Source organism: Hippichthys cyanospilos, chromosome 8, assembly GCF_059441005.1.
Source record: "Hippichthys cyanospilos isolate Australia breed blue-spotted pipefish chromosome 8, RoL_Hcya_1.0, whole genome shotgun sequence".
NCBI classification, from domain to species: Eukaryota; Metazoa; Chordata; class Actinopteri; order Syngnathiformes; family Syngnathidae; genus Hippichthys; species Hippichthys cyanospilos.
In genome coordinates this window covers 4703188-4775276 of record NC_142376.1, presented here as the reverse complement: position 1 = coordinate 4775276, position 72089 = coordinate 4703188, and the positions used below count along the sequence as shown (strand labels likewise).

General features: G+C 39.1%; 4 protein-coding genes across 12 annotated transcripts in view; 2 read left to right on the top strand and 2 right to left on the bottom strand.

The window, feature by feature from the left end:
• Positions 1–9794, bottom strand: part of LOC148419905 (cGMP-dependent protein kinase 1) — a 122428-nt gene extending 112634 nt beyond the window's left edge. The window contains exon 1 of one of the 2 annotated variants that reach the window (XM_088421731.1): positions 9449–9794. In XM_088421731.1, the coding sequence (XP_088277857.1) occupies positions 9449–9705 (257 nt within the window). In that variant the 5' untranslated portion in view covers positions 9706–9794. Of the gene's footprint in view, positions 1–781; positions 1272–9448 lie in introns of those variants that run through there. The other variant, XM_088421730.1, reaches the window with a different exon arrangement.
• An 18719-nt stretch (positions 9795–28513) lies between these two features.
• On the bottom strand, positions 28514–51165 carry sgms1a (sphingomyelin synthase 1a). Of its 2 annotated transcripts, none has more exons than XM_088421169.1 (7): positions 51058–51165; positions 41324–41460; positions 33662–34472; positions 33436–33553; positions 33163–33316; positions 32410–32576; positions 28514–31513 (listed from the first exon to the last, which is right to left on the bottom strand). In XM_088421169.1, exons 3-7 carry the CDS (start codon positions 34261–34263, stop codon positions 31337–31339), a joined length of 1218 nt encoding a protein of 405 aa, XP_088277295.1. In that variant the 5' UTR covers positions 34264–34472; positions 41324–41460; positions 51058–51165; the 3' UTR covers positions 28514–31336. The 2 variants fall into 2 exon arrangements, with proteins under 2 accessions (XP_088277295.1, XP_088277296.1); XM_088421170.1 differs by having other exon boundaries at positions 41324–41465; positions 51058–51153.
• Positions 39435–57948, top strand: LOC148419903 (multiple inositol polyphosphate phosphatase 1-like). Of its 7 annotated transcripts, XM_088421163.1 has the most exons (8): positions 39499–39553; positions 47755–47833; positions 48238–48300; positions 52511–53276; positions 54654–54848; positions 54964–55061; positions 56673–56803; positions 56904–57941. In XM_088421163.1, exons 4-8 carry the CDS (start codon positions 52700–52702, stop codon positions 57307–57309), a joined length of 1407 nt encoding a protein of 468 aa, XP_088277289.1. In that variant the 5' UTR covers positions 39499–39553; positions 47755–47833; positions 48238–48300; positions 52511–52699; the 3' UTR covers positions 57310–57941. The 7 variants fall into 7 exon arrangements, with proteins under 7 accessions (XP_088277294.1, XP_088277289.1, XP_088277291.1 ...); XM_088421168.1 differs by lacking the exons at positions 47755–47833; positions 48238–48300 and having other exon boundaries at positions 39435–39553; positions 52670–53276; positions 56904–57948; XM_088421165.1 differs by lacking the exons at positions 39499–39553; positions 48238–48300 and having other exon boundaries at positions 47785–47833.
• An 885-nt stretch (positions 57949–58833) lies between these two features.
• LOC148419902 (bifunctional 3'-phosphoadenosine 5'-phosphosulfate synthase 2-like) lies at positions 58834–71826 on the top strand. The gene is made up of 12 exons (XM_088421160.1): positions 58834–59525; positions 62767–62881; positions 63136–63371; positions 64069–64207; positions 64339–64457; positions 66282–66395; positions 66653–66764; positions 67741–67946; positions 68026–68161; positions 68559–68827; positions 69464–69693; positions 70548–71826. Exons 1-12 carry the CDS (start codon positions 59499–59501, stop codon positions 70687–70689), a joined length of 1845 nt encoding a protein of 614 aa, XP_088277286.1. The 5' UTR covers positions 58834–59498; the 3' UTR covers positions 70690–71826.
• Positions 71827–72089: the final 263 nt, after the last annotated feature.

Here is a 72089-nt window from a genome sequence, read left to right as displayed (position 1 = left end):
TCTGTGGTTTGTCCTCTTTTTAGGAAATGACATTTCTGCTTTGTCTTCTTTTGAGAAAGATCCAACATCCTCAACATGTCTTCTTTTTAAGGAAGAACATTGTGTAACTTACTTAACTCTATGCTTTGGCTTTCTTTTTAAAGTGTGTGTGACTTCCATGGTTTTCCTACTCTCTAGAAAAGAACATCTGTGGTTTATCTTCTTTTTAGGACATGATGGATTATCCGTTTTGTTTTCTTTTCAGAAAAGTCGACCGTCAACTTTCTTCTTTTTAGGAAAGTACAGTGAGGATGTACTTTGCTCCTTCCCCCTGACGGCATAGTGGAAGCTTCACCTGACTTTGGCGCAGGCGGCGTGACTTCAGCTCCCTGTCTGTGACAATGTGAGAGTGACTGACTGTCTTTCTCTATATGCACCCTGGGATTGACGGGCGACAGGTCCGGGGGGGGATTCGGCCAAAAAGTGAGAGCGGGCGCAGGCTCACCTGCGACCCCGAACGTGATAAGCGATCGAGAAAACGGAAGGATGGACGGCCACATTCCATCACAGCCAAACATCGACCGCGCGATTGAATTTGCCGTGCCGGACACCTCAAAAAGAACGAGGCGACTTATGAGTGCCGTGAAACCAAATCGTGCTAAAACACCCCCTTTCGAACCGGAGGAGACTTTGGAGGAACGTCGGTCCTACAGGTGCTCCACCTGCTGCGCCTCCCGCGGCATTACGCGGCGCCGAGACGGATAACGGGTACCCGAAAGGGGAGGGGGGGAGGGTCACCTACTGTGGGCTTTTGGGGTAGAAAGGCAGCGTGACGTGGCTGAGATCGTGGATGTCGAAGGCGGTGGGCTCGGCGGAGATGGCCTGCCTCTTGGTGCGCTGCTGCTCCGAGTGCAGCTCGTTCTGCTTTTGGACCTGCTGCGTGGCCGGCTTGATGACCGAGCGGTACTTATCCAGCTCGTTCTGCAGCCTCTGGATCAGCTCGTCCTTCTGGTCCAGCTCCAGCTCCAGCTCGTCGATCAGCGCGTCGCGCTGCCGCAGCTCCTCGATCTTCTCCTGGAGCGCATACTGCAGGTCGCGCAGGGTGCCCATGTCGCCGGCAACTTTCCGCTCGCTTGGGGGTCCTCGCTCCTCTCGCGTCAAAACTTTATCCGGCATCAACAGCCCGCGCCTACGATCCCTCTCCCTTCCGTTTGTTTTTCACACCCCTCCGTGTCCGTCACGCGCTGGATCCTGACATGCCCGGCTCGGTCCCGACCGCGCAAACTTTGCTCGGGTCTCTTTCTCCCTCTCTCGCTTGCTTTCTATTTTTTTTCTCCCCTCTTTCACTCCCTCCTCCTCCTCCGCCTCGTCGTCGTCTTCGCTGCGCGTCAGGCTGAGAGGCGCATGCAGAGAAGGGCGCCTACAGGAACCCGAGGGGCGGTGCAGCGTCGGCTCGTCGCTGTCGACGAATGCCAAACCAAGCCGCCGATCGTTTCAATTAGAAGATCATGGCGCTGATGCAAATTTGACCACGCGCGACAGAATTGAACAGACATCAAACCAGTTAAGGCTTCTGAGCCAATGAATCGCAATTATATTTTACAGCCCCCCCCCCCCACACACACACACACACACACACGCACACAAAGAGAAATCCAAAAGAAAAGCCGCCTATAAATAAGATTAGCTATAAAAAGTCGAGAAGTATACCTAAAATGGTCTTGTTTAATATTGTCGAAAGAAAATAGCAATATAAACCAACTTTCAATAACTGTTATTGACTTTTTACAGTGTTTATACAGGTTACAGCTTAGTCTAAAACGGAAAAAAATAAGCAAATGCATCAAAATGCCTGAAATAAAAAAATATGCCAATCCACTCTTAAAAGTCTCATTTATCAGCAGCAGCTGAGATAGTTTAGCAAAATGCATGCAATTTGTCTTATCTGCTAATATTATATTATCCTTTTCTTCAACTGGAAAACCAAAATATCAGCACAGCTGATATGAAAGTAATCAGAGCATCCTGCATTTCTCCTGTAGAGTTGCTTCTATTGAATATTCAGGAAGGTATTGAGATCAAAAAAAAAAAAAAAAAGATTTTTCTCACACTCTGAACTCTGCCACTTATGTATCTGCAGTTTTTTACCTGCCACCAGGGGGCAATCTTCCGTTTAATAAAAGGAGACAGAAGACGACGCTATTGAATTATTGATTTTGAGTTTGAACTGTTATTTGACATTTTATGGTGCCTTACTGGGTCTCAGGTAAACCCCCAAATCTTGTAAAATCTCTTTTCTTCTATTCTTGTAAAATGTTGTATTTCTAAAAAGATATTTAGGTAGCAGTTTCTCAAAAACACATTGGCAGCTATCGACGTCAAAGATCATTTTTTTACCGGGCTGAAAAATTAACGAAAAACAAATAAATAAATAAATAACCCCACAAAATTCCAGTTGTTCTAGCAAGCTTTCCTGGACATGATATTTTTGCTTGAAGGTTCAAGAATTATGGCCAAAAAGCTCAACCTTGATCTCATCAGACCGCGTAACAAGAACTTCTTCCAAGAACATGTGGGAAAATGTGTCAGTTGTTAATTTTTACATCCCCTCTTGAAGAGTTTAAAACAAAACCATGAAAGTGAATTATACAGCTAAGGTTATACAGCCGATTAACGTTGTAAAAAGCTTTGTCACGATTTTATCTTTTACTTGTTTTTTTTTTAATAACCCTGACCTGGCATTTTAATAGGGGTGTGTAGACTTTTTTATATCCACTGTATGTGCCTTGCGATTGACCGGCGACCAGTCATGGGTGTATTCAAGCAGCTTCAGACTAATGAGCTAATAAAAACGGATAGATGAAATGAATACGTCAAAAGTGTGCAGTGTTATCGTTTTAAAAATCACAGGAAATGCATCAAATCTCACGTCTCGTCTATTAATTGATAACAACAGCAAAGAGCATTTCCTTTTCTATAAAATAACAAGAACCGTTGGAGGCAGCGGGAAGCATCTCCTGGTCTCATCCTGAGCCTCATGTGCACATCTCCAAAGTCATCTCCCGCGCAAATTCAGCGGAGGAATAAAGTGTCAAGGCCAATCAGACGAGATGGAGACTTGGTGGGGTTTCAAATAAAATCGCAATTACTCCAGCCAAAATGGGAGACAACATGCCGGCGAGGATAAACTGTTTGTTTTTCTTGCTAAAAGGAAAAGCGGGTGAAACACGTCCTCAGATAAGATGATCTATTAAGACGAGGCCAAATGAAGAGCACAGCTGCCCTCTAGTGTTTGATAAGAGTATTTTTTTTTTAACGGAGGCGATGGCATGCCGCTTGTCATGCAAACATCACGTGACGGCTTAGGAGGACAATTTGGGAAGTAGGTTGTGTGATCAAATACAAAAGATGCAAAAAGCGGGAGGGATTCGATCGCAGCTAAAATGAAAAAAAAAAAAAAAAAAAGGCATTTGCACAGAAGCAAGTGGAATTTCCAGCAAAGTCCTTGAGTGTGAATTCATTTGCAACACAAGTAGGGAAACTTTCTCCGAGCGACCAACAAAAAACGCTGTTATTAAAAAAGAAAAAAAAAAAAGGGGGGGGGGATGTCATTCGAAGTAGATTTTTTCACAAGCTGTACTTTACTTGCGTATGTACTCCTACTGTCAATACTTCGACTTCAATACAAAGTGAAAGTACTTTTGCCCTCTCATAGACTCTCAAAACTAAAAAATATCTGTACTGGGAAAACATTCAGATGGGAACCACTGAGCCCAGTGGGGATGAAAGTCTTCATATGGTGCACTACACAAAACTGGATTCAATTATACATCTCATAAATTAAATTAAAAAATAGATAAAAAATAAATTGAATATGCCATTAACTTACTTTAAGGTTCCTCTATGTACCAAAATATGGCATTTTCCTTTAAATTACATAAAACAAATGGAAATGTTCTATGATCTTTTTTCCATGTGTTCAAAAAATACATATTTTGTTCATAACACATAATAAATAAATACCGGTAATTAAATGCAATGAAAGACAAATATCCAGAGGAAGGAAAATGCCTCAATCAAAATCTGTGGTTGTACAACTGAGAAAACTGCAAAGACCTGGAACAGAATACAGAATAAAATGATGCTGTAGTGTCTCATTCTGAACACCAGGTGTCACCCTCGTAATGATATACAAACCTTACTTACTAAAGTACTTTTAATACTTAAGTAATATATTAACTTAATGCATAAAGTGACTGCCTTTTTTTTTACATAATTGCCTAAAGTAATGGGTTATCTTAGATATTTAATACTGAAAGTACTTTAGATAATAAAATTCGGAAGTATGCATTACTTTAGAACTTCGATCAAGTCATATCAGTCATTTTTAGACACTGCTTTCGTGCATGAAATACTTCAAATTTTTGGGGAAAAAGATATGAATGAATACTTAGGATTGAATGTCTGGACTGGAAGAAAAAAACGTCTTTGGGATTGTGTGAGTTAAATGGGATATCACGTCAAATATTTGTTTTACAAGATATGTTCTCCGCAACCCAAATTATTATTGCATTTATGGCATTCGAGTAAGTGTCAAAATCCACCACTTTTTAATTTATCTCCGAAGGTAGCCATTTTTCTTCTCTCTGTCCCGTGAATATGACATCACTGCAGCGCAGTTCTCAACCAATCACGCCGCAGCTTCTGAATGTCACAAGCGTTAATCCGGCAAACATGTGAGCTGTGATTGGTCGTTACTTGAGCCCCAAGCAACTGTGATGTTATTTTCAGAGGGTGAAAATGCCCCCCCAAAAAATCTGAATTCATAAACCACAAATGCAACACTAAAACAATAGACTCTTTCCCCGCCCATGTGAATGAACGACTTCCAAAACTGCCCAGCTTTGAAATGGACCTCGACTTCCAGCGCAGCGATTAAACAAAGTTGAACTCGGCGGGTACCCGGAGACTCAAGCTGTGACCTCACCAACCTCAGCGCGCGCGCACACACACATCCTGGCATGACGGAAACGAAAAAAAAAAAAAGCCCACTCACTGTCCTTCAAAGCACCTCCGGGCTTTAAATTTCACCTCCCCAACCATCCGAGCTCAGCCCTTTTCCTATGCAGATCAATAGAAACCGGATCCGGCGGTAATCTGACAACGGCTGGTGCCACCGCCTGCTCCCGGGGTGGAATATGGATGGGAAGAATGGTGAATAGAATTGGGGGGGGGGGCATCATGTCAGACATGTATGACACAGGTGCCCGCAGTGAGAAAACACGTTACGTCACCGGCGCTGCTTTCTGCTGGACGGCATACGCGGGATTACACGCGGGGGCCTCGTGTTGTAATGTTTTCAAGGGCTCGCAAGACATTTTGTCCTGGTCGGGAACATTTTGTGTGCTTCCACGAGCCTTCGGGGAGTTTCGCCGCCGCCGCCGCTGGCAGTCCAAGCGTCAATTAAAGTTTGCAAATGAGGACCTGCCCCGCGCGTCCTTTTGTCTCGATTGAAATTCATTCATCTGATGCGTTCCAGCCGGTTGGCTGTGGTTCTTTTGCGTGACACAATATTAGGTACACCTCTGACAAAAACATTTTTTTTTTGGATTGATGATGTACTTTTGTAAGACTGTTTTTGATCCTTCAATGGGCATTGTGCTTCTCCTTCTGGTGTGGGCAGATTGCCCACTAGGGGCACTATAATCCATAAAAATACTATTTTTTTTGTTTTAATGAAACAGAAAAATGACATCAACACTGAGCCCCAATAATATAATGAATAAAAACACTACGCGTGGATTTAATGAGAAAACAAATAGACGTAGACACTAAGCTTGAATAATATTGGTCATTCGGTGCAGAGGATAAAGAAGATATACCTGTGTAACATTAGTTGCTATTGCTTGCGTTCAAATTGATGGTTTTTTAAATGTTAGGGATTACTGTGACGTTAATGCTAGTTTTCTTAGCCTGTCTATGGCTTTCTGCATTGTGTGTAAGCGTTGGGCTAGCATGATGCTAATGCAGCAGTTCTGCCACTTAGCTGCTGTTCTTTTGAATGGGCCCGCTCTCTGGTCGCAATATTAGGTTTTTTATTATTGATAATAATGCACTTTTGTCGTACTACTAAAGATGCTAGCGATGCTAGTTTTCTTAGCCTGTCTAAGGCTTTCTGAATTGAGCTGTGTTAGCATTAAGCTAATACAAAGCAAATGCAGTGTGGTTCAACGTTCATTCTCTTTTTATTGTAAGTGGCGACCATCTTTGTGGCATTTTTGAAAACAAAAACAATTGTTTAAATTGTTTAAATATGTGAACTATTCTGATTTATTGCTAATTATATTGCATTTGCACGAGTTAAATCGAGTTTTTAGTGTCGTCATTTGAAACACGATGGTAATTTTGACAAGCTTCGGCCTGCCACAAAATAAAATTGGAAATGAAATTTGTGAGCCAATCGGAGGATTTGAGACGATTTCCCAAAGACAATAAAATAGAAAAATGCTTTTTTTCACAAAAATATCTTAATTGCTTCATCCGATTTTCAAATTTTGATGTACGCGGGTGAAATCGGCCTTTCCAAACATACTTTGCATTTTTAGAGATTTTGTTTTAAAAATCTTATCATGTTGTTATTTTGAAATATGTTTGCTTGCGCCCACTTAAATAACGCTTTGCAAGAAATATTTTGTTAATTTTCCTAAAATTTTGGGGGGTTGTTTTTACATTGTAACTTTTTTCAAGGCTAAGCTTTTTTTTCCCCAAAATTAGGCATTTTTTTTTGTTTTTTTGTTAAATTTGTCAACACAAATTTCACACAATTGGTGATCATTTGTGATTAAAAAAAAAACATAACTGTTATATCAAGAAGAAGGATTTCTGTAACTTTTGTGCATAAAACAGACGCACAACAGAATTTGAACAGTCTTTCAGTCAACATCGATTTCGATCCCCAAACTAAATCACGCGAACCACATCAGGATCAACAATATTTGGGGGAAATAATCGAAAAATAAAAAGTAGTCTGTGCTTTCAGATAGCAATCATATTAATACAGTATTGTAAGAAAAATATTAAATCATGCATGGCTCATCTAGAGTACATCATACAAGATGAAATAATTAAATCCAAGTCTAATGTGAATTAGAAAGGTAAATCTCCATTGCAGAAGATACAGTACGCAATTAAACTGGATAGTCATTTTTTATGACATTCTTGTTTCATAGTGGGCCATAAAATATTTTTATAATGTGAAAATGGCTCAATGGGGAAACTGGGTTGGGGCGTGAGGGTGTACCTAATGATTTGCCCAAACTTAATGGGCTGCAAATCCTGCACTGGGTCTATTTAAAGCTCATTTCTGATGCTTAGTGGGTGATAAGTGACAAGTCAAGTGACCCATGGGGGGGCCAAACAAGTCGTAAGGCGACATGAAAGGAGGGCGGGGGGTCTGGCCACTATGGAATGTCGTTTGAGCGTTTACGCCATATCCTTCATATCCAGCTCGGAGTCCGCGTACTAGTATATTCTTTGTCCTCGCTAGTAAGACAATCCGACACAGGATTGTCTTCACCATCTCTGCCGTCCACTAATTTGACATTTTTTGGACACTACTAGAGGATTGTTGTACACACTGTCCACACTAGTAGCACAAATTAGCACTAGTAAACTACTAAGCTGCTGTGCTGCACTAGTAACTCGACTCAACCCAACTAGTAGCCATGTGTCGCAAAATCGCCAGCTTTTCTTCATTTTAAAAGTGGGGGGGGGGGGGGCAATGTCGGGGGGGGGGGGGTTGCCATGCGAAGTGTGATAAAATAAGGATTGTCATCTTTTTTCAGGTACTTTGATGCGCTTGGGTTTTTTTCTGCTTAGACAAACATTGAACTTGTATTAATGCTGTAAAAAATAGTTAACTGTTGTTGGAAGTTGGTTTATATTGCTTTTTCTGTTTGTCAATGAACAATATTTATAGATTATAACCCTATTAATGGTCGGCGTGGCAAGTTGGGGGGCGTGAAATGTTTTCTCTTTCTTTGGGGGGGCTTTACAAAATATAACTGGACTGGAAAAATGTTTTATTCTCTTCATGAGCAGAAATCTCTGACTTATGACAACAAAGACTATAAAATGGAAAGAAGATCAAGGATGTTGATTAAATTCTCAAATTTGTATTGTTTTACTAGCAGGGGAAAAGTTATTAAGACAGTCGTTTCTACTAATAATTGTCTTACAAGTGAGTAGAAACAATATACTGTAGTGTACATGGACCTTAAGCTTTCTCAAAGTTATTGGATGCTCAAAAGGCTTAGTTATTATAATAACTCCATTGAAAAATGCCTTTATTTTGGTAAGTTTTACAGGGATACAAATTGCTATTAGGGACGCAAATTTACGGCAGAGTACGAGATAATAGAGAATTTCTGTTTAAAATATGCCAAGAGATACCAGTACAATTGCAGTTTTCAAAGTTCAAAAAATCCGACTTGACGCCGGATCATTTTTATGCATCTAAAATGGTTTTGCGCTGTTTAAAAAAATGAAGAGGTACATGTTTGAAAAATGGTTGAGAACCAATGCATGAGTACATGGATCTTAACAAGGAGAACAAATAAACTGCTTATTAAGATAATTAAATGATAATAATAAATATTATAATAATAAATAATAATTAAATATTATTAATTTCCAACTTAATGTTGTATACCAGGTCAAAAGTGACTAGTACAGTCCTTCTCAAATATTGGGGCGCGGATGAACCCCAGGAAAAAGTCTGTGTTTCTGCCATGTTAAGTGTAATTAAATCTTTTTTTTAAATTTCAGACACTTTGATGCACTTTTTTTTTCTTCTTCTTTTAGACTAACCTGTAACCTCTATAAACAGTGTAAAAAAAATAGTTAACGGTTGTTGAAAGTTGATTACGGTACAGTATATTGCTTTTTAATTTTGTTCAAATTAAAAAGGATATGGTTTTGGGTATACTTATACAATTATTCTAGATTATCGGATTTATTGTGGTGCCGCGAGTAGGACGCAAAATGTTTTCTCTTTCTTAAGAAAAGCTTTTTAAAATATAATTAAGAAACACTGGATTAGACCCGGAAAATCCTAGCATGACAGTTGAATTGAGCGTTTTGTAGTACATGCACCTTAAAGTGGATCTAAGGAATATGGAATAAAGGCTCAAGCGGCTTTCCCAAAAGGACCGGAAGCATATGGTCCAGCTTGGTGCGCGGTGTCTTCTTCTAATGGAGTATTAAATATCCTCAGACATGCACTTCGGCTACTAAAAGCCAATAATGCATCACACTTCCTCCGGAGGCCCCCCCGGGGGACCGCGCGTGATGGATCTGATCAATTAGGAGCTCTTTTACAGAGGCTGCGTCATCCCATGCCCCCCCACCCACCAAGAACCCACCCGGCAGCCCATTCATGAGAAAGTTGAAGATGTGAAGGATGACTTACCAGTCGGTTTTGGCGTATTTGCGGAAGGTGTGTCTGGACACGTCCTGGTGGGTCTGGGGTTCGGCCGAGATGCCCTGCGCGCGCCGGGTCCTCGGGCCCAGAAGTTGCGCGCTGGGCAGCACCGACTGGCACTTGTGCAGCTTCCTCTTGAGCTCCTGCACCTCTTCCTCGCGGTCCAGCAGGCGCCTCTCCAGATCGCGGATCCTCTCCTCCTTCAGCAGCAGGATCTTGGCAAAGTCCTCGTCCAGGTCGCTCATGCTTGCGGCTGCCGTGCAAGTTTCCCCGACTCCGAGAGAAGGGGAGGGAGAGAGAAAAAAAAAAACGTCCGTCCTCGCCCCCCACCCCCGGCTCCACTTGTTGGGATGAGCCGAGCAAAGCGTGGCGTTAAGCGGCCCGATGGAGCGACGTTAGCCCGCTGGAGCCTCTCCTCGCTTGGCTTGTCTTCTTTTCTTAGGGAGGGAGGGAGGAAGCTGATGTCTCATTGAGAAAACCAATGACAGCGGCTCGCGACCGAGCGCTCGTCGACCCCCCCCTCCCTCCTCTTCCTCATTTCGCCCTGCCCCAAAAAGGGACGTAAACAAATATTTGCGCTTCTTTAAACGGCGCACACGCGGAGATAACGTGTCGCGCTTCAATGGCGTGCTTTCACGAGTCGCTTTTGCTTGCTTTGCGCGGTTTCAAAACAACTATTTCAAAACAAGAATCACCTGAAATATGTGAGGAGATGCATTCTAATCATTAGTTATACTGAAAAAAATACGCAATACGTACGTACTGAATAGCGGAGCAGTCAATATGGAGCAAACATTCTCCAAATAAAACTTTAGCTGAATGTTAAAAACGTTGCACTTTTTCAGGTTGCGCATGCGCACAGCTCGTCGAATTATGGCGAACATGTCACATGACACAACAATGATTTATAACAAAATAAATAAATAAACAAACCAAGCATGCTGGCGTAATATCAAACAAAAATGGATGTTTATAGCATCCAGCCCACAAGTACATTTATAGGTATTTCCAAATACATTTGATATAAAGATTTAGCTAAATGCTAAAAATATAGCACCCCCCCCATGCCACGTAATATTTGAGTTGCGCATGCGTACACATCACAGACGTGTGAGGGAAATGCCAAATGTGCATAAAAATGAATTTATTAAACATTAAAATAAACAATGTGTACTAACGTAATGGAAAATATGGATGTTTTAGTAACCACCCCACAAGTCTATTTGAACGTTTTTCCAAATGAATTTAAAATTACGCTTTAGCTAAATGCTAAAGACAGTAGGCTACCCCCCCATGCTATTTCCATATAACCCTATTTCCAAATACTGTAGCTTTAGCTAAATGCTAAAAATGTAGCTTCCCCCCCCATTCCATGTCGTATTGAGTTGCATGTGCATTTACTGTATTAAACGGACACAAAATTATATTTAAATAAATCATTATCATTATTTACCCGGTTAATTTACAAATGTTTTGGTGCAATGAATATCATATGCAATTTTTTTACTTTGTGTGTATATATATATATATATATATATATATATATATATATATATATATATATATATATATATATATATATATATATATATAGTATGAATATTCTGTTAATCCTGCATGTACCTGTATATAAAAAGCATAAAAGAAACAGATGAAAGAAAAATATTTCATAAATGGTATAAAAAAATTAGAGAACAAATTTATTTTGAAAAAAAAAACTAATGTACAGTGAAAACTGAATTGGCTTATGATGTAGCAGGATTTTACAAGTGTCCACATTTTACCCACGTGACCTACTGTACATAGCGCGTCATCTCAACGCACAGATGATAAAATTTATGATTCAGCGTCATCCACCAGTGCTGCGCTAACAAGCCATCGGATTTGCACAGTTTTATCTGTGTGATTAGCATAAGCAGCAATTATTGAGTTTGCCGAGCATCACTCGCATCAGCGCGCAGAGTTCGCCGCCGACCACGTCTCACCCGTCTCACTGGCGCTGATTAATCTCCACAGCCAGGAAGAGTCATTTCTAGGCTTCATTTTTTTTTTTTTTTTTCACTGTCTAAATCTGTTTGAGGGGTGATGGTGGAAGTGTGTGGAAAATGGAGGGGGGAGAGGGTGTTCATTAAGATTCAGGGTTAAAAATAGAATGCACGTTTTCCTGTTAGCTGCTTCATGATGTCTCGCCCTGGCGTTTGCCACTTGCCCCCACCATCAACCCCCCCACCAGACCGTTTTTTTTTTTTTTTTTTTGGGCCCCTGCAGGCCTTAGCGGGATACATGAAAAGTGATTTTTAACATCTTCACGGAGATTTCAAATGTGAGACACTTCCACAACCTGACAAGGAAAAAAAAAACAAAAGAAACTGCAAAGGGCAGACGGTAAAGCTAAAATTGGATATTTTCAGCTCATTTATGATCAAATGTAGCCAAAATTGAATCACCGTGTGCAGATGATTTTTTTAAATGGCATACTCCTTTTTAAACAAATAAATGACACACCTGGGAAGGTTTAAACTGCTAAATTGGTTCTCAAATGGGCGTACTGCTTTGACAGGAACAGTACTTTTTTTTTTTTTTTTTACATAACACATTCAATTCCAAAGATATATTCATATTTTTTTATGAACTCAAACGTTCCATCAGAGGTACTTTTTTACTGTATGTCTTTTTCCATTTTGGGAGGGGGGGGGGGGGGGGGGGGGTGACTAAAGAAGTGTCTGAAAATGGCTGCCGCTAGCTAATTGGATTAAATACCGTAGTAATCGATTACATTAGATAACCAAGTACTAAAGTCACCAATTACTTTATATGTTAATGTAATCAATATTGATTAGTACTTTAGTATAAAAAACTCAATTATTTAGTACTAGGATACTAACTTATTTTGGCTAAAGGAATGTCCGAAAATGGCTAATGCTAAATTAAATAAACACTGAGGTAATCAATTACATTGGGTAATCAAGTATAAAAGTCATAAATTACTTTATACATTCACGTAATCAATATTGATTAGTACTTGAAGTATTACGTATTGATTACTTTAGATACTTTTAGCAGCTAAACTAATTAAGTACATTAGTGACTGTTACCTAACTGAATTAATTACTTTAGTACTTTTTAATTATGTAATTGAGTACTTTAGGTACCTTTAGCACTTAAAGTAACTAAGTATTTTAGTGCATGTTACCTAACAGAATCAATTACTTTGGTACTTAATGATGTAATTGATTATTTTAGGTACTTTTAGCACCTATAGTTATTAAGTACTTTAGTGCTTTTTACCTCACAGGACCAATTACTTTAGTACATAATTATGTAATTGATTACTTTAGGTACATGTAGCACCTAAAGTAATGAACTACATTAGTGCTTGTTACTGAACAGAATCCACTACTTTTGTACGTAATTATGTAATTGATTCCTTAAGTACTTTTTGCAGTAATTAAGTACATTAGTACTTGATACCTAACACAATTAATTACTTTAGTACTTCATTATGTCATTGAATACTTTTAAGTTGCATTAATAGAGAAATTAATTATTTTGTACTTAGGTAACTAAAATCAGTACTTCATTCTTTCTTGTTTCAACATTGATTTTTAAACAAATCTTTAAGGAAAAACTTGGCAATGAAAGTCAGGACTTTTGTAAAAATCTGCCTTTGGCACGGAATGAGTTAAGATCCTTGCAGATAATCATCAAGGGAGTCGTCACGCAGTCCGACTCTTTTGCATCCACCATTCAAAGAAGAGACTGTGCTGTATGAAAAAAAACAGGTAATCGATTAATTATGCATGCATCGGCGCTCCTAATGACGGTAGTAAATTATGAGTCACCTTTCTTGCTTGACCCCTGAGTGTATCCACAACGGTGCTGGGTTAGTCCATTCATTCATGCATGGGGACAAAAAGACAATTTGGTCTTCGCTGCAGTGTTAGTGACCCTATCGATGCGTGTCAAGTGAGTTTATTTGCATGGTAGTATGAAGCTAGCAATGCCACACAACCAGTTTGAGCGGGATACGGGTCACATCGCAAACATAGGAAAGGGATTTGACCTCATACTCTCACAACACCCCGAGGGTGTCAGAGTTCACGCTCGCCGTGCCCTTCCGTCATCCCCGAGGGGGCGGATCGTCTTACGGAAGGCGAGATGCCCGCTAGACATGAAGTCACCAATTTCTGGTAAAGCAGCGCTTCTCCATTTTTTTTTTTGTTGTTGTTGAGGAAAGAGAAAAGCTTTCACGCCCACTCCATTCATCGCGTCAGCTATTGATTGAAATATCAATAAAATTTGTACATGTATACCTATAAATGTATTATTTTTAACATTAACAAATGAAAAAAAGGAGTAGAAATCACCTTTCAACAACTGTTAACTGCTTTTTATAGTGTTTATAAAGGGTACAGCTTATTCTGAATCTGAAAAAAAGTTTATCAAAGCGCGTGAAATATATTAATATATTTTTTAAATTTTATTTATCTATATTTTATTTTTATTAACACAAACATTTTATATTTATTTATATTTTATAACAATTACACTTCACATGGCAAGAAGAAAGTATTTTTTCTGGGGTCAAGTACAAATAAATACAAAATGAAACTATCCATAAAATGGTATAAGTACAGTATACCTAAAAATTTATTACTTTTAACATAAAAAAAGAAAAAAAGCAATATAATCAAATTTCAACAACTGTTAACCTTCTTTTATAGCTTATTCTGCATCTGAAAAAAATAGTTTTAAGTGCATTATAGTGCCTGAAAAAAAAAGTGATGTCAATCCTGATTTTATGGCAATTATACTTCACATGACAAAGAAAAAAAGCGTTTTCATTGGGGTCATCCGCACACAATATAAAAACACGCCGACTATAAATAAAATTACCTATAAAAATGTTTTACGTATATTTAAAAATGCCTCATTCTTAACATTAACAAAAAAAGCAATATAAATGAATTTTCAAAAACTGCTGACATTTATAAACCATTTCTAGAGGTTACAGCTTATTCTGAATCAGAAAAAAAAAATCTTAAAGTCCATCAAAGTGCCTGAAATTTACTGCAAAGAAACAATGTGGGAGGAAGGTTTTGGAGTTTGTCATCATCCACCTTGGAGCATTATCGGAAGCGTTCGTAAAAACACAGCTGCTGGCAGATCCTCCGCAGAAAAAAAAAAAAAAAATCACATACTTTCAAGTACAGTGAAAAGCAAGCATGTTTACTCGCAATTTTAAAATGTCATACGTCAGGACACTTATAATCGAAGAATCCATCTGCTAAGTGCTGCAACGTCAAATGAGCTCTTTTTGCATTTAATGTATCTCCGAGGAGCAGTGGGCGAGGATTTCGGTCAATAGAATGATTCTAACAGACTTTTTTTTTTTTCATTCATTTTTATTGTAGGTGAAACCGGAGTAGCCGGTCCCCACTGGGGATTTGAACCTGTCGGTGTGTGTGTTGCAGTGGTGGGAAGTAATAAAAGTACGGTCAGATTATAAATCTTACAAAAAGTAGTAGTAATTTACTCGAGAGTTTACTTTTCTGAAGGATTTTTTTTTTTACTGTCTGCATTTTTAATCAGAATACAAAAAAGTAGAATCTCTACTCATTACACCCTAAAACTGTTGGGTTAAAAATAAACTATGGGTGAAATTATGGGTGAAAAAAAACAACCAACCCAATATTTTTTTTGGGAAAGTTGACCCAAATAGAATTGTTCCTTTTTGACCAAAAATTGGGTTAAAAAATTGGGTTATTTTTGGCCCATCTGTTTTAAGGATGCTGTCAGATTGTTTCGGCCTTTGAAACCAGCTTTCCTCTATGGAGTTTGCATATTCTCCCCATGCCCACGTGGGTCTTTTCCAAATACTCCTGTTTTCTCACAGATTCCAAAAATAGGCCTAGTAGGTGTATTGGACATTTTAAATTGTCCTTATGTGTGATTGGCTGCGTGAATGGTTGTTCGTTTTTCTGTGCCCTGTGATTGGCTGGAAACCAGTTCAGGATGTGGACGGACTCCAGCACGCGAACCTTGTGAGGATAAGCGGTTACATTAGTAGATTTTTTCAGCGTAGTTTATTTAAATAAAATAGGCTTGTGATTTTTCAACTTTCCCAGATGAAAACGCAACAGATAAAGATACAAACAAACAGTAAGGAAGGCCCATTTTTTTTTTCCCACCACTTAGACTAGCCACAAAGCTTCTGGGAGAATGTGACGAGAGAAAACTAGAACTTTTTGGTGAGCCTCATCAAGGTTCACAGACAAAAATGAAGCATACCAAGAATAAAGTGAACACAGTGCCTACTGTCAAATATGGAAGCTCTGTTTGACTCCATCCAGCGCAGGGTGTTTTGAGTCTGCAAAGAGTACAATGAAAACTGTTGAGGTATTCTAGAGAATGTGCTGAAGACAGTTTGGACTTCATCTAAGTTCTTTAGAGAAGCTTATACCTGAAAGTAAGTTGTGACCTAGATGGCCAGGCAAAAAGTAAGTTTTGTCAAGACCCAGTTTCATAAGAACTCTGTTATTTTCTACAATTTCCACGTCCATGTGTCCCGATACATATGGTGCGTCGTTTTCACTGTTCCCAGCTGGTCCCGCTGAGACCGCACCAGCTGGCTGCCTGTCTGGACCTGCCATCCCAGGAGAGGTGAGACTGGAACATTGGGAGACATCTTTTGGGAGCTGCTGGGAACTTTTGCTTCTTTTCCACTCAGATCTTTTCGGTTTCCGAGCCCAGGGAGTGGGCGTGGAAATTTGACGCGAACGGGTCTCCCGCCGTAACATGATATCACGTGGCGCGGCCCGCTGATTGATCGGCGGCGTGGCACTGGAGACGGATTGAAGCGCAGCGCAGGAAATTGCAGTAAATGCAGTAATGATACTTCCTTCCTGGCGGCTCCCCTGCACGTCACGGGCTTTTCTTTTTCTGGACGATAATTTTTTTTTTTGTTATTAAATCGGCTACAAGCATCACTGGAGGGACAACACGCAAGAGGTCAAGGTTCAGAATCTGCTGTCCCCTGTTCCTGTTGCATTCTAGGTGTGAGAGCTAGGTGAGTGAAAGTGATTGAAACTGTGTGAAAAAAAAAAAAAAAAAATATATATATATATATATATATATATATATATATATATATATATATATGCACACAGTTTGAATGAATTCCCCACTGAAGGCCTATAGCTAACCAGTATGCGAGGACAAGTGGGTGTGAACATCTGATATTGACATTCATCTGAGACAGCATGCGCCCAGGGAAAAAAAAACAACCGGCCGACTTTCTGTACGCGACTGGATTCTAATGTTCAACACCGTGACGACCCCGCGGGGCCTTTGAAGTTTTAAAGAGCCCTTCCGAAAAAGTCGTCAGCAAGGGCCGCCATAAACAACCGTCTGCTCGGGGGCTTTCAATTTACCAAGATTAGGGTTGGGGGGGGGTTGTAAAGCTGTGAGAAAAGGTGAAATATTGCTGGAAAAACCCACGTGACTCCAAGGAGAAAGTGTCAATATTACCAGTAAAAAAATGTCAATGACGAATGATTTTTTTAATCAGAATAACTGCACTAATCCTAACATAAGATTTAATTAGTTTACAAGAAGTCATGATAATTAAAATATTCAGAATTTGAAAAGTTATTGAAAGTATTAGTGGCTGGTATCAGCATGCTCGAGTGAGTACCCGATACCTTGAAATGAAACCAGTACTGTATATCTAGAGTGTTATTAACTCATTCAATGCCAAATAGTTTTTGACTTATATAGCTGTCAATTGTCGAGAATGAGTATCGACTTACTCTCTTGCCCTCTCAGTAAAAAAATTATTTTTGACGTATATAGCCGTCAATGGCAATGAAAGAGTTAAAAATAATCATTAGTAGGGCATTGTTGAAGTATTAGCTTTATTGGAGAGTGTCCTTTTTGTTGGTTTATAAAACCTGAAAATTATTCCGCCAGGCCACCAAACCCCCCCCCCCCCCCCCCCCCCCCCCGCCAAAAAATCCATATCGTCTGGATCTGTGTGCAAAAACGAAGACAGATTGTTTCATCCCGTGCAGTCAAGATAGGTGTTTCTCATCTCGCCTGTCCCAAATAAAGAAAAAAAAAAAAAACAGTTGAGTGATGGTTTCATTTCACAAGAATGTATTGCGGACCATGTTTTTTTTTTTTTTTTTGGGGGGGGGCTCCATGTTTATGTAAAACCGCCACATTGTGACATACGTGCGAGGTGTGCAAAAGTGAATGTGCGAGATCGAGTGTGACTACGTGTGCATATGTGTGTGAGAGTTCACGTTCAAAAGTGAGGGTGAAAGTGAGAGTATGTGTGAGAAAGAAAAAAAAAAAAAAAAAAACAACGCTTGTGAGTATGTGTGTGTCTCCTTCCAGGCTGACATCTGTTGGAAAAACATGTCAAGCTCTCTCCGCACGTAACGCTAACACGAAATAAACACACGTGCGCGCGGAGACGGGAGGCGAGCGCCTCTACGGCGCAGCCCTCCCTTTGCCGACGCATAAAGCGTACCATATGGAGGCCATACACAAGAATTTGACTGCAGGAAATGTGGGGTACACCGGCTAACTCCCCAAAGGAGGACGCCTTCCAAGAAGTGGCAGTCCAGTTTTTACAAGACACGATTCAGCTTGGGGGTGACTGTTATGAGAAGGGAAAGTATGCAAAAAGTAAACAAAGGGAGGGAAGGCCGCCGGAGTTGGTGGTTGACTGCAAATGAGCACAATAAAGCCCGTGACGTCTAATTCGATGCAGAATAATGGTGGAAGGAGTATGAACATGAATTTAAAAAAAAAGGCTATCTTTGCAGCTATTGTTTGAACTAATGTTAGTGAAAAGCTGTGGCGTGATGAAAGAAATCATATAAAATAAAAAAATATGACAACTATTTCAAGACTTGTACAATGGGGACCATTCATGGGCCCTATGTGGTTTAGTGTAAGCTTTTTTTAAAACACTGATTGCTCCCTTAAAAATAATCAAAATCAGCGATGTTATGAATTATTGACATACCGAAGGCCCTAATAAAACATTTAATTTACTCCACTTTTTTTCAAACTATTTTTCATGGAAGAAAAAATACATGGATTGTGTTTGTTTTTAGGAAAAAAAGAGATGTGTTTCTACGAGAAAAATAGCATAAAATATTTTTTAAAAATACAGAATGAATGTCTATCATTAGGTAGATATTAATTTTGTATTTTTGGGTGTAAAGGAAAAGATATGATTCCATTAATTATTTAAACACTTATTTATATACACTCATTGATGGTGTGTGCATTTTTTAAACACTTACATTGCTTCCAAAATCAAAACGCAATAAAATAGGTTATGTATTATTGATTTACCAAAGCCACTAATAACATTATCTCAGTTATTCAATTTTGAAAAATTTTGAAACAAGGTACTTTGTTGACATAGTTTGATCACCTTTCAACGGAATGTTGATAAAATAGCAGGAAAATCAATGTCATAAACCCCGCGAAAATGCATCTCAAAAACTGTATTTATAATGGTTTTATATAGTCCAAAATTTGGACTATGATTACTTGTGGACACAAAATCTTGTACGTCCAGGTGCAATCGCATAGAAATGTCAGAATTGTTGCATTTTGAAATTTTACATGTTTTAATCATCTGCTGGAAATTTCAGCTCCCTGGTGTTTTTTTTTCCGATTGATTATTTTATGATATCATAAAAAAATCTAAAGAATTTCCATAATTTGTAACATCGTGCTACAAGGGTTAAATGCGTTTGTACCCAATGAGTCAAAATAGCTTTTTATACCAAGTGATGCTAATCATTGCATCATGAGCTAACTGCCTTGTTTGGGTGATCTGGTGTGGCAGCAGCTGTTGGCTTAAAAAAGAAAAAAAAAAAAAAAAAACTGAATTCCTTCGGCGCATACCAATCTCAGCAGGTGAGCGCACAGAGTAGAGAGGAAGGCCCGACCAGTCGGCAGCCGGTTCTGACAACAGTGGCACAGCACGGGCCTGGCTTCAAGCGCCGCATAAAAAGCCAGCGCTAAAGATAGACACGGACGGCCATAAATCGGCGAGAGGAACCCGGGGGTTCAAACTAAAAAGCCCCGGCCCGCTATCATTTAACCGATCTTCGGCGTGGAACACACCCTGCCCTTTCTCATTATAACAACTATTTGTTGCCAAACAATGAGCGCACATTTTTCAGTTATCTTTGCTAAAAATACGAGCGGCCCGAAGACCCGGTTGCATTCCTGCCCGGGCTGGACATTCAACAGGCCGCCACCTGCGGCATGTCAACAGGCGCAGACCGCCACTTGGCACGCTCAACACCATAAAACCCCCACATGTATTTTCCCCCCCACTCCGTGCGAAACTAGTTCCCGTCACTCTGGCTGGACGTTCGAGTAAAAGTGTCCCAGAAGAGGACTTTACTCCTGGACGGCCACGGTTAAACCCGGAGCACGTCACAAGGGACGGCGTGTCCCGAGATTAACTGCACCAGCCAACGCCGCTCAGATAACACTGGCAGCCACTAGTCACCCCTTTTAGTGCCTAAAAATAAAAACAAATGAATAACATGCGCTGTTGTGTCCAGAAACATGACTGAAAATAGGTATAAAAAGTCTACACAACTGATAAAGACTTTGAATGCCAATGACGTCAAAGGACGTCAACGGAAACCGTATCAACGAGCGCCATCTATGTCAATTCATGGCGACTACTTTTTTATGGGAATGGGCTGAAAGAAGGCTTGGGAATTCTTAGTTATAAAAAAATAAATAAATAAAAAAAAAACATGACCTGTCAGAATGTTTGAAATTAGCTCACAGATTTTTTTTTTTTTTAATGTTTTACTCATTCAATGACAGGGATATATTTTCATTTTTTTTTGTTTGTTTGTTTAGTTTTTTTAAGAGTCGAGTCATTCAACCCCAGATGCTCAACTCATTCAATGCCAGGGACATATGTCTAGACTCTTATAAAAAATGCTTAAAAAAAACGTGAAAGTGCGTCCCTGGCATTGAATGAGTTAACGGCTACCATTTCCCCTTTGTGCAGTATCTTGACCATTTCTTGGGTAATTTTCTTCTCACAATATTTTAGCCATGGGATGGCACACTTGGCAGTGTGATAATTAATTGGTCGTACCATGTTGAACTTTGACATGTAGGGGTGAAATTTCAGCTCCCTGCTTTGTCTTTTTTCAACGCTTTCACTTTGAAGTGACATGCATTTGATATATGGATCAAAGCATTAGACAATACACCACACAAGGGTTCAAATAATTATATATATATATATATATATATATATATATATATATATATACAAGTCTTTTTTTTTTCTATGCCCCGGTTAAGGGGTACTTGGCTGAAAATATATTTCACAAGGAGTACATCACTGAAAAAAAACGTTGAGAACCACTGATCTAGAAGACCAAAACAATAACAGGTGCTTCATGAAGCTTCATTTTCCAAACACTCGTAATTGGTAACCTGATCCCTGAGCACATGTGATGTCATTTTCAAGCGACATTTTCAAGTGGCAAAAATGTGTTTTAAAAGTAATACTTGTGATAATGTTGCCATTAAAGTAAAAAATATTTCGTTTTAGTATAATCCCCGAAAGAGCCCCAAAAGTACTTTGACACATAACAGAATCTGTGCCCTTGGTTTTACAACAGTGAGGAAATGAGATGTCACAAGGGTTGGCTGTTAAAATGGAAAAAGACATGATGGCTTGACAAGTCCAAATGAGTGTTTTGTCACTTTGAAAAGATCATTCGAAAAAGACACAGACGGCACATTGGAAGGCTGCCAACTTTGATTGACATTCATTCATGGCGGGGTGTCCTAACCGGAGGGGGCGGGGTTCTGTTGTGTCTAAATTGTCAAGTCTGAACCCGTCAATGTTACGCTATCAGGGTCTGGTAGAACTATTTTTTTTTTTTTTTGTCCAATCATGATTGGCTTTTTTATGTTGCTATGTCAATGTAAATATTTTTCTGTTAAATATCGGAATGGGCCTAAAATAAAAATCTATCACTTGGGCCCTAAAAAGGGCACATAGCATCTCTCAGCCTTGTTGTTGCTCTTATTTGTGTTTCCTCCCCTTGAGTATCCGCCATTAAGAATTTTGTCCTCTGATGGATTCATTATCGCCCTTTAAGTGCCGGCGCGGCTTTGATGTTTCATTCAAGAAAAGCCTCCTTCAGCCGAGGAGTTCGCAAATGCAATTTTACACATTTGCATGACAAAAGACGGCCGATATTGCGAGTCGTCGTTGGCTCCCTTTTTTGCATGGCCGCCGCCGCTATATTATAAGGCGATGCAGTTGCCTGGTAGCCGACGACGCGCTCTTCGCATCTGATCCGCCGGAGGGGCTCGACGGGAATAAGACTGTACTCCAGAGGGCAAGAGCTCACTAATGTAATATCACGGACGTGTCTTCATGAAGGAGCGTGAGAGACTGCAATATTACATCCATAATAAAGCCCTTGTGCAATATATTAGGCACACTTGTACAATCTACTGCGGAGCGGTGTACTAACTATAGTGGAGCTGGACGACGTCGCGGCAAAGGCGTTTCGACTTTTGCCAATGTGGCAAATCTCAGGATGATGCAACACTACTGAATAGAAGTCGGAAAATCGGTTATTAGAGTGAAACAAAATCGGTGACTTTGTTATTTTTTTCAGTTTTAGACTAAGCTGTAACCAGAATAAACGCTGTAAAAAATAAGCTTTGTTAATGTTAATAGAAATTGCAACAAAATAAGAATGTTCTTTTTTTCCAGGCACGTTGACGCACTCTTTTTTTATTTTTTTGCAAACCGATGAAAAAAATGAAGCCTACTTAGAACCAAGCAAATTATAATCAATTAGCAGTCAAAATGGAATTTTTTGAAATGGGTCTGAATTGACAGCTGGCACTGTAGATATTAGGAATCGGGTGAGAAACTAAACGCCATTTCACACTGGTAAATAACATATACGGGCGTCAAAAGTAGAAGCTTTTGTCACGCAAACATGTGGGAAACATTGCCCCCTGGTGTTAAGATGACATAGTGCTTAATATGACATGAAAGGTCGTCAGCTTTTTGAACGTAAACATCCCCGAGGATCATCTTCATTAATCGTGGCAGCCGATAGCGTGATCGTGATTCAAATTCGATTAATCGTGCAGCCCTGGTTCAGGGGTATTTGGCAGAAAAAAAAATTCACTGAGGTTGAGAACCATTGAACAATATTGCTAGTAAATGTAAGAAAACCACGTTTTTGAAAATATTTCTGACACTGCCATGGATTTGATTAGCACTGTGGAAATGCGGCCATACTTTCTGGATGGATGGATACATAGCATATATATATATATATATATATATATATATATATATATATACAGTTCATGCATATATAGGGCGTCCATATCAAAGTGTCCAACTGGCGCGTGCGTCAGCCTCGGGGAACGCCGGCAGATATTTGGAAGCAAAGTCCGAGCCGGCTTCTGGGAAAACGTCCAGCGAGCGTTGCGTGCGTGCGTGCCGGCGGCATGATCGCTCTTCATTTCAAGTGAGCCGTGCGAGCCTCCATTAGGACAACACTCGGGCCCTTCCGCAACAAGCAATCACGCCGGCGCGATTGTAGCATTAGACAGGAGGAATTAGCTTCTCCTCTTGAGCCAGTTTTCGCGTGCGATATTATGGTCTGGATGTAATCCCATGTGAGGCTCGAAGGTGTTGTTATGCATGCTTGGTGGCCGCCTACACTCGCTGTACTATCACATGATCTCTTAAGTGTCCCTTGGCCATATTATGGTCTTATTTACTGTAAGGATAAAATGCACACTTGGTCCAAAAACTCAGAAAATGCGTGTTCAATGTATTGCAAACAGAGGTGTCCAAACTACAGCCTGGGGGCCATCTGTGGCCCGCCATCCACGGTTTTCCGGCCTGCAAGAATATACAAATATATACAGTATCATTTGGACTTGTAATGCTATTTAACAAATGATAATTTTTAGGATAGTAGGCAGCGTTGTGGTCGAGGTCTTTGTACTAGTATAGTGGTTCTCAAATATATCTATATGTATTGTTTTTTTTCAAGTGGCATTTTCAATTGTTTTTTTTTTCTTTTTTAAATGAAACACGTATTGTACTGTTTGTTGCGGCACTAAAAAGCAAAATCTCATGGAACCCCTGAAATAGCTTCAAGTACCCCCATTTGAAGAAAACCGTACTGATAAACTTTTGGTCCACATTAGAACTGCGATTAGTTTACATTAGTTGACATCCTGGCATTACTAGTAGCATTAGAGAAGCGCTCTATGTTAATTAGCAGAACTTTATAACATCAACTTGTGCATAATTTTGCACCAGAAGGACCATAGCTGTGGACTATGGACTGTGAATGTCTTTCGTTGCCATGACAACTAGTGACTCGTTGAGCCAGTGAGCCAAAAAAGCAACGGAGCCCTCACTCAAGACGGAAAGCATTGATTGCATTTTCCCTTGTGGGTGCAGCACTTCATCACCAAGCCAATTAGTTTTCGGGCCAGCAGAGAAGGCCTTGCTGGCTTCACTTTTCATAATAAATGGACGCCAAAGAACGCAAGTGTTCTATGTGTCCTCCGCTTCTGAGTCTCACTCACTATCTATCAATCAGCAGCCTTCCAGCTGGCTATTGACAGGCGAAATGGACTCGAACGCCGCTCTCGTTGCAAGCGGTCAGAGAGGCTGCGGGCGAGTGTTGGACCGGCGAGGAGGATGAAGTTGAGCGAGTTAGTGTGCGTGGGCAACTCATTTCATAGCCTCTCGAGATACGCAAGAGTGTGTGTGCGTGTGTGTGTGAACTGAGGGGCTGACATTACATTTTTCGCAATAATGGCGTGCATGAGTGTCATCATTCCAACGCCGCCGTCTTGGAAGGCAGCAGACACTTTCATTGTGTGCGAGGACATCGAGAGACACTTGGAATGAAATCCACTGTGAGTTCGTGACCCGACCCCATTTAAACATTGCGAGAGTTTCGCAATAATTTTTTATTTTGAAAAAAAATATCTTTAAAACTTAAAACGTATTGCACTAACGGCACATTATGTGTGTGTGTGTATGTGTATATATATATATATATATATATATATATATATATGCAAATGAGTACTTATTTATATTTATGCGTGTGTGCCGCGTTTTGACAAAACCAGGCGTATGTCTGGAACATTAGTTTGGAATTATTGACAAAAACTTCCTTGGTAATGTCCTTTTTTTAAATTTATCCATAGCCCCTCCGAATTCCAAGAGAACAGCATGTCGTTCAAATAAGTTTTCTTTTAAAAGAAAAAAGGTAAAAGGTTTGAAACGCCTTTTGAGTACTCAAATAATCTATTGTTAGTCGAGCGTTAATTTTGCATAAAAAAATACCATCCGATCCAAAATACATCAAAGTCAATCAGATTTGCATAAAGTCGAATAATGTTAATGATATGATTTTTTTCCTATTATTCCAAACATTATCACAGAGCCAAGATTTATTGATTTTGTATTTATTTTGGCTCTCATTAAACTGACTTAAGTGTACGGGGAGTATGTTGTTATATTCGGATCACTTGGACAGCGAATATTTCAAAACACATGCACCATTACATAAAGAGTGCGAGTGCGGAAAGAATTCATCCAAAAAATCAAATGAAAATTATTTGATTGCTTTGGCACTATGTCGGATTTGGCTCCAGCGCCGCCACATCTGTTTGGGGCTGCTTTTGCACACCCGACAGGTCATAACTCCTCACAATCCGCTTTCAACTTACATCCGAGGTCAAATTATGTCTTTGATATTCCCCGTGTTAGAACAGCAACGCGATGAGCGATGGCGCAAAAGCCTAAAGCGATACTTCAATCAAGTTTTACGTATCATTTCCCGTCTGCTTTTTTTCACCATCGTATAAATCCAAGCAGACGGCGTGAGTGCATCAGCATAAATGTATCTTTGTAGAGGTCAAATAACTGCAAACGGGACTTTGTGCACTCGCATACGATGTGGCTGTTTTATTGCCACGTCACCCCCCTCCCCCACCCTCTTTTCTTGAGTTATCCATTAAAAGACGAGTCTATTTGCTCTACAGCAGCAATATTATCTCCACGGACTAAGTATGGTATTAGAGCGAGAGGTCGCTTGTGGACCCATGAATCAAGACTGCTGTTAGTCTTGGCCCGGCATCCTTTGGGGGGGTGTTAAGAGGTGGGGTTTGCTCTATTAGTGTAAGCATGTAGGTGTGAAAAAGAAAGTGTGTGGGGTTCTTCGTAAACATAGCTGACAGGGACAGACTAACAGAGCCAGACTTGTGTGGACATGTAACATGGAAGTCGTTAGTGGGTGGTACCTCAGTCGGCTGGAGTGCTGAGGGGCAGTACTTCCCTCGATCCGCTAGATGGCACTGTGGAGCAGAGAAAATGTTCAGTGACAAATTTTATAAACACCCCGAGACCCATTTGTGTCCAATATTGTGTCCATTTCGAGACAGGAATAAAAAGGCCAGAATGTCTTCTGCTAAGCAAACTCGGACTGAGTAGGGTAGCTCTGATGTGTCAAAAGATATAGACCAAAAACAAATGTCCATTACAGTGGACACAAATGAATAGGCTGGCTCTCAGGAGGATATGACAATACACGTTACTTGCTGCAGATGCAGATTTTTATTTTTATTTTTTTTAAATATAAGTATGTGCAGATCAGAAAAACACCAACAGTATAGAAACAGTGATTATGGTGTCCAAACTATGGACCTGTCCAAATTTTGGCAACCGTCGGTATATTTACCAATTAGGTCTATGTTTTGAAAAAGTGAGCAGGATTGCAATTGGATATTTTATGTATATAAGTGTGTGTTCGTATATATAAAATAAAACATATAAAATATAAATATTAAAAAAATATTTTTCTGTGTACAATTATTAGATTTAAAAACACATTTTGCCTCTTGCCGTAGCCTGAAAACCTCCAACATCCGGCGTCCTTTTCAGGTGTCAGCAAGTTGTAAAATTAGTTTTTAACAATATTCTTTGTCGATCTAAAAAAAAATATACGATTCATTAGAGAAAATATTCTCCTCCTCTATTTATTTATTTATTTTGCCTAGAGAAAATTTCTACCGAGCAACAAGTAAGCAAGAAAAAGAACCAAAGTAATTCTCTGGACGTTTGCTAGACCCCAAAGATTTTATTTTCATAACGCATGACGGATAAATTATTCTTCGTGTCATGTTGTACATTGATTGAAATTCAAATTGAATCCTGCGCCGCCTGACCTAATCTGTAATATTTCCCCCTCTTCTTAACCTTGTGCGAAGGCAAGCTATCAAAGTAAGAATTTAACCGAGCGTACGTGACAATAAACGACAGCGATCGTTGGCTGGAATTTTGAATGACAAAGCCAGACAGGAAGTGGCGCATCATTAAAACCTGTAGAAACTTCATCATAGAAGCAGACAAGCTGGGAAAGGAGCGCATCTCTCAGCATTATGTGATGAAGTCAGCTCCAAAAGTCAAGCAAGATGAGCGGGGAGGATGTGTGGGAGGTGCAGCACTCAGGCTTTTTAGGGAGGGAGCTGCAAATTCTCCAGCTGGGCAAAGGCAAAAGGGAGGCTGAAATAACCTCTCTTAAAAAAAAAAAAAAATCTTTTCATTCCTTTCAGGGGCCATTCAGGGAAACATCCATTTATCAACAGCTGAGGTCATGAGCAAATTTGGTTCGAGTCCACTGTGGGAATAATCCACACTAAGTGATGATGGATGAGATTTGAGAAAGATGTTGAACATTTTAGTTTTTTTTAAAAAAAGATGATTTATACACGAGGGCAGCAGAGGTTTTCGGTTCAAATCACGGCTCTGGCCTTCATGTATGATTTGCAAGTTCTCCCCTGCTCGGCTTTTCTCCCACATTCAGAGAACATACACTTGAGACCCATGAAGAAGTTGTTCTCCGTTGGTGTGAATTTAAGTGTGGGAATACTCCGGCTGCGCCGCTAAAATTGCTAAAGAAATAAGAGTTGTAAGATTAACCGATTAATCGTGATCAATTAATTATGATTCTTGTTTGAATAGTCTGTGATCAGAAAAGGTCAATCACATCAGTGGAAACTTATTGGCTGTCATTGTGTTTGTCACAACTTGATAGGCTACTGTTATGGGTGGGAGGGCAGAAGGAAGACATGAAAATGGAAGAGCACGTGATCGTTGTCGCTCCAATGAATGGTCACTTTAACTTAAAAAAAAACACGAAACCTTTGATGATGGAGTGATATGCATTTTTCGTGGGGAGCAAGCAGCTCAAGTTGAGCCTACCACATAAATGCAAAACACCCAGCTAACTAAGAAGCTAATTTAGCAAGCCATAGCATTTGTCCAACAAAATTTGAGAATATATCGTGTTTTCAAGAGTTAGGGATGAACAGTTGCTGTATATCAATATTCTGATCTGCCATAAAATAATGTATCTAACATTAAAAAAACAGCTTTTACTCTTTACTCAGAGAGTATTTCTGTATCTATTGAAGTTAACAAAAATACCAAAATAACCCTAATGAGATCTAATTAATATACACAAGAGAGCATTTGTCATTTACCGTAGTAGACACTGGATGCAGTCAATCTTTAGTTGGACCTCCTCTATTTATCGGCGACTTCAGGAACACAAACATATCTCCATGCATCTAAAAGAAAAACGGTAAATAATCAGTAAAAATCGCAACAGAATGTCATCAAGTTTGTTTGCTCCTGTTGCAAAGCCACTGTTTGGCCTACTCCCACACACTTTCTATTTTACCACACAAACATAACTTCTTAATCATAATAATAAAAATGCTTCAGATGAATTACCAAAGCAACTGATCTGAAGTCTAAATGTGGCAAAATTAGAACTGAATACTCAAAACAAAACAAAAAATTACCTGTTGTGACTCAATGTGTCCACCTGCTGGCTACTTGTGGAACTGCCATGACGTCATTCTTTCAAGCTCCAGGACCAGAATGACTCCAATGAGAATTCATTGCTATATAATAAAATCTTTTTATTCAAGGGCGCCCCATGTAGATTCCTTTATCATATCTTACAAACATATGATATATGCACAAAACTGTGTATACAGATGAACATACAAACAGGATAATTACAAAATAAAAATAAAAACAAGAGCTTGATTGGCAAACCAAAGAGACAAATGTCTTCTCCGCCCTTCATCAAACATTATTACAGTCCAATTTGGACAATTAGTTCAACCTAATCACTAACATGGCTGCACATGAGGAACATGTTGTGCTCTTGTGGCAAACAAAAGAGATGATAGGACAACGTCTATAAAAACACTGCTAAGCTTTTCGAACTGTGCAAAGTCACAAAAAAATGTCCCTAACTTGCTCCCTTTGAAATGCTCGCTAGAGGTGGGATTGCAACATTTTTAGATTTTTAGTTTACCCAAACGAAGGGTTTTGAACTTGAAATAAAAAAAAAAAATCACATTATTCACATTCAAACTTTGATAAATAATAACAATATACTACTTGTCTTGTGGGTGAAATTTCAGGATGAATCTAAGAAGCCCAATATTATAACTTTACTTTTAGGTAGTGTATGATTCAAGGAGCAAAAAAAAAAAAATGGAGGTTTTATCTAGTAGTTCTTCTGAGGTAGGTTCCCCAGCCCTGTACTGTGTATGATGCACATTCAGATGCTATTCAGTCACGCCTTAAGCTACTGTTTCACTCTGTAAACTATTTCAATGCTTGTCTAGAACATTAAATGAACATTCTTCGACCACGAAGCAATGCTTGAGAAGGGGTACACGCAGACCGATTTTTAGGGCAAATTTTTATATTAACCTTGAGGTTCACATACGACACTTTTAGTTCTCATTACTAAGAAAACTTGTTTGTTTTTTTCCATACGACTAGAACCACTTTTGGCTTACTTGACCTACAAAATGAAAATACCAAGAGAGGAAATGAGCAAGATATGGAAAGGAAATTGTGGCTCTTTTAGAGGCTGTTGCTCGTTCTTTGACTGTCCTCACAACAGAGACTCTCCACACTTTGCTTTGTAATCCAGAGGAATTTATGGTATCGTTATGCATTGTTGTAATTAATGATTTTTTTTTTTTTTTAAATACTCGTTTACTAGTGTACAACCTGGCGTTTCCAAACCCAACATTTCTAAATTTGAATTACAGTAGAACTAGGGGATAATATGTAACAAAGGCAGTTAAACAAAAACCCCTGTGAGGGGTCTCACATATTTAGAAAGTTGTTGGAAATATTCAAAAGCGGAAAGCGTGTACCCCGCTTTAGCGCTGGTGTTGTTTCTTTATAAATGAAATGAGACGGATATTTTTTTTAAAAAAAGAAACACAACAACAACAAAAAACACATTTAACAGTCATATTTCTGGTTATCCCTAGGACGTCATAAAACAACAATAAATACACAGGCGGGACATATTTCACACTAATTTGGGGAAGAGCAATTTTGCAGTAAGGCTGGCTATTTTTGATTTTGTTTTTTGGGGTGGCTGGCTGGGGGGGTTACATTCATGGAGACAAAACTGGACCCCTTGGGACTGCAAAGTAGCCTAAGGGACGCAAGACACGCGGTACTTGAAGTTGTTTCACAATCAAGCAAGGAAAGGCACTGTGATATTTTGTTATAGATTTTTACAATTTCTTGAAAAAGGTAAAAATCTTTAAAAAAAAAAAAATCTTTTGGCGGACTTTTGGATTTTTCTTGAAAAATAAACATGCTTAGAAAAAATAGTTATTTGCACCTTGACTTATTTGAGCAGGTTTGAATTACAAAAATGTAAATTAATTTGATTTAAAAAAAAAAGAAAAGAAAAATGCAGGTGACAGTTTAACAGTTTGGTTGCTGTCCAACCAAAAAAGGAGAGGAGGAATAGAGCCAGCGAGAAAGAAAACTAATGAATGGGAGGATTATGACTTTTATCTCAGAATTCTTACTGTACTATATTCTCAAAATTCTCACTTTTAAGTCAGAATTCTCACTTAAAAGTTAGAATTTTGAATTTGGGTGAGAAAAGGTTTTTTTTTACTCTTACTTTATTCAAAGACATTTCTCATTTTCAAGTCAGAACTTTGATATTAAAGTGAGTATTCTGAATTTATTCTCAGAGTCAGAATCTTCAATTTAAGCCATAGGTCGATTTTTTTTCATACCTATCCATATATTGGTATGTTGATTGTTTTTTTCCTCCACTCTTTCCAATAGAAATGCCACAAACCGGGTTAAGTTAAATTTCTAATGTGAGAAGTCTGGGATTCAAGTGAGAATTCTCACTTAAAAATAAAAAATCTGACTTTAAAGTGAGAATACTGAGAATAAAAAATATGGCAAATCCAGACAGTTTTTTTTTTCTTTTTCATTGGCCCCAGTCCTATTCCAAAAAAAAAAAGTAAAGTTATTTGTATTAGAGATAAAAAAAAAAATAAGATGAATGTTTTTCACTAAACAGCTAACGGTGTGAGCGGGAAAAGCATGACGACATGATTTTTTTCTGCTAAGCTCAAGGAGGGAAACTGCTTATTAGGTTATTATTACTGAGGTTATTGTGGGCAAACGTTTGACACAGAGAGGGACGATATACCAAAACAAATCAAGATAAATGTTAGATACTACCTGTGGAGAAAGAACAAAAATAAACAGATAAAAGTAGGGGAAGTAGAGATAACAGAAGGATCACCTGCTTTTAGAGGGAGGAGGGGAAGGACAGCGCTACATCAAAACAGTGCGGTCTTCCTTAAGAGACAAAAAAAAAAAAAAAACAGCACTTTTGGAATTCACAGTCCTGCCTGTGGTGACGTGCGTCACTGGGTGTCCAGTCTGCTGTACTTGATGCCACGGTTCCAATGCACAGTTCGCACCCAGGGCGGCAGCTGATAGGAGCGGGGAACGATGCCGCTGACGTTCTCCTCCAAGTACTGGAAGGGCCAGTACCACCACACCCGCGAGAAAAGGTTACTCTGCGACGTCTCTTTCAGCGCCTGGAATGGCGTGAAATGGTACGTCACAATGAATGAAATCAGAATGAAACCAACAAACAAGTACCCTAGTGAAGATAAGCAGTATGGAAAATGGTTGGATATTCGGCACCTCAAGGTTCAAAAATGCTGGACAAACAAAACTCAGACAGCTTTTTCCTCGGGGCAATTGACATTCTGAATAACAACAAAACACGAACACACTGAAAATAACAAATGCACTCTGTGAATCCATAAATAGAACAAATATAGAATTAAAAACATAGTTTCACATTCATTGAACCCTTGTGCGATAATTTGTCTTAAAATTAAAGTAATTTTACATCATTGGAAAATCATTAAAATATGACACTATGCAACAGAAATTTTCACCCAGATGCTGAGAACATGTCAAAGTTCAACATGGCTTAACCACTTAGTTAACATACAACCAGGAGTGTACCATCCCTTGACTACATTACTGTGAGAATGAGGCGGAAAAAAAAGACAAAAATTATCGAAATGCCGCACAAGGGTTACAATGCACCAATTGGAGCTCCCAGTTTTGTCGTATGCCAGCTACACAATGACAATAAAGGCATTCTATTCTACCCGGGGTGACGGTATTCACGGCTTTATGGCTTTTAAAGCACTTTGTCACTTTTATCCAGGTGTTAGTTGTTCTTGCCTGAGGCACCAAGACGGAAGATTGTCTGCGACTCAGTGGCCCAAGTTAAAGATGTCTTCACTTCAAGACTAGTCTTGCATGATACTTTCGGGGACTTTAATATTACAGACATCAAACCTTTTAGACTGCGCAAGCATAACGTTTGAGTTTTAAGTGTCTCGCGACATTTTTTTCCAATTAAAACAAAAGATAGCGAGAGGGGGAAAAAAATCCTGCAGCACACCAGACTCACCTGCTGGTTGGCCATGGTGTGGTACCACCAAAAGAGGCGTGTAGTGATGAAGTAGGCCACCACCACATCCACAGTGTAGTGGTCATGCGCCAGAAGGATGCAGAAGACTCCAACGGCGCTCAACGTCCAGCAGAACCAGTGGTACCACCAGAACCGCCGGGGGGAATCTGCCCAACAAACATTGGTAAGAATTTTGTTCAAGGGAACACACACAAAAAAAATGCATGTGATCCGTGTGTGTATATATATATATATATATATATATATATATATATATATATATATATATATATATATATATATATATATATATATATATATATATATATATATGCACACAATATGTATACATCTCCAAAATGAAAGTCTTTTTAAAGAGAAAAATAAGTCCTTATGTTCGCCACCAGAGGTCGTCGTTGTATCAGTCTGGCAGTCTCACTAAACTGGCCAAGAAAATACCAAAAATCTCAGTTCAGAAAAACTTGCACAATTCGAACCTGTTACACAGAAAATGCCTGCTCAAAATAATATTCTTCGTTAAAAATGGCCAAGCGTGCTGAGGAACATAAAACGGTGTTGTGCAATGGCGCTAACATGAAACTAATATGGGGTGCATTCGTGGTTAGTCAAATATGTACAGCCAGTTTCCTGTGTGGGTCCATTTCGTAAGACACTTTAGAGAAGTGTTACTTTTTTTGACTTTCATAGCCACATTTCATAACTGACGTTTTGAGGTCGCGCATCCTGACTCACACTCTTTGATGAAGAGGTATGTTAGCGTTAGCATGACTGTGTGGCCGCTGTAGAGGTAATCTCCGCACATGGTGTGGGAGCCCGTGATGGAAAGGCCCCCGCCGGCAATCATCTTCATCACTCTCCTCATCTGCGCTTCCCAGTCTCCGAGAAGCTGTAAGCAGCACATGTGTAATCATTAAAACAGATATTTTATGCTTCATTTTGCACACAGACTGACGGGCTTTATTAATCCCGAGAGGTCAATTAAGGATGTAGTGTGATGTAGCGTACCTTGGGAGAGCATTTGAAGTGCATCCCTGGTACAGGCAGAGTGGTGATGTACATTGTAATACACCGATACAAATACAGTGTACCCACAATGAAGAAGAAGCGCCTGCCTATAATTGACCTAGGGGGGAAAAAAAAAATGTAAATTTAAAAAGAAAAAGAACCCTAGAAAAATGTTACTTCCAGTACGGTTTGGCTCTTATTACCTTGCAAATAGTAAAACTCATACCTGTGCTTGAGAACAGCCCATTGCAGGAGCCACAGCGCCACCAGCAGCATGCCGTTAATCTCGCAGATGGAGAAGGCCCATTCCACCCTGTTGAACAGGTCAAAAAACTTGTCGGGCAGCGGCGGCGTGTGCTCTTTGGGGGGCACCCTCTCATGGACCACCGATATCACGATGGTGGTGGTGACGAAGCACACCACGGCGTAAATAAACGCCACGCCCGTCTTGCCCCATTCAGGCGGGAAGGAGGTGCGTAAAGCCTCCATGGGAGGGATGGGAATGTGCACCATCTCCGCCGTCCGCACCGTGCCGTTCCTCTGGGGTTTGACCGTCCCGTTGGGCAGCCCGCCGGCGTGGCCGTTGGCGTGGCCGTTCTTGTGCGCCTCGATGTGGGTCTCGATCCGCAGCGTCTCCAGACGTTCCAGCAGCTGCTGCCCGCCGTCGGACGACACCAGCAGTAGCGGGGGAGTGTGGAAGTCGGCCCGCGTGAGCCGCATTAAGGCGGCGCCGTCTGTCCGGTGGAGGGCCTCGATGTACTCTGGCATGCCCTCTTTGCTCAGCCAGTCGGCGACGTCCTTGACCGACCACTCCGCTACCTTGGTCATGTCGGCCCGTGGGCGCGTGCTCGATGGCAGTTGAAGGGACGCGAGATGTTTGGTGCTCTTAAATGGCAGCACTAAGTCCACACCTGCTCCGGCGCATGGTGTTTATGGGGCATTGAACAAAATGTGGGTGCAGGGGGGTACCCAGAGGGACCCCTCGTTGTCAGGGTCAACTGTTAGAAGTTTGTTACAGGTTGCTTTTCCTCACCAACCTGTCAAAGAAAACAAAATACTTTCAGTACATCACATAGAGAAATCCTTCACGCATCAAGAAAGTGCTTTTAAACCCTTATTCAGTATTTCGACCATTTTTGGGTCTTTTCTATCACATCATTCTTGCAGTATTTTAGCCAAGGGATGGCAAACTCCTGGTAGTGGTCCTGCCATGTTGAACTTTGACATAAATTCATTCAGTGCCAGCTGTTTTCAAATTCCCTTTGAACAAGTATTAAGAAAAAAAAATACTGTAAAATAAGAATAGCATATGAATAGGTCTTATGAATTGGAAACAGACGTTTTTCCATTGACTGTGCAGAAAACGCGCTAACAATTGCATTATCATTTGGGTGTAGGTTTGGTCCGTAATATGGGAGAAAAATCGGCAAAAATCAGGATTTTCCAAATTAAAAGTACTGTACAAGTAGATGTTTGTCAATTCTGATTCAACACAATTCTAATCAGTCTGCTTTCATACAAGTCTGAAGATATCTGACAATATTTCCTATCAAAAAAACTGATATTCTGAGCATTATGATAATCCATGTGTCTAAATTATTGATTATCAAAACTTTTTACAATATTAAATCGATTAATCCTCGTTTGTAAGTTTACAAACAACAAACCACCAAGTTCTGCTCTTTTCCCTTTTTACTGGAACGTGTGATGCATTATAAAACTTTAGGGACTTTTTTTTGCATCTTCATGCAGTCACGTGGGTATCGTAACCATGAGAAAAGCAAACAAACATTGCATAGGCATTAAACTAAAAGACTATCAGCTGATGTGAGGTTAGCTACAGGCCAGAGATGTTATGAGCGGAAGAGGAAAACATGTGCAGTGGAACAGCTCATTTCCAAGGTCCCCTAGGGAGAAAATTTAGGGGAAAATATGACACTGCTTTTATGCCATTTATTTTTAGATTTACCAAATGAAGTACAAGGCAATATTCATCAGAGGCTAAGGCTGCAACTATCTAATATTTTTATTGATATTTTATTGGGTAAAATATTGGGTAATTATTGGGTAAAAATAGAGCAGTGGTGCCCAAACTACGGCCTGTGGGCCATTTGCAGCCAGCCATCCATTTTTCACTGGCCCACGGCATATGCTAAAAATTAAATATCACGTGAAACAGCCAGCAAAGCTTGTTAAAAATATGAATGGCTTGACTTGGCGTTTGTGGGAGTTACATCAACATCAACATTTATTTTTAACTGACTTAAATTTTCCCCATCATAAATCCGATTACAAAATACTGTGGGCTACAGAGCGTGCCGCGAGGAATGTGACCTTGACATCCGCCGTTTGCATTTTCATGATATCATCATTTGTTTAGCGCGTGATATTCGTGATGGACGCAGGCTAATTCTGCCGGAGGCCGGAGAGGTAGTGTGAGGTAGAGTTGGAGGTCGCTCAGACAGGAGGGAAATGAGACGGAGGAACCCATAAATCAAAGAGAAGGTCGAGCGACGCCAAGGCAGCCCAACCCCTGGAAAGGCTGCTTTCGCTTTGCTCCGGACAGACGACGGCCACCGAGGGAACAGGGCGCCGCAACGCAACCTCTGAACAAATGACGGGGGTAAGAGGCCACCTGTCATCACATTTACTTCGACAAAAATACAGAAAACAACCAACGAGCGCGTGCCTGGAGCGTGTGGGAGGCAGCGGGTCTAAAAACAAACATATGGATCGCATACAAAACGCCCTGGCCCTCTGACAGGCCAGCTGTGTAGCAGAAAAACATTACTTTGCCGAGATAAAGAACAGAAGACAAAGAGCACTTAGAGCAATCTGAGATTAGCTGTCAATGACTCAGCGGTGTGCTGAGGACCTTTGGTCTGTGAATCAGCTTAGGGCTAGCGAGCTGAGGAAATAAGCTCACCTCCACTGTACTGCCGAGAGGAAATGCACTATAATCCCTAAAGAGAGGGTTTGGTCCACAAATCTGTAGTGTGTTCGTGCGGACATATCAAGCATTACTTTGAAAATAGTCATTTAAGTTGTGCTGCAGAGTTTTAACATGAAAAAACAAAGCGAACCAATGACAAGGACTTGATAACTTTCGGAGAGTTACAAAACAAGGCATGTTTCACCTTTTTTTTTACCCGCACAGAAAAACAAAAACAAAAAAAAGTCATGCGAATGAAAACACTCATGACCAAGTGCACTTCATCATGAAATCCCAAAGATGTATTTATATGTCCTTACAGAGTCCTGCTCTGAAAATAGCTGCTGAGACTGTTCAATCACAAAAATGTATTTATTACAATCCCCAGACTATAAATCCCATCTACTTATTTACAGCATTTTTGTTTGAATATTAGGGAAAAGAAGGGTCTGAAAATAGCAGGCACCGAATACTCACTCAATCTCAAAGACATATTTATATATATTTACAAATTCCAGATAGTGAATCCTAGCTTCTTTTTTTCAGTATTTTTTAAATAATATAATAAAGAAGGGTCTGAAAATAGCTGACACTAAATGGTCACTCAATCCCAAAGACATATTTATACAGCTTTACAAAGTCCAGAATGTCAATCCTAACTCCTTATTTTTCAGTATTGTTTTAAATATAAGTATAAAGAAGGGTCAGAAAATAGCAAGCACTGGAATGAGTTAATGATCGTTCACAATACCGATTATCTTATCACAGTTCATTTTTAAAGTCACCTGAAAAGCTGATATGACCCCCTCCCTCAAATTCCTTTTTTTTTTTTTTAACTGTTTTCACTCACCACATGAAAGGTTTCATGTTTGGAAAGCTTTGACAATTTGGATGCACTTTTCTCCCTCAAGTACCCAAATGCAGGATTTGTACTCTTATTCTGTCTAAACCATAAAAGTGGAATAATTGCAACTGAAGCTAAAACAATGCAAGAACCAATCTTAAATAAGAATCTCCTTGAAATCATTTCCAAATATGACTGTGCCATTATAGTGTGTTCACTGACCATGAAGTTCTGTTCATATTATTCGTGCTGTTATGCATTTACTCAAGGCAAACAACCCACCCAGCACTTACCCCATTCAATCACCTGAGGTGAAAAATGTCCAGAGGAAGTTATAAACCTCTTTTTATTTCTGACAACAAAACATTAAACCGGTGGCGGCTCATGAATAAACAGAATTTTAAGGTCAACAGTCACAACAAGGTGAACTTTGAGTCGTTACAGCACTCATGCCAGCAGCACGATATTATCGGGGGACTGGAACTGATCAAAGGAAACGTGATTCAACAAGGTTTACATGCTTTTTATTTTATATTCCTAAAATAATTTAGAGGTCATCCCATTTGCAACTATGATTTGTTTTGATTGGATCACGACATAATAATACTGAATTTGTATGTAGTGGTGATTGGGACAAAACTAAACAGTAATTCTACAGTACTTTTGCTTTCATTTGGGATTGTCATTTTTTTAAATGAAGCTCACTTTTCTCTCAGGATTTTTTTTAACATTTATAGTATTGACTAACGTATGTCTGCAATGTTCAGATTCAAACGTGGCTTTGATTTGTCCAAAACATTCGCAGGGTTGGAGTAAACAGCAGCGCTGGTATTTGCTCAACATCTGCGACTCAAAGGAAAACAAAAAAAGAACACTTGCCCTGCATGTGTTAAATTTTTCCACTATGAAAATTCAGTGGGGCCGAGTTGAGCTGGAGGCTGCAGGGGGAAACCACAGGGCAGTCCACGTGACGCCACCAGAAAAGATCCCACCCAGGAGAACAATACGTCAAGCTGACACAAACATAAACACGCCATTCGCAGCTCATCTTTATGAAGCCCGGAGTGGAAGTAAATGAGTCATTTGGGGTGGGGGGGTGGAAGGGTACTTTGAAAAGGTCTTGGCAGGGGAGCGGAGACTCGAGATTGCCTTTTGTGTCATGGAACTGAAATACGGCAGGGTCTAAACACACATCTTCTGCGCTTTGTCCTGAAGTTATTTGTTGAGCTCTAATTATGAGGACTTTGTGGCAGCCAAGTTTGCTGCTCACAAATATTGTAGTGCTGGGTAATTACCTGCACTGACTTTGATTTATTTGCTGATGGGGCATTTCCATCTTGGTGAGTCTGCTTAGCGATTGGTTGAAATGTGCAATTATTTTGCTTTCAAAAGCAGATGAATGTACGGCATACTGACCATGCAATTTGGAAAGGTTATTTAAGATAATACCCAAATATAAGACGCACCTGTGTGTAGGCCGCAGCCTTAATTTTGGGGTTAAATTATGATATTTTCTATGTTACCGTGAGACATCATAACTTTTACATGATCTTCTCTGTTTTAGTAATGTTCATGTGTGTGAACAAGGATGGACTCGGACAGTGGTTCTGTGTGTGCACTTCTTTAATTGAAAATAATTCTGTAATAACCAACATGAGCTGCTGTTAGCTGCATCAAGCACTTGCTGCTAACAGCAAATTGACATCCACCCTCTAGCTCCTTACTGTTATGGTAATCATTGTAAGGAAGAATACAGTCGATGTAAAAATGCACATCTGTCCGTCAAAATTGACAGATCAATCTTCCTGGAATGGTGTCAAAAAACAACATTCTAATTTTTTTAATTTCCATTTATAGGACACACCCATACTTTTGGCCTTCATTTTGGGGGAAAAGAAATGTCTTATATTTGGAGGATTACAGTATATTTCAAAGTCAAGGATCTTCAGAAAAAAAGCCTTAACGCCAAAATAAACTGCAGTTTCAAATCACTGTTATCGGCAATATCACAATGAAGTAACAAGCAATTAAATCCCTGTTCAGATAACTTGTTCAGATAACAGAAAAGAACTGACTCTAAGCAATTTGTTTTTTCCTTGGGCTTCATTTAGTGGTGCAAGGAATCATGGTCTTAGATACAGAAGTACTTTGTGATGTACAGTACTCTGTGTATCTTTTAATGCCATTTGAACCCGCTGTAGGGAGAAGTAAAACGGCACGTGTTATATTGCCACTTTTTAAGCATTAATTTCTCCATGGAGTTAACAAACTTGGCAAAACTCAGACGCTACAAAGAGCCTCGCTTTGGGAGCAAGGAGGAAAGGAATTACTTTGTTACTGTGGTAAGTGACATAAATATATTGTGTTTTATTGATGGTCGAAATGAAGAAGTTTTTAACTGCTGTGTAAATGCACGCAATACCTCAAATCGGCTCATATTCAAGTTTTTAAAAATCCAAATAAGACAACTGAGTTGCCCCTTTTCTAAACCACACTATGAGAGGTGCACCTTCCATAAACAAGACATTTCACTTCCTGGCTAGAAATAGCAGTACACACACATATATATGTGTTTTGTACTATGAAAAGTAAATTGTCATGATATGAACCAGGCACAAGCAGCACCCTCAGGGGTTAAATGGTTATCCAAGGTAGAATTATTTGTGTAACAGTGACTAACTCGTCTTCATTACAATAAAGGACCTTAAATTGCGTGAGCTACATCCGCATTATGCCTTTGTCATTAAAGTTAAGGGCGTTTAAAGAGCCTTTTATCGTTTAAATATTAATACGAATCAACCTGTAAGGTAGTTAATGATGTTAAATTTTTACTTAAAATACCGCCTGCGCATTTTTTAACTTGTAAATCAGTGGTTCTCGAAGTGAGGTGTGCGTTAAAATGCTAAATGGAGTGCACTCATTACAGTAGTGCTCTACTTGCATCATCATGGTCCTCAAAATGGTTTATAGAAGTGCACATTCACACACGCATTCAAACGAGGGACTACAAGGCACACTGGGAGCAAAATGAATAGTATTGCCCAAGGACTCTTCGACAACAGTCAGTCAAAGTCGGAATTCCTTGAACGTTCTGCTCAACCAACTGAACCGCAGCTGTCCAACATAGAATCCTTTGCCAGTTTTGTACATTTGCAGTTAATCTTAAAGAAAGGTTTGTTTGGAAACTTTAGGCAGTTTGTTTTTATTTATGTAACAGGAAAGCCACATCAAAAAATGTCACTTTCAAAAATATGTTCCCTGCAGCACCACTGGCTTATACATGCTGCTTTGAGTAATTTTGTGTCTGTGGGAAATTAATTAAGCAGCAGAATCTACCTGTTTTTATCCTTCCCAGGTGTTGGCCTATTTGCCACTTGCTGTCATGTTGGGGTTGACCTCCCTTTTAATTGAATTAAACTGTGCATAACGTTGCTGAGGCTGCAGTATATTGAATTCTGTTTTTTTTTTTTTTTACAAGTAATACAATTATATCTTATAAACACACTCTAGTGGTGCTACTGTATATGCTACTTCAAGAGCTCAGTATTTTGTGGTGGTTTCATTGAGTGAAGAACGTCAGAAAAAATTACCTAAGATTTTGAAACTTGGTTTAATTTAAAATTGACCAAATATTCTGAAATTTTGCCTTCATGTAAGTACATTTATGGTTGTATTGAGTCAAACTAAAAAAAATTACGAATATAGGCTAAACTTTGGAAAAAATATACATTTTGCCTTTTTTCCCCCCTGACCTTACAGACCAAACCAACATTTGCATGTTTCACACTTTTAAATTATTTTAAAACAATGTATTGTTTAATGAACCAATGAAAATTAAAACTTTTTTTCTTAATTCAGATTAAATGAACACAATACCGACAGATTAATTGATTACTAAACTAATCTTAGTTTAGCTGCAGTCCTAATCATTTTCATTATTGCCTTTCGGAGAATTATTGCGAAAACTGTACAAAGTATCCTAGTACAGATCGTATTTGCTGTGACATTGTTTTCAAAAACAACTTTCATCCTTTCTGCTCTAACAGCTCTTGGGGATTGGCCTCGCAGGACTCGACTGTGTCACACACTTGTCAACGCTTTTTTCCCCCTACCTTTTTCCGCCCTTTCCTCCAGGCTTTGCCTCCTAGCTCGAGTGATCGAGAGCCAGCGCCGACGCCTGTATACCGCTCCACCTTGGGGCACAGCAGTTGCTTCCCGTTGCACGTCGCAGTCCGTTTTGTTTTTCTTCCTGTCCTCAAAAAAAAAGAAAAAAAAAAGAAAGCATGTTGTGAGACAGGAGCAAGTCAAAATGAAACAACCTGATTTAAATAGTGGCTTTGACAGATAAATGTTAGGAAGTCACATAAAGCAAGAATGGCATCAGTGGAGAGCAAGGAAAAAAATAAAATACATTTCATCACCCTAAAAAAATATTTAAAGACTCCATAGAAAAGCAGGTACAGCAAAAGCTGTAAATGTCCTTAAAACAAATATGCATTTGCCCCTGAGCCCACTTTAAAAGGGAGTGTTTTGGTGTTCATTGTCCAAAGGGTGTGGATCTCTGATTGGGTTGTTTTTTTTTTTTTTTTCTCCTGCAAAAGAATGGCATCCCATTACAGGTTATTTACCTTGTGGGATAAAGGTTGACTAAATACTCTCACCTGTATTTATTTACATTTGACACACATACTAAACAAGTTCAAAATGACACAAACACACCTACAACTGATAAAATGTAACTGTGTTTTTAACATATGAGATGTGGGCTATTAGAGAAAGTGAAAAACTTGATCCTACAGTGTGTACTTTTAGAACTGGAGATTACTTCATGAGTTTGGGTTGGGCTTGATTTAGCAAGAAATATGTAATTTAAAGCCTACTCTATGCACCCTAAATCACTGCTTACAATTATTACACAAATCAGCAACAAAATCATCAAAAGTTAAAAAAAAAAATAAAAAAATCCAGTTAGCCTAATATACATCTGAAGTAATATGTAAGCTAATGTGCTAGATTTTCAAATAATATCTACTATGGTCAAGTCAAAAAATCATCTTCGTAAACTATAAATACAAATAAAAACCATAAACAACCAAGTGAGATGTCTCAGGGGTGAGAAATACAGTATTTTTTTCTAGCAATATTATTTCCAACTTGATTTTAAAACTACACGTGGAACTAGCCAAAGAACATGACAAGAAAAGTGGGCAGAGATTTAGTAGCTAATGTGATGTAGCTGACAACATTGCCCCCAACCCTGCTGTTAAAAGAGGACAAGGTGCTCTCCGGGATGCTATATTTATCCACGCGAGGCCCTATCTATTGATCCTTGTGGGCAAATGACTGTTCGAACTCAATAAAGAAAATAAGCAATCATTGCCCCCTGATTAAAGTCCACAGAAATCTTTAAGATCTTTAAACGCTTGGGGTGAAGACTCCGGTTATCTTGTAGGGATTTCTAAACAACAACAGCCTATGTTGCCATGTCCTTGCCTCATGACGGGCAGATCGATGTCTGCCCATGATTTATGGGTGGTTTAGTAAAACATGGCAACATCATTTGTTAATAAAAGCAGCCAACTAACCACCTCCTATTTTCCCATGCAGTAAATCCCTGCACTGTCATGGTCTGTTTCTTTGATGATTTTTTATAGTACACATGCAAGTCTGAATTTAAGACTTTCTTAGATTCACTGTAGTATCACCATCCAAGAAAAATAGTCAGATAGTCCCCAAAAAAACGTTTGTCAGAACCAGTTAAAAAAAAATCAAAAAGACAGTGTTGTATGCTTTGTTTGCATGTGTCACTGCTGTGCATAGTCGTTTGAAAAGCAATTCCCCATCACGGGGTGAACATTCGTCCCAAAGGCTCTTTTGTTTGGGACATGTATCAACACTTATACACAATGCTTAAAACGTTTTATAAACTTCTCAAGCTTCCACTAGACTATACTTACAAAGTTCTTCAGCTATCCATAGACAAAAGATGGCGGCAAAACATGTAAACTTCCTATTAGTGTTGCCGCAACCTATGTAATCTATTTAGGCATTATTAGACCTGCGATAATATATATAAAAAAAAAATGATGTGAGAACATATTTATTGCATATTATTGCGATAACAATGGGCTTTTAGAATGTTTTTTTATTTCACCATTAATTGTCACTAAATTCAGCATATTGTCCCTTTAAGTTACAGTATGCCCAGGCTATGAATATGAATAGCTATCTTTTGCATGAACATTAGTGTTACTTTAAAACATTTAAAGTTAGTAAATATTATTGTTGTCTGAAAATTTGACAGGATTTTTCATCTGGGTGAAATTTCACCTCCCTGTGTCTTCTTTCAGTGCGTTCCCTTTGATATAAAGATCAAAGGATTGGAATAAATACTGCACAAGGTTAACCTGACAGATAGATCTGGAAAACGGCGATAAAAGTGCAAATCAGATCACTATGTACAATGACTACCAGCTATATCCGGGAGGCTGAAATTATTGCCACTGAATATTTGCTCCCAAGACCTGTGTCCAATCATCCCTAACAAATAAGCAAATACACGTCATCTACCAGACCTTAGCAACCGCGCTATGACAGCAACAACTTGAATGAAAAGGCCATAAAGCAACAGCCTCTGGGGAGCAGAGAGCCACCCGTGCTATCTGCTAATGAGAAAGCCTCCTGTGGTTTTATAAGGCCCTGATTAGGATGTCAGGCCCGTATGGCCTTGGGGGAACAGCACAAGTTGCAGATTGTCCCTGTTCGATTGCATGTCCCACACACACCACACTGAGACTTGTTGTCAACAGGAAGCCATTAGAGTGCATTTAGCCCATCTTTGTATTTACACTGGCCATATTTCTGTGGTTACTTAAAAGTAGGCAATTATACTTATTATCAACACTTTATGCTCTTGAATTATTAATAGTAACAGGGAAATAGAATGTTGATAGCATTTGGTGAGATGAACATCAGAAATGGCCAACATTGAAAGTGAAACACCATCATGTCTCATACAATTCTATGTGGACTTGTGCAGTCACATCAGCCAAGGTTGAAAAAAATGTCCCTGCGAAGCTTCAAAACAAAAGCCCTACATAAGTTTCACAATCTTGGGGTCACAATTTTGCTGATGAACATGCACAGCGTCACGATTCATGATGTGCAGTTTGTAGGACTGTGGCTATCAAATATTCTGGTGTCTGGATAACCCAATTAAAATCAAATTTGAATAATCTGTCAAATTTTGTGCCATCTAGTGGTTATCTAAGAGAATGCATTGCATTTGTACGCTTCGTACGTTATTATGGTGTCTCAGAGACCACACTGCGCAACGCTACTGCCATTAGACTATGTTTGCGAAATTCTTCTTTGGGAATTTGTAGCAAAAAAATTTTAGCGATACAAGTCAGCCTCCTGTTAGGTGCGATGCGACCTATGTAATATAATTAGCGATGACCTGAGCTACAATTTTATATATTATATATGGTTTGTTAAAATGTGATCAGTAAGAACTGAAAGTATGTAGTAATTATTGATAATTAAAGTGCTTTGGAAAACAACAATGGCTTTTCCCACAGCATTCACTTCGTGGCAAGCTGCTAGCCACCAACACTGGAAACAGGCACACATTCTACCTTGTCAGCATAATGAGTTTTTTTAAGCACCCTTAATCAGCAAGTTTTCATTCTTTTATAAATCGAGTTACTCAAATTACTTGGAGACTCATTTCATGTCCTCGAAGTTAATTTTCATCAGTTTATGTAGATTACGTTAATAAAAATAGCAATAGATTGTGTACAAGTTTAGGGCTCATGAAGGAACCAGATTTGTAGTAGTGAAACTCAGCCTGATAAGCCAACAGCACTTAAGGGAAAACTAGTCTTTTAAAGTAGCCCATAAAAGGAAACCTGATAGTGTTTTATAGATGTGACAGGGGAATGGTCCAATCCCAATTTTAGAAAGTCCCTGAGATACCTCTGTGTGTGGAAAAAAAAAAAAGTATAAACAGCTGGCATCAAGTTGTTCTTGGGCAAGCAGATCAGTACACCATATGTTGTTGGACAATTGTAGGTGGAGGAGAGGTTTAAAAAAAAAAAAAGTGAACACCAATTTGATTTTCATCTACACACATTTTGGATCATGTTGAATTGTTGTTTTCAATTTCAGAAGTAGGACAATGCAAGCAGTGAGACACTACTCAGCTACAGTATTTAAGCAAACAGTAATTACAGTTTGACAATATTTTGAAGGAAATCAAATGGTCGGGAGAATTTGAGAAGGCGTTGGAATGCGGGGGTGGCAGAGGGGGGGGGGGGGGGGCACTCCTGTAAACATAAGCCTGCAAGTCAGAACAGGAGGATCTCTCAGCTCATGGAAGCATTGCAACTTACAATTCCTTGCACGAAATCTACTCGTCAGCCGTGTCCTCATCTATTTGTTGCTCCTCTGCAAAAACACCGACCTTATTCCACTGTGGCCCTGTGTTTTTCCTCAAGTACACAAAAGTAGGTTCAGGCCAGCATTACTAACCTAGAATTCCAAAACGCACTTAGTTGTGGGCCAACAGGAAACTGGGACATCATGTGAGTGGGAGTAAAACTTCATGTGTTTCTAATTACGGCACAACAAAGATGAACGCTAGTTTGTGGTTCTTTTGGGGGGTGGGGGACTATGATGGAAACAAAATGATCAATCTCGAGCAGTAAATAATTTTGTGCGGCCAATGAATGGTCATAAGTGATCCTGCTAACAACATTCTGCACAGGCTATGGTTGTTGTCTAGGAACAACGAGCCAGAGTAGAGAAGATACAAGCATGCGATGTTTTCAAGTCAAGGATGGAATGTTTGCGCTGTTTTTTTTCTCCATTGGATTTTCAAATGCATAACTTGAGAAAATATTGTATTAAGGGTCAACTAAGGCCAGGCTTTGGGCATGGAATCAACGACAAAAATATCACCCCATCTTATGGTGCAACATCACAAGCTAACACAACTATTTATCGCTAGCTAAAAAAACGGTTAGTCTGCGTTTGCACACATGTTGTTTGTGTCCGTTTGTACGGGGTGTGGTGGTGTCAACTTTACCGCCATTTTTAGCTGACAGTCAGAGGATAAACGACCACAAAAGAAAAAGGAAGTCACTATTGAGATTGTCAAGAGTTATTCATAGTCGAGTTTTAAGCCACTGTGAATAAAATCAAATAGACAACATTGTGATGTGGGGCAATACACTGAATTAACTGTTATTTTGTGATTTTTAAAAATCAACAATTTGAAAATTTGCCAAATTGCAGAAAGCTGGATGTGTGGTTTACAAGACATGTTTACCGTACTCTCTTAACGTTTAATTTTGGCATCTAAGCAAGTTGTGCATGAATTAGGAATCACTATACTTTGCACGCAATTTTAATGATAAGTTTGCGTTCAGTCTTAAGGCAATGTAACACTCTTGATCCATGAGCACATAACAATATAAACTGAAAACGAAGTTATGACACACAGTAAAGGTAAAGAAAAATTTATACTTTAAAATTACTGTTGCCACCTCTGCCAATGTCACTAGATTATAGCAAATGTCAACCTTGGGACTACTAAAACATTTTTTATGAAAATGACCAGATTTCTAAAACGAATTGTGCGCAACCTCAGAAATCCAGGTGAATTGCAACTTGATTCTCGATTCCTACTCTTTCTACCAAATGAGAATTTCGGTTGCTCTCATAACTTCCTCTGAAGTTAAAAGACATTTTTCTCCTATGACAGTTGAGCAAAGTGGAACCAACCTCAAAAGGAAAACATTGGAGAGGTCAGTATTTGCATGCATTCAAATTCAGTCATAAAAGCAAACAATGGGGATATATCTGGAGAGAATTTTATACTTCAGGCAAGGGGTGCTAATGCACCACCCACAGTCTCTTGCGTTTGTTGTTGTTTTTTTTTTAAATGTTTTTTTTAGTGCCTTGGCTTGACAGTTTGACCTTCATTTTGAAACAACACCATGTGAACGCGATTTCAGAACCGCACCGTGTTGTTCACATCGAAGCCTGCTCACTCTAGGAATCAAAGACTATCAAATTAGTTGAGTGTTGTCGTGACTACGCTTTCGGGAGTAAATTCAAAACCAGAGCGTCCCAAGACCGTTCGTGTCATACCTTACATGCACCGTGAGTATAGTTTATTTTGAAGGATTGGTTGATTTCCTCACAATTGTTTTGCTTACAATACATTGGCTTGACAGGCAGCACATTGTCCCAGATGTCTCATAGCGCCTACATTTAAAAAAAAAAATAAAAATGTTTTCATAAAGTACACTGCTGGAAAAGTACATGGAGGAGCAAAAAAGTTTGTGCAGCATTGCTTCAGGTCTTCTTGACCCCTTGACTAAAACAAAAAAAGGACATAAAGAATGTCTAGTGATGGTGCCGCATGAATTGAACTACAAACTTCAGGCTGAACCGAACAGACCACTTTTCTATTCCACTTTGACGTTTAAAGCATGAAGTTGAGTTATCACCTGTTTTTGGCATCTTGTTTTACAAGTTACTGTCGACATTCGACTTGCTCACTGTACTGTGAAACGGGTGTGGATGAAGGTTCCTGATGACTGTTTGCCAATGATGTAAGTAAAGATTTCTTTTTTTTTCTTGCCCCACCACTGCTGAATCATTATACATCCCGACAGAAAACTCATTGTTTCCACCACTGACGGGAGGAAACAGTGTGCCTTTACCCGCTTGTAGACAGTCGCATATTCTTTGCTTTGGCACGGGCGCATCCAGGCAACAATGAACCTCTTTGACACAACTTCGACGTTTTGCCCCCAACTTTAACACAGACTGCAGGGCACTATTAGTCCCGCGGCTGAGAAAATGTGCTTTCTCACCAAACAAAAATGAAAAAAAAAAAAAAAAGATCATTAGCTATTTGAGCACATACCGTATATATACTGTAATGCCAACAGTATTTGCTCACCTGCCTTGACTCATATATTGCCTTAGGTAACATCCCAATCTTAATCCGCAGATTTAATGTGGCAATCCTCCCTTTGCAGAGCTTTGATTCTTCTGCGAAGGCTTTCCAGCAAATGTAAGGGTGTATTTGTAATTGTCTAATATTTATTTATTCTTTTACTCTTCTTACGGTAGAAAAGAAAACAGTGTTGTGCCATCCATGTCGGATTTAATAAACTTTCAAGAGGCAGTAGTAGTATTAGTTGTATCTCCGGGGGTATTTTATCCAGCAACTTTCCGACTTATCTGCCGGAACATTGCATCGCTAATGATAATGACCATTTATATTTATAAAAAGAATAAAAACAGCATACAATGTTTTGCAAAATCGTCAGTAACTTAATTTAACAATAAGATGGTTTATGTTTCAATTATCTTTCTCAATTTGGAAAAAAAAAAAAGGAACTGTTTCTGTCACATTTAAACCTTGTGTGGTATTTTGTCCAATCCTTCAAAGGCATTTCCATCAAGGTTAAAGCATTGAAAGAAGACACCATAGGGACCTGAAATTCCACCCAGATGATAACATTTCAAAGTTTAACATGGCACAACCACTAGGTTATCACACTACCTCCCTTGGCTAAAAAAATGAGAATGGTTTGCAAGAAATGACCCAAAAATGGTCAAAATACCGCATAAAATATGAAATACCGTATTAAAATTGTTGCCACCCACAGAAACCCTGTTCAAATCTCATATGCAGGGGGTACTCAGACCACCAATTCAAGAACTGCTTCTCTAATTCATCCAAAAGATGTTCAATCAAGGTGAGGTCTGAACTGGGCGCGGGTTTCAATAACCACTAATACTGTCTATAATCGGTAATTAGTGGTTTTCTTTTTAGCATAATCTAACAAAAGGGACATTTAAACAGAGCAGAATATCACGCAATAAATGTAATCGCTGTTTGGGCAATTTATTAAAATTCAATTTGAATCATCTGTCAAATTTAGAGCCATTTAGCGGTCGACTAAGTGAACGCAATGCATTTCTCAAGCACACACACGCTACGTACGTTATTATGGTGTCTCAGAGACCCCACTTCGCAGCCCTACTGCTATCAGACTATGTTTGCGAAGTTCTTTGTTGGGAATTTGTAGCAGAAAATGATTAGTGATACAAGACAGCCTCCTGGTAGGTGCGCTGCGACCTATGTAATATATTTAGCGATTACCAGACCTACAATTTTATATATACAGTGGACCCCCGATTACGGCATTCCTGGCTTCCATTTTTTTTCACGCAATGAAGTGGAATATTACGTTTTTCCTCCAATCTTCATGGCATTTTATCTGCTTTACAGCATCAACTCTTACAAAATTCTAACTTGGCGGTCAGTGTACGTGCATAGGACTCTGCAAGTCGAACCACGCTCATACGTCACTAAAATGCTGGTCTGCTATTGGTTGGCGTCACTAAGATGCTGGCCTGCTATTGGTTGGTGTCACAGTATCACTAAGATGCTGATATGCTAAAGACTTGATCTCGTGTGAGTGCTTACAATATTGTATTTATCGTGCATTTTAGTGTTTAATTTTTTATTATTTTTTTACCTTTTACCTATGGTCTTTGCCTTAACACATTTGGATCTAAGCAGCATGCTAGCGAACATGACATGTATGCGTGTCTAAACCAATAAATACACTGAATTTCGATTACAATTCTTATGTACGATTGAACGAAACTTCCCCAATCGAAATTGAGTCATGATACGTAGCACACGCTCCATGCGATTTTAGAATCTTGGTGGCTCTCAAAACACGACTTAAAAAACGCAAACAAAGGAGCTTTTTTTTTTTTTTTTTTTAAATCAAAATCAGAGCAACCTGAGCAATTTGCTTCAATCTTTCTAAATTGTATGTATCGGTGAACACTTGGGACTGCTATCAGCCTGAAAAAAGGGAAATCAACCATCCTTATCACAACAAAATGATACTTTTATCACAAGTCGTCTTTAAAGGCTCCAGTAAATCAATTACCCTTCGAAAATGTAAACCATACCTACATTTTATCAGTCCATCGTAAGTAATCACATAATAAGCCCCCAAAAGTGAATGTCACCTAGCAATACAACTCAACGGGGAGGAAACGTTTACTTGGTCCCGCCCTATTCCACCAGCACTAGTACGAGCCTAACAACCTTTTGCCACAATGTAAAGCGGGTGATACTATTACTATGTTAATATTTACCAAGCGGCAAGCCTCGGGGTGTGTGTGATTCACAGCTCCGGTGAAACGTTAGCTGGCACACCTGTGACATAGACATTCGTCCACACGGTAGGTTCATTTTAACACGCAAAAAAAAGACGTACATAAACCCGAATGCACACGAGGGCTTGGGGCCGATAGCGATTATATGTTGTGAGGCTTATGGGCTTAGAGACTGGAAAACCTAAAATAGATTAGCAAAAGCTTGGCTATTTTAGCTAGCTCGCTGGGTTAGCCAACAACACGCGAGACACTCGGGAACCGTTAGCTGGCTCGACCGCACACCGAGTTGCATTAGCCAAAGTGCTAAACTACGATTTAAAAGACGAAAAAACGACGTTTTCATTTTCGAACAACAAAACAGAATACGGCACATGACTCGCTCCAAATCGTGAATTCACACATTGGGGTGACAACATTAATATGAAGGTACTTCACAAAACCAGGGTGCAATATTTGTTAGTTACATTTAGGTGACATTAACCGAAGCGGCGCATAATTCCCAAGACTTTGCGTGTGTGAAACCGTAACACCGGAGTCACTTTGGTTTGGGTTAGACAATTTCACCAAAACTGCGTTCGACGCTTGAAAACGACGTAATTCTACATAGTAGTCATGTCATTACCTTGCCGTCCAATCTTTGTATTAGTCCTCTTCAAAATGCTGTGGTGATCACTATTACGCACTACCCGTCACCGTTAAATCCGACTGGCGTACTCTGAGTAGGCGCTAAACAACAGTAAAGACAAGTAGGGGAGTCCTTACGTGTCGTCACGCATGCTGCATTCGCGAACTCCCACATGGTGTGGGGTTTTATACAACTCTACCCATCCCTCGAGGATAACACCGTATTCCTAGCTGTGTCTAGGAGTTGATACATTTTGACTTCTCAAAAGGTAACTTTGATGGGGTTTTTATAGTGTTTTTTTTTTTTTTACATAAATGAATACATAAAATAAGCAGCGCGCGGAGGATGAGTCGCGGGAGTACTCAAAAGTCGGATCCCGTAAGACGTCAGCGAACACAGCAGTCCTGCTAACCAGCGGAGAATGCAGGACTGCAGCGGGAGCAGCTTCGAGGTTTCTTGCAGCCATCTGTTGGCCAAAAGTGTCGTTTACATCCGACCATAAGAGGAGAGACATAACGACGCTTTACAATTTGAAATAAACAACAAAACTGTTCGGCAGAACTTGTTGATTTGAAGGGTTGTTGTTGTCATTAAAAAAACGACGACAGATGTTTGCATGAAATTTGAAATCACAGTTTAACGTAGGTTCACACGTGTTAATTTAAAAAAAGATAATAATTTGTACGTTTCGAAGCAATTCACTTTCATATGATTGTATTCCCGTATAAAATGAAGCAAAACAGACGAGTAGGAAAGGGACAACACAAAATTCCCGTAAATAAAATGCAAATTAAAGCAAACAAGTTAGCTGCACAAACAACCATCCTCTTCGTGTTATTCTGCTTTCTGCTCAACGAATTGGAACCAGTCAGGTCAGTCCTATCTAAAACATCGACAAAAAAAGGTTTTCTGAACTGCACGCGAACGCTTCTTAAGGAATGTTGCGGTACGGTATCCATATGAACTTTAGACGAGTTACTAGCGAGATTTGGAACCACCGGCGTCATATTTACTGCAGGTTGCACGGCCTTTTGGTCCGGTCAGTTGATTTTGAATATCTTGTATGATACCTTGAAATCATAGACATTTCTAGACCATTTGGGTGTGAACTCAAGCACCTCTAAAGTGATCCCCAGGCACCCCTAAATGTGCGTGTTTTTTCTTACTCTGCAAAAGTGTATAACTCAATAAATTGACAAAATAGCACCCCCACCCATCTAACCCACCTCACAAATGTGAAAACCCCCTTACGTGATATGCACTCATGGTGTAAAATCTGGTTTAATCCAGGATATGTGGACCATTTCTTCACGTTCTCCTCAATACCAATGCACTTTTATTACCAGACCTCTTTTTTTTTTATTCAATCACTGTGAATAATATTGCATTAAAACCATCAAAACACTGAAATTTAACTAATTTGACACACTATGTACTTTTTCCCCCCCAGATTAAACATGTTGTATTGACCACTGGAACGAGTCACATAACTTACAACACCGACAAAGCCTCGATCCTTTGGGCGTGACTCAAACTATCCAAAGTTCACGTCTGGAAATTGTGCAACTCCTGAAAGCAACCCTTTTTTTAAAAACAAATTCTTGGACAGGATCGCAGTGTTTTGGAACAAGACTGAGCCATGCAGATCAACATTTGGAGGATCTTCGCTGTTTACCTGTTGGGCACTCTTGGTTATTCCAACTGTTTTCTAAATAAAGGCAGTCCAAGTATACCGAAGATTGCCAAATACTTTGGCACAAAAGGCCGATATGAGGAAGTGAACCCCTATCTTATAGAGGACATCCTGGCTGTCAACACGTCCATCCTGCGGCCCCCATCTCCACAATGCCGCCCCATTCATCTAACGGCCATTATAAGACACGGCACGAGATACCCGACGAGGTCGATCTTCAAGCACATGCAAAAGATGTACAAGGCGGTCCAAAGTGCTACGCCCGGCAAAGAGAGCTGGGTATGCGAGATCCAGACTCAGTGGAGGATGTGGTATCCCGAGGACACCGATGGTCGGCTTGCCCGGAAAGGCGTGGACGATCACAAACATCTGGCCATCAGACTGTCCAAGCTGTTCCCTACGTTGCTTTCAAAGGAGAACCTTCAAAAAGGATTGATGAAATTTGTAACCAGCTCCAAGCACAGATGTATCAACAGCACTATGTCCTTCATGGCGGGACTGACAGAGCTGTGGGATATTCAAGGTACTCAATTCAGTTTTATTTCAAAAGCATTTTAACAACAACTGAATACACAAACAGTAATAATAATAGTAATACAATAATATGGATATAAAATACATATGCTGTGTTCCCTCGCTATAATGCGGTTCTCCTTTTATAGGCTTGATATTTTGCAGATTGTGGTTGCAGATTGTGGACAGTGGTTCTCAAAGTGGGGTTATGAAAAATAAAATTGGGGGTTATTAATAATAAAATATATATTTGTGTTAATTTCATTTTTTTTATATTGCGAAAGTATTCATGACTCTTTAATAAAGAAATCAAATCAACAAGTTTAATATATTTTGTAAAAATGTACTAATTTTGAGGTTTGTCAAAATGCATTTTGTAGCTACAATTCATAATTAATTAATAATTGACAGCAATGTTATAAGGAGGCGTGCACTTTTCAATGTTTATTTTATAAACTTCTAATCTCATGATATCAATAAGCATATCACTCATGCATGATGTCACTCATGTAACAGGATAAATTTTGAAAGTTCTTCAGGCTTGTCTGATCTGTCTGATTTATTAAAATATTGATTTATTATTCCTTATTACGTATATTATTTTTAGATTCTGCACCCAAATATATTGTCTGCAAAGTTGCTTCATGTTCTATTGAATTTGCTCTTAATTTGAAAAGAAATCATGTACTGTTCCTGTCACTGCATTGAAAAGCATTAAATTAGCTAATACTTGAAGAATTTTTCTTAAAACACCTCATGATTAAAGCATCCTAGCCGTGAGAGCCCAATAGCACCAATATTCTCAGAAGCACTGTAAAAACAAAAAAAAAGAAAAGAAAAAAAAATAATTATGATAATTATGATAATAGACAGTCATCAATATTTAAATCCTGGAATTTGAAGTGACCTTAGAACATCATAAAACTTCATTGCTGTTGACATTTTAATAACTATTTTAACTAAACAAGCTAAAATAAGTATTCGTTTGTTCTTCAAACTGTTTATCTTCATTCGGGTCACAGGTGTTCTTGAGCCTATCAGAGCTCTCTTTGGGAGACAGGTGTGGTATACCCCAAACAGGTCCACAAATGAAATTAAAGTCTCTTTTTACTATATATTTTCTACTGCAAAACAAAAACAACAAGAAAGCTAAGCAGAGCATTAATAACTGAACAAATGCATGATAAAAAAAATCCTGGTTTTTGTTGCTTCTTTTGGAAACGCGTTTGCCATATTTGGACATCCAAATTTAGAGATTCCATTATTTAAACAGTACTTTTAGCATCTTTTTTGATTTTTGATTAACCCCTGTATTGGATCTCTGTGTTTTATTTAACCAACAAGTTTATGCTAAAGCTAACCGCTCGCTTCCCTTTACCCAACCTAGATCAGACATTTGACTACGAGGTGAACGACGCAATCATGAAGTATTTTAGCCACTGCACCAAGTTTTTGGAGGATGTTGTCAGGAACCCCTTAGCCTTGTCGGAGGTGGACAAATTTAAAGAGGGCCCAGAGATGAGGATGGTTCGGGAGAAGATAGCAAACCAACTCCAAGTCCCCTACATGAACATTACAGCCGGTCAGTGGTTTGATTTCATTTAGTCTCGCATGTTTCTCAGCGTTTGAATTTTTATGAACAAATTCAGTCGTTTTCCACTATTTTTGTGTGTAAATGTGCTCTTGATCCTCCACAGACATGGCAGACGCTGCAATGAACCTTTGTGCCTACGAGTTGGCCATCAAGGCAGCCAACTCTCCCTGGTGTGAGTGCTTGGATGAAGTTGATGCTCAGGTAAGGGGGCCACAATTGTAGGTTCAACATGGCAGTCTTATTAAATTTAGAATCAAAATACTTATCGCTATTACAAAGTATCTTTGCAAAAGACGTGTCTGCAGGGATGATGATGACTAGCGAAACACTATGTTAGCATATCACTATCAATCTTCAACACTCGCAGATGAATGAAAAATGTTGCAATTTGAGGAAGAGGCAAAAAAAATATATTGTTAGGTTGACCTTGTGATTGTTTTACAGTTGCACCATTTTGGAGTGGCATTCTATAAATTAAACATAATTTTTCCATAAGAAGTAATAAAACGAAATAACACTGGGAATCATTTCAAAAATCTAATTCTGTTGTGCTAGATTTTTATGCTAATTCAAGCTAACATTGGCATACTGATTCCAAACTAGAAGTCTATTTTTATAAAGTATTTTTTTCTCCGCACGCTACCCTTCAGAAAGCCAAGATGGCACCAATTAGCTATATTAAGACTTGCCTACTGATTCTACAGCTGCGTGGTTGCAGTCCCAATTGAAACAGTACAGCGAGAGGTGTGTGCAGCTCCCAATAGGTCAAGAACGTCAATATCTGCTAATCGAAAACTAGCATAGTAGCAATTTCGAGAATTAGTGCTGTATTTTCTCTTAACATTGGAACCCTGAGCATTTTTTGCCAAGGGGTAGGGGTGGTTTTTGCCAAAGCTTGGAATTATTCCCTATTCCATATATAATTTTCAATGATATCAAATATATTTGTCAGACATAACTCAAGAAAAAAAACTGTTCCACAGAGCTGAAGTCCAGGGCCAAATTGTCGTCATCATAAAACATTTATGAACTATACAAGCAAGGTTTTGATATTGTTAATCATTGTCTTCTTTCAACATAGATGACATTGTATTCTAATCATTTGATTGCACTGTATTATGGTCCTTTTAAAGATGCCGTAAACTTAATTCTGAGATGTATTTATTCATGTTTTAAGACAGTTGCTGAGAAAGGAAAAAGTGAGAATTATGTAGTACTCAGTTGTGGAGCTATGGCATTACAAATTTTTACCATTTCAATTTTCCTGGCAAATCATGGGACTTGGACGCACCTGAGCGCTATGTTTGCATAATTGAAAGTTATTTTGTTAATTTATTATATTATTATTATATTATGTTAATATATTAATATATTATATATATTAATATACCAATTTCTTCCACTACACTACATTTTGCTCTAAATACACCCAGATAGGTCAGCTTCACTGGATGTCACAATTTACTGAAACGCTTGGTGTTTGTTTCATCCAAGGGAGCCACAGAAGCCTGTTAGCTTACAAGCTAGCTGGAGGCTAACACCTCTCGCTGTATTTTGGACAGTGCTCCAAAAAATGAAGTTCGGTTGTAAGAGCTAACAGGAATTTGAATGTTCAGCTAAGTCAATGGCCCACTAAATTTACAATTCATTATCAGTCTTGTCACTGTGGTTAGTTCCTGACAAACAAGCCGCCATTATTCACATCACAAAAGACGTTTTGTGTCCGAAAGGAGCTCCAGCTCAGGTTATCTAGCATAGTAGAAGACTACAAGTGAATGCCACCTTGCCTTCCATATTATTTTGGGTCCACAGATAGTGGAGTATGCGAATGACTTGAGGCAATTCTGGAAGAGAGGCTACGGTCATGATATTAATAAAAAGTCCAGCTGTATTCTTTTCCATGATATCTTCAGTCGTCTGGACAAAGCGGCCCATGAAATCAAGTGAGTAAGATGTCAACCTTGACTCGAGTCTGATTCGACGATGTTCCATTGCCTTTTTTGAATCTGAAAAATGATCGGATCTTCCTTCAAAATAATTTAGGTCCGGCCAGCAGGTGAGCGAAGCAGTGACAATCCAAGTAGGCCACGGTGAGACCCTCCTTCCGTTATACACCCTCCTGGGCTTCTTCAAAGACGCCGAACCCCTGACATCGTCAAACTACGCCTTCCATCGCCAACGCTCTTTCCGCCCCAGCTTGGTGCTACCATACACAGCTAACTTGCTTCTAGCGCTTTACGACTGTGGGGAAGACGACTTGAGGTTGCAAACCCTTATCAATGAGAAACCAGCAAGTTTCCCTGGTTTGAACGAGGGTCAGCAAACATTCATGCCTCTGTATAAAGACGTCAAAGAACACTATCAGGAACTGATCCAAGGTTGTGATTTTGAGACCGAGTGTGAACTGTTTAGTAAGCCTAATCAATTTTCAATCAAGGAGGCCTTATAGTTGCTAAAACCTCTTTAAAAAACTGTTAGTATGTATACAAGATAGGAACATGTGTGGAAATAAAACCAGCGACAAGATAGGAACATGTGCGAGAATAAAGCAATAGAAAAAATGTAATTTGCCAACAAACGACAAAAGAAAGCATTTTAGATGTAGTTGAAGCAGGTGGTAATGCTTTTATTTGTTATGTGAAAATACAACTCTGATGTACTTTATACAGGACTGACATAAATAATGTGAAGAATCAAACCGTTTGTGCAATATGGTTTAATGCTGCAAAAAGTTGATTGTGCTGCTCCTTTTGGTGTGCCTCCTTTTGCCACTAGGAGGCAGTATAATACATAAATGGTGTTTCTATACCAGTGACTCAATTAAGGTGCTGTAATAGTACATAATCCTTTTATATGATACTTTACTGTTTGTGTTGACCTACACCTGTAAAACAACAACTGATGCTAACCGTTAGCACGTAAAGGCATTTTCAACTGTCTGTTAGCATTCAACTAAATTAAAAGACTTTCCTGAGGCAAGGGCGAAGTTTTAACTGCACAATGTGTCATTCTTTACTCTGTTTAGTCTAACTGGACATTTCAACAGGAGTGTCATCAAACAGCTTGAAGGCTTTTCATGAATTGGTTCAATATTTACAGAACTACTGCTCATCGTGAGGTGATTTGACTGTTGTTGTTTCCAAAACTATTATTTCCAGTCAAAGCAAAAAAAAAAGCCAAATTAAGGCAAAATTATTTCAAAATCTTGAAGGTGACATTACACATCTTCAAGCACACACCACAAAAAAAAAGATTTATGAACTGTATTGACCCTACAAGCACAACTTAGTTTGAGATTTTGTCAAAACATCTATTAGCTCACTAAATAGGTGGCTCCAGCAACATATATATTCATACTATCCAAACATATACATACTTTCATGTTTGACAAAGATCAATCCACAATAGACAAAAAATAAAATTAAGATACAGATGTATTTTTTTGTATTTTGTCACTCGTTCTTTGCCTGACATACAAAAAGGTCATTTGAGATTCAAGAGTTTTAATGCACATGCCCCAAAATTACTAAAAATAGTCCACAAAAGATTATTTTACGCACTCATCTATTGATACGAAGGTTTAATATTGGTAGGGGATTTGAAATTTTTGTTTCATTTTATTATTTCATTTTCAGCTTTAAAATTTAGTTCTGTATGCAAACATTTTTGGGAAAAATGTTTCTAATATGCCGAGACTCATATGATGTATTTTCAAAATAATACAGTCAACGCTCTAAATGTTTTTCTACCTGTGCGGGCTGTTCTGACTGAATAAATCTATCTTTGACTTTAAAAAAATAAACATCATTTGGTTTTAGCTGGGGTAAACAAGGAAACGCTTATAAAATGCGCACTCAAGTCGTTTAACATTGAGAGAGCTGCAACAAGTGGCTTTTGAGGAAATAAACACCGGCTATCAGGTTTACAGTTTTAATATCTTGTCTTTTTGGATGTTTTTGAGGGGGTAACAACTTGGCCTAAAAGTTTTTTTTTATTATTACGATGTGACTTAAGGTGGACAAAATGTAACATTTACCACTCAAACGTGCGAATCAAAACTTAGCTAGCCTTGGATGCTATGCTATAATAGTTAGCTAACAGTCAAGCTAACCAAGCTAGCTCGAAGGTAAACAACGTCTTAACATTTCCCTTAACGGCGAAGTACTAAAAACAATTATTTAAAAAAAAAAACAGCCCCTCGGGACTGGAGGGAGTAAAGTTCCGTGACGGGAGGTAAAACTAGCTTAAGTTTCTGAAAGATGCATTGATAAAATGCTGTACCCCAACTTTGAGGGCACCCTAGCAGCCGGCTGTGGTTCTACCGGTTTTGAGGCGACTCTGCCGGCCCCGTAGTGTCGTTACGCTCCGGCATTGGCCAACCAACTCGGGCTTAATCATGTGTGGATGCCTGCGGAGGAGGAGGAGGAAAGAGAAGGGCAGGCTGGAGGCTGTCCCAGCCAGCGGAATGCTACGTGTCTTGGAGGCCCTTTTTAAAGCCCCCCCCTCGTCGGCTTCGCTGACCGGAGCCAAAAAAGAAAAGTTAACGACGACCGAGTGCATCACCATCTCAGGCCCTGCCAGCCAAGCGCAAAGAGTCCGGTGTCCAGCAGCCCATCGGCGGCGTCGCCCTCGTCGGAAATGTCCGGAGTGAAGAAGCCTCGTACGGTAAGAGCCGGAGCGAGTTGTCATCCAATTCACCGAGGAGCTTTATCAAAACACGTCGACCTAATCTTAAACTCGTACAAAGTTTGAATTCCCACTAACTAAAACAGGACACTTCATTAGGCACACCTTCTAAAGCAGACGAACCAATGTTGCCACCCATTCAAAATGTAGTGATTTAAAAATATATTATTATAGTCGTAGTTGGCGATTAGAAACTTCTAATTACTTCTTCTAGTTTTCCACACCACTGAAAAATACAATAATCAGTTTATTAAATCACGATTGACCAACCAACTACACAAATTTACCCCTCTTGTTTTGGCTCATTACAAATGTGACCAGTCAGTGTAAATGCATTTTACTTAGATCTAAATGCAATAAAATAATATTTCATTGACCATCATCCTCTGTGCTATCAGGTGTGATGTGGAGCGCCTGCCTATGTTGACTGAATGGGCCAGTTGTTGTTGCCATGATTTCATGTCAATATGCCCTATTCATAAGGTGGGATGAGAAAGAAGCCACTGTTGAAAACGCTCTCGCATCAGATACTGCTCATGATAGTTTCGGAGAACACGATGGAAGATATCAGCAAGTGGTGGCTTAAAAAATAAATACTGTATGTTTTTTGTTAAATAGTGTAGTACAAGGAGTCAACAGGCAAGTCTTCAGATTTTTTTCTCTCCCGCTTGACTGTTATACAGGTGAACAAAGAAAATTATTGATGAATATATTTTAAAATATTCTAAAACGTTGGAGGGAGTCAACAGAATGGAGCTACACAGATATCTCAAAGGGCACCTGGTCTCCAGATCCGAAAGTCAATTACTATTACTGCCATGAACTAGTGGTTCTTAAATTTATTTATTTTTTTCAATTATGTATGCCCTGTGATTTATTTTTTTTTAATCCAAAAAGCTCTTTTAGCTGGGAAAAATGATTTGACTTACATTACATTTTTAGTGGTCTGTCTTGTGTATTTTACTTCAACTCCAGAGCATAGATCTTGTAACATCACCTGTATTATTTCTTGGTTGTCTACTCTAAATTTCTGTCACTAATCATAATGCACATCCATATAGAACATTAAATCATAGGCACAATGTTGTGCAACGGAGTCAGGAAAACATAACTAAGTTGCAGAATGTTAGAATCAATTTGGCCTTAATTTAAAAAGTAACCAAACACTGTTAAAATGTCACATACCGCCAAGTGTACTTGTACCTCAATTTGCTAACCACTGCCATAGACAATTGCCTTCATTTTAAAAAAGAAATGTTGGAATTCAATAAAAGGATTGGTAACTTCTTCAACAATTGTACTGGAAAACAACCTTTGAGGTTACAAATTGCGCAACACTTTGTTTTTCATTTGGCTGTTTTATATATGTATGTACTTTATATATATTTTTCATCAATCTGTAATTTGACAGCTGGATAGATTGACATTTTATTCACAATGAAACAAGGAATGCCGTTGTTTATTTGTGATGTTATGTGTGATGCTATCTGTGATTTCTTTTTCAACCGTGAAGCCATTTGAGACTGCGATGATTCAGGTCTATACAAAAAAACATGAGTTGACCTGACAAAAGAGAAATGTATAAAAATATGAACATTCGGGGATTCTGTACATGTGTATAGCGTGTCCAAGGTTTATTAATTCATGCTAATGCTAGCTAACTCACTACTAAACTCTGCTAACATATTGGAAAAGTCATGAATACGGTATTATATTAACTTCACCTAAGATGTTTAATTTTTTAGTTGATTAATTCCAAAGCTTTGTATTCCAAGACCATTGTACACTGTTGCTTTGCAAATCTAACGTACACTTTATTTTTTAAAGGTTTTTTGTGTGTGTCTAAAATGATGAGTACACAAAAGTTCATTTGTGTCACTCGACAGATAAAATTTTCCTGGGTGGAACTACATATCACTCCGAGAAGTTAGAAAGAGCCCCCAAAGTCACCGTTTAGTACAGTAGACCACTTTTACAAGATCTTGGGAGGTGGAGGTGAAGAGTGGATTCAAGAAGGTGACATGTGGACCCGATTGCTGCCACATCATCTCTGGCCTCGCCGGCAGCACACTAGGCACATTGTACAGTCCGTTTACCCGCCTCCACCACCACCACCACCACCACCATTCCTTCCATGCTTCTCACTCTCACCACCTCCCCTCAGCAAGTCAATACAGCTCCTTTCATGAAACATCCCGGTCCATGTCAGTGGGACCTGAGCATGCTACTTTGACCCACTCTTTCATACCAACTAGGAAAAAAGGTAGTGAAAAAAGTAGTGTTTTTTTTTTTTTTTTTTAAAGCTACTGAAAAATGAGGGTTAGTACATTCAATCCAGGCAAAATTGTGACGAGCCTAATCTACGTATTGAGTGCATGGCAAAAAGCAAAGTGTCAATTTGACTTTGATGAATGAAATGGAAGATATGACATGAGTCACAGAAAACCGGTTCTAATTAAATGCCGTTTAAGACTTTGATTGGTCGTTGTCAGTAAGTATTGGAGAGGAACAAACCCTTTGCATCATTTCTTGGAAATTACATGTTTGACAGTTTGAGTCATATCCCTTCTTTAAAAATAAAGAAAGAAATCATGAAGGAGCCCAGTGCAAACACTCCAGGGTCAAACATTGCGGAGTATGTAGAAATAAATCAAATAATAAATTGAAATAATAAAAAAAGCCCTCAGATGAACTTTTAAAAAAAACATCCCTAAACTACTAACCCACAAATGGACATTTCTTAAATGACTGCATCGTGTTTGTTTGATGTCACATATTTATAAAGGAATTTAGAGAACTTAAAAAAAAGGGTCTCCACCTATGTTTTAAGGTCAAGTTAAACAGACATCCTGCTTCATTTTATGGGATATGCTCTTTGTGTTTCGATTGCTGTTTCTGCTACTTTATGTACTGCCCGACTGTGTACACTGGACAAACTTAAGACTGAAAAGAACAATGGCATCGATCAATCAACGTAAAGCCACATGCAATGTAAACAGAATTATGAACAACGTAAAGAAGGTGGACCAGGACATGATAGTTTGCATAGTCCTCTTCGGAATCAACATTGTCAGTCTGTTCATGTCATTACATGGAATAGCTGAGCCTTTGAGATTCAAGTTTACATTTGATCCATTTGTCAAGTTACATTAGATGCCTCAGTGAAATTGAGCAACTTTAACATGAACTGAACAGCTGTTTTCTTGATTTTCTATTACAGAACCTCAACAGGTCTACCAATGTGGTCTACCAGGCCCACCATGTCAGTCGCAGCAAGAGGGGGCAGGTTGTGGGCACCAGGGGAGGGTTCAGAGGGTGCACTATCTGGCTCACAGGTAAATCACACCATAATCCCTTTTTTTCATTTTTAAAATTATAGTTGCGAAATAGTAGGCGAGGGTACAATTGTCTTGAGCTGAAATGCATAGCGTGTCCTACTTTACCGGACCCTGAAAAGAGAAACCTCTAGTTTAGTCTCGGGGTCCCGAAAAGACTAGCACCAATGTGTGATGTCGTGGTGAAATCCGAAAAAACAACATTTTCTTTATTGTAGGTACTGTTATTTCATATTTCTCCTTCCTCCTTCCAGGTTTGTCTGGGGCAGGAAAAACGACCATCAGTTTTGCCCTGGAAGAGTTCCTGGTGTCCCATGCGATCCCGTGCTACTCCCTGGACGGCGACAACATTCGTCACGGCCTAAATAAGAACCTGGGCTTTTCGGCCGTGGACCGCGAGGAGAACATTCGCCGCATCGCCGAGGTTGCCCGACTCTTTGCGGACGCTGGACTCGTTTGCATCACCAGTTTCATTTCCCCATTTACCAAGGTCAGAATATGTCCGATTACTTCAGCAGAGTAGGAGATATAGTTGATGCTGAAAACAAATTCTGTTTCCACAGAACCAAAGACTGCCATTTGCTTAAATAATCACCACACCTTGAATACACTGCATTCCAAATTATTTTGCAAATCATATTTTAATGATTTTCCAAAATAATCCATGTAAATGACAGTTAGCGTGTATTCATTAGTCTTTGGAGTATAATTTGAATGATTTTGAACTGATCTCCCTATAATAACATCATAAGTCCTAAAAGAAAAGTGATTCAAAAATATTTCACACAATAATTTCAAAACATTTACACGCCGTGAACTGAAAATAGTCTTTTTTTTTTTTCATTACTAATATATTCTTAATGCCTGATGACTTGAAAATTACGCTGACTTTCATTAGACTTCTTGGGAAATTCCAAGAAAACATCATAACTAGTAGTAATACCTAGTATACATTTCAGTAATTTAAAGAATGCTGTAATACAATATTGAATAATACTTATTTGCATTATTTGTCTTTCAAAACATAGATTGGCCAAAATTAAGGCCTTACCAAGTATTCTCTGGAGCTGAATAGGCGCCATGTCACTAAATGAGCCCATGCAGTATAACACAGACACACATTTACGATTTTTGAGGTGACATTTGCAGCATTTTGTTGATTAACTGCATCGTTCTTTTCCCCACAGGATCGTAACGAGGCCAGGAAAATCCACGCGAGCGCCGGGCTGCCATTTTTCGAGGTGTTTATCCACGCTCCCTTGGAGGTGTGCGAGAGCAGAGATGTAAAAGGACTTTACAAGAAGGCTCGAGCCGGCGAGATTAAAGGTTGGACAATCTTTAACTATTTGCACTGTACAGTCCATGTTCCCACCCTCTTCTCAATCATCATTCAAAAATGGATAATAGAGCGCCTCCAGTGTTGTTACAGCCTTTGTTTCTCGATCTTTTGTCGACAGGCTTCACAGGGATCGACTCTGACTACGAGCGCCCCGAGGCGCCGGAGTTGGTGTTGAAAACTGGAGAGCTCTCAGTGAATGAGTGCCTGGAACAAGTGCTGGAGATGCTCCGCGAGCAGGTGGGTGTGACGCGGTAACGTTTTGTCACAGTGCATTTACAAGGATGTGCCTTTTTCAGCCTCTTTGTAAGGGAACTGACAAATAAACACAAGGTTGAGTTTGTGTCATGTAAAAGTGCAAGTGCAAATATGCTGCATCGTTACTAAATAAATCCAGAGGACTACATCAGACGGCGTGCGTCACAGCACAGTTTCCAAGAAGTTGTTGCCTCATATCTGATGTGGTTTTGCTGTGAAATTATACATCATCAGTGTAAATCATTCCGTCTCATGGAAATGTATCAATGTGCATATTTTTCTTTCTGTTGCAATGTTCGCTCAGCTGCCAATACATATACTGTATGTATATGTATATATGTGTGTGTACATATATATATATATATATATATATATATATATTATATATATATATATTTATTTATTTATATTTACAGTATATGCTGAGATTTGGTGCAGTTTACATTCCAGTTTCATGAAATATGTTAAGTTAAACTGATAAATCTACATCATAATTTGCAATACTGTTGTATTGTTGTTGACTTGTTATTTACTGACTGATTTACGCCATACTTGTTTGGCAAAATTTGTTTTGTTAAGGCGTCGTAGAGAACACTTGAAATAGCGCAAGTCAAAGTGTTTAGTAAGTTAAAAACTAATTGAAGTAGATTAAGAAAATGTCTTTCATATTTAATTTATGGTAAAGTCATAGTATTAAATTATAGTTTATTTGACTTTATTTTAGTACAATCCTAACAAACGTTTACAGTATGTACAGTAAATATCATTAATAAAACGTGTTTATACATCTGTTTATATGTAAAACAGATTCATTTATCAGTTGTGTTTTGTAAAATGGAAAAAAATACATTAAATATTAAAAAATGCTCCTGAGTTTAACAATTAAAAGAAGACATAATTTCACATCTTCTACATTAGTCATTTTTTCCTAAAATTGTTCACGTTTCCAGGTCTGTTTTTTACATACAGTATTTGTCATTTCTGCCACGTGATTTTGTCCCACACACATCAAAACTTGAACAATTTTTAAGTTGCTTTTGTTCCATGGCGCAAAAGCAAACAGAAAAAAAAATACTTACAGAGACACCTGCTGGTCATCTGAAATATGAGGTTTAAACCCTTTCAAAATGGCAAAACACAAATTATTGTGCATTAACTGTCCTAATATACATTGCTCAAAAAATGTAAGGGATATTTGACTTGTGGCCATGAAGCTAAAATGCACCATAACCTAACCAAACAAAATTGAAATAGAATATTACTTTTATTTTACTGCTATTATTGTATAATATGTGATATTTTACTATATTACATTATATCTTTATGAATTTTAAATTAGAATAATAAGTTGTAATTAAAAACTATTAACTTTTACAGGCAATAAACTTGATCTTTTTTAACAAAAGAAGCTCAACATAAAAATTCACAGCATGTATAAAGCTGGTTAAAAATTCAAAGGAGTTCCTGAAAGCACGGTGTCAAAAATGTGGACATCCTGGTGAAAAGGACTATTCAAATACAATTACAACTTTTGCCACTCTGCTGCATGTCAAAAAAAGTCGAATTAATTTCGCCTGTAAAGGTTAAAGAGCTTTTTTGGTTCAACCACAAAGCGGCTCTCATGCTACATTAAGACCAGAGGACTGGTTCTGTCAGCAGCCTAAGTCGTCATGGCGACGAACTCTACCACGAAGAGAGCTTTCTTAAGGGGTTTTTATTTTTACCAAAACTGAATGTTTACTGTTTTTGTTTTGAAAAGAAAAGCTAATCACACCATGCCATTCAACATCTTCTTTTTGCATTTAGAACATTGTGCCAGGTGAGATCATGGAGGAGGCCAATGAACTATTTGTTCCGGAGAACAAGCTAACTCTCGCCGTGACCGATGCAAGCACGCTGCCCACCATAAGCATCACCAAGGTAACCGCTCTCTATTTTGGCCTTATTTATCATGTTCCACAGCAGATGGACATAAGAGTTATCATAGCGGACATGTTTTGAATGTCCCTGAAACATTCGCCATTGCTTATGTGAGTGACATTCACAAAAAATTCAGACAGTCTTATTTTTTTATAAAAAACTGATGTCGCGTGCTGCTTGACAATTATAACGATATGTATGATTTCCCATAAACCTGATCTCATCTCTTTTTTTATGTTTTTCATTTTTGATGGCAGTTGGACTTGCAATGGGTGCAGGTTTTGGCTGAGGGTTGGGCCAGTCCTCTAAAAGGTTTCATGAGAGAGCGAGAGTTCCTTCAGGTCTTGCACTTTGACAGCCTCTTGGATGGTGAGAGTCTACACTGTCATGTTCTGTCTATTTGTATCCTGTTGTGACACTCCTTTGTGACATTTCTGCGCAGATAGTGAGGCTAGCAAATAGGCTCTCTATATTCAGGGGTGTCAAACGTATAGCCCACGGGCCGGATCGGGCCCGCAAGGTTTAATCGGCCCCACAAAATGATTTTGTGAAGCATTAAAAAAATGAATAGTGCCAAACCCATTTGCCCGCCGTCCATAATAAATAGATGGCGATTCATACTTTTATGCAATGCCCAGATGAGCACTTCAATTTGTCAGAATTTGCCACACTTTTGCAGGATAGCTTGCTGACTGCTTCAGTGACAGAAAGTGGAACGCTACAAGAGCCTTAACGTTAGTATTAGCATCTAGCTATTGCTCAGCGCAGGTAAAATCCTTTGATCGCCCGGAAGAGATTCACAATGGGTGGGGGCCGCCATCTGGGCCATGACCAGAAATTCAGCTTTGGTTTGTTTTGTATTACAAACAATCAGTATTGTATTTCTTTTTAAAATTACTTAATCACAAGCTCAACGGTTTGCATTTAGTGCTAATGAATTTGACATGACTTTCTCTTTGTGAGTTTTCAACTTTTTTCTTTTATGTATGTAATTACGTAGGTGCTACCCAGTGTCTTAAGTGAGACACAACAGCACCATTGTATACTGTTTCATTTGCTTTGCACTTCACTGTACTCCTTGAAATGAAGTCATATAACCACATATTTTGATTTTCCTTCCACTGGATATTTATGTTTCATCATTTATTCATTTAATTTACAGAAATATATTTACAGTTGTCCGCAGCTATTCGCTGGGAATTAACGAAATATTAGAAAAAAAACAGCAAGAATAAACATGTATTTGACTCTTGTTTTTTAGTTTTATACCATGATTTTACCAGTCCAACCCACTTGAGAATACGTTTGTACATAAGCCAATCTCTCATATTGTTTTTCATCTCAGGAGGCGCCATCAACATGTCCGTCCCTATCGTCCTGCCAGTCAGCACAGAGACCAAGCAGGAGCTAGACGGCTGTGCGGCCATAGCGCTAGAATACGCGGGCTCCAAGGTGGCCATTTTGCGGAACCCGGAGTTCTATGAACACCGCAAGGAGGAACGCTGTGCGCGACAGTGGGGAACAACATGTCCGCAACACCCTTACATCAAGGTGTCTTCTCTTTAGTTATTTTGATTATTATTTTGTTAAGTAATGACGATTGCTCAACTGACATTCAACGTGTGTGCAGATGGTTATGGAGGGCGGAGACTGGCTGGCTGGTGGTGACCTGGAGGTACTTGAGCCCATCAAATGGAATGACGGACTGGACCAGTTCCGTTTTACTCCTCGGGAACTCAAGCAGAAGTTCAAAGACATGAAAGCAGGTCCAAAATACAACATAAAACTTGTTGTCACCTAAGAGGTCAACATTGAAGGATTTTAGAACGTGACATTTTTCTTTCAGAAAAACATAGCAAAGAAGCCGAGAAGAATTGGTAAATAGAGAACTTGGTGATGTGACGTTTGTACTTTCTCGTGATCAAGGGTTGTCACGCACTTTTGACTGTTTTAAGATGTTTGTGGTGCAAGCATGATTGTTTAAAAAAAAATCTAATCCATGCATGATCACAATATGAAAATCCATTTGAGCATTTCTATTTGATACACATCCTGATATCCCATGGACAAAAGAAAATTCAGAATGCTAGTTGGCTTTTCATACCGTTTTGACACCATAAACTAATTCTCATTCAGCAACTACGGGATGTTTTGTCTTCCCAGATGCAGTATTTGCATTTCAGCTGCGCAACCCGGTCCACAATGGCCACGCTCTCCTGATGCAGGACACCAAGCGGCGTCTGCTGGAGCGTGGCTACAAGAACCCGGTCCTCCTGTTGCACCCGCTCGGTGGCTGGACCAAAGACGACGACGTTCCCCTGCCTTGGCGCATGAAGCAGCACGCCGCAGTATTGGAAGAGGCCGTCCTGGACCCGGCCAGCACCATTGTGGCCATCTTCCCCTCGCCCATGATGTACGCTGGACCCACAGAGGCAAGGAATTGTTATCTAATTGAGTAGTCATATTCTGTACTTAAGAAGAATTACAGATAGTTGTGTTAAAAATAAATACGTTCTGCTAAAAAGAGACGTTCAAACAACCCTTTACCGTTTCATTGTCTGTTAGCACCCTCTAGTGGTGGGGAGTACAATTAACGTAGCAATTCGGTCACCGTAGTAAAACTTTAGATAACTTATAAAGGTAATTGCTTATATCCTAATTCCAAATCAAAATCTTATATAGGTGTGGATCGTTAAGCTCCACAAAAAATGAACCAACTTGAGTGGATTTTATTTTCATTTTAAGACCATATCCTTCAGCCCTAATCTCAAAATGTGACTGACTGAGTGACCGACTCATAGTTGCTCATTATTTAGGTTACAACCAATCACGGCTCATCTATTTTCTGAGTTTGCTCATGTGATGTATACAAACTGAGCCATGATTGGTTGTTACCTGAGCTCTGGGGCACCGTGATGTCATTTTCAATTGACAGCAAGAGGCAAAACATTGCTGCTTAATTCATATTCCACAAATCAGAATGCCATATTCCAACCAGTGTGACTTTATAGAATATATAAATATAAGGAAAATTTAGAGGTTGACTTCCCCTTTACCGTCGCCATTAGGTGCAATGGCACTGCAGGGCTCGCATGATCTCAGGGGCCAACTTTTACATCGTCGGCCGGGACCCCGCTGGGATGCCCCACCCAGAGACCAAGAAAGACCTCTATGAACCCACACATGGTGGCAAGGTGCTCTCCATGGCACCGGGCCTCACCTCAGTGGAGATCATTCCCTTCAGGGTTGCTGCCTACAACAAGTCCAAAAAGGCCATGGACTTTTTTGACCCTGAGCGGTGAGCCCATAAATGTTCTTTTGCATTTGGTTTGACAATTTATTTCATATGCTTCCTTTCAACACATGCACGTGGAATCTATTTTATTTTATTTTTTAACTTTTGCCCAATCAGATTTTGGCCTATGTTGCCATGTTAATCTAATCTGCCCGGGGCCTTCAGAATGAGTAGTTCCATGAGATGAATTCAATTTAAGATGTTAGTAATTTGACAGCTTTTTTTAACCAGTCAGATTTCACATTGACCTCACAGGGTCAACTCGCCGACCCACAATAATGTTAAAAATGTTCAGTCTTCTGATTGGTTAGATTAAGGCTTCATATAGCCAGATTTGACTAGCAAAACTTGTTATAGCCAAATTCGTCTAGCAAAACAAATGCGCAGCATTCTAGTAAATGTAGTCAGCATCTAAGTTGAGTGTCGCGTATTTTATTAAAATGTTTTATGTCTTTGTTCTGTTATTAGATAAATATTGATTGTGAACTGCTTCGTATGATTTACAGTACGTGACATGGTTGCATGCTGTTTTATTGAGCTTTTGTATTTTGATAACCATTTACTCTATGGCCAAGCCTGTGGCTATAATGTTATATATACTGTTATATCCTGTTGACATGAGCTTATATTTTTATTTCCTTTTGTGGACCAAATCATATATGTGTCCTCAATTTCAGCCATTGTTTTTCTTAGCCCACAAGCGGACACATGATCCGTATATAGACGGACTTTGCTTATGTCCCACATGTTATTTTTGCAGACGTACTCCTACTTATAACCATCATATCTCCTCTCCAATCTCGCCGTAACCTGACCTTGCCCCCCCCCCCTCCCGTCCGTGTTTCTCTTCCCGTTAGTCACGCCGACTTTGAGTTCATCTCCGGAACCAAGATGAGAAACTTGGCACGCAACGGACAGAACCCACCGGACGGCTTCATGGCCCCCAAGGCCTGGAAGGTGCTGGTGGACTACTACAACTCGCTGCAAAAGGACCAGTAACGGGCGCCACACCGCTTTACTACTGCAAGACAATGACGGTTATTCCCAGCTGGTGTTCTGAATTTTTAGGGCCAGTATGAGAAGTAAATGGCATTGTAACTCACTTGGGTGTCGGGGAACTGGTTGCCAAATCAAAGTACTTTCAAAGTAGTTCACGGGCATTCCTTTTAAATTCGTCCGATTTATCATTCCATTGTGCAATTGAACTCCCTCGCCAATTTATTACGCTTGAGCTCAGCTCTTTTAAGATCAAATATTTGGAACTGGTTCAGTACACATGGAAGATTATTTAGTCTACTTAATAATGTGGCAAGTGGCCATGAATGCATATGCAATGTATTTTTATACAGAAGTAACATAAGAAAGAAGAATCTAATCTATTTTTAACTTTGAGCTCTATGATATTTTAATATAGTTTCTGAAGGATACATGGATAAACTTCATGTAACGATTCCGTTTTTTTAAATACGTTTAAAGATTCCTGTTTATTTGTATGAATTGAATGAAATACCACCACTACCTAAAGTGCCTAAAGTTTATAATACATGAGCACTATTTTCTCCTGTCTATACATCCAACTTGAAAGTACCCTTTACTTCAAATGTATGTGTAGAGATATTTTCACAGTGATGTCACACGTGGTTTAGGGTGGGAGAAAAACTAAAACATTCTCATAGTAAACATGTCCAGAGTAGTTGAGGAAACCGGCTAAATGCAGTAGTTTTAATGAATTTTTTAGTTGTCATTGATTCCAATTAACTAAGTAGGTATCTTTGCATCTATTGTTTACAAACATTGAAAAAAAAACTCTCCTAGTGCCAACTCTGGACATCGTTTTGGCTACATCTAAACCTAAGGTACATTTTATCATCTGAGATTTTCCTGCAATATTTAGATGCAGGCAGTATTCTTAGAACTATTATTAGCTGTCAGTTATTTATAAGAAATGCATATTTTAGTTTAAATTTAGATAATAAATTAATTATTCTATTTAATCAAACTGACCGTGCAGGCCAAAATGACCTCGAGGATGTACTGTATGTGTTCCTGTAAAAGTGGGCATTCAAACGCTTGCGATGTGAGGAGGAAGTAGATGTGAATGTAAAATACAGTAATAAACCTATTTGTTATCATGAATCATCCTTGCATACTCAAAAGTCTGTTCATTCGGATATATGGCACTTATGAATGTCATGGATTTCACCCTTAGGAGCACAACGGCGCCCTCTGTTGGCTTGAACTGCGCGTGGCATTGTTATTGAAGTTTATTTTCATCGAAATATTTACTGTATCTTGCCGTTGTGTTTGAAATATGGGTTAGGAATTCAAATCTTTGTTTCGAGCTAAATGTTCTTCAGAGGAAAAAGTTTGAATGTTGTATACCTTGTTTCTACACATGA

Coding starts and splice junctions, on each gene's coding strand:
- sgms1a (XM_088421169.1), bottom strand. CDS start 34,263: ATGACCAAGGTAGCGGAGTGGTCGGTCAAGGACGTCGCCGACTGGCTG. Junction 33,317..33,435: donor ACTTCAAATGCTCTCCCAAG/GTACGCTACATC, acceptor TGCTGCTTACAG/CTTCTCGGAGACTGGGAAGC. Junction 31,514..32,409: donor ACACCATGGCCAACCAGCAG/GTGAGTCTGGTG, acceptor ACGCCATTCCAG/GCGCTGAAAGAGACGTCGCA.
- LOC148419903 (XM_088421168.1), top strand. CDS start 52,700: ATGCAGATCAACATTTGGAGGATCTTCGCTGTTTACCTGTTGGGCACT. Junction 53,277..54,653: donor AGAGCTGTGGGATATTCAAG/GTACTCAATTCA, acceptor TACCCAACCTAG/ATCAGACATTTGACTACGAG. Junction 56,804..56,903: donor AAAGCGGCCCATGAAATCAA/GTGAGTAAGATG, acceptor AAAATAATTTAG/GTCCGGCCAGCAGGTGAGCG.
- LOC148419902 (XM_088421160.1), top strand. CDS start 59,499: ATGTCCGGAGTGAAGAAGCCTCGTACG. Junction 66,765..67,740: donor CTTTGACAGCCTCTTGGATG/GTGAGAGTCTAC, acceptor TTTTCATCTCAG/GAGGCGCCATCAACATGTCC. Junction 68,828..69,463: donor TGTACGCTGGACCCACAGAG/GCAAGGAATTGT, acceptor CGTCGCCATTAG/GTGCAATGGCACTGCAGGGC.